Genomic DNA, 72,089 nt, shown 5'->3' on the forward strand with positions numbered 1-72,089 from the left:
TTATAATTAAGTGGGGAAAATGCCAAGAAATTATACATATTTTGGATTTAGAAATGTTTCTTCCTTATAAATGTATACAAGTACGTATATACTCAGAGTGAATATAAACTTACTTTACAAATGCATCATTTTACAAATATTCAAAGCTTTTAAAAAACCAAAACAACAATGTGTCCTTTATTAATAATCAGTTGCAAAATTGACCCTGCAAGTCATCTCAAAAACTTAACAACAGTTTCAATCAGTTTAATGTCAGTGCTATTCAGAGGTGGAAAGAGCACTAAAATATTGTACTCAAGTAAAATTACTATTACTTTAATGATTTTTCAAATTAAAGTAAAATTCCTAGTCTAAAAATCTACTTAAGTGAAAAGTAACTCATTTAGTAAACGTTACTTAGTTACTTTTTTAACAGGAGAGGGGGTCTCTTCTGTGTAATGCAAACAGGACAAGTGGATAAATCTCACAATAGTTGTTTTTAATTAAAATATAATAGAAAAAACATTGATACAACATTTAAAACATTTAGGGATGTGTAATGTGTTATTTTAGTACAGACCATCCCATTAAACATTTTCAAACTGTATAACCACTGAAGTTGGCATTAATTGTGGATTCTATAGACTAGCCTACTTTTCATCACCAACAAATACTGCAAATCTCATAACTCAAAACAAGTCAAGAAAGTGTTGTGACTTTCACTAAATGACCCAAAGAAAACCTTCAAGACGTAAGACAAAACTTTGCCATTCTTTGACATCAGACTATGTTATTAAATAACGAAACGTTAAAATCCAAACATGCTAAACTTTTAAAATCACCCCTCCCTCCCTACTCTATACCTAGATTACAGCTCCTTAATTTTAGCACCAGTTTATTTTTCATCCCAGAATTCACTGCAGCAGTTTCCCAGACACAATTTTTTAGCGTTTTTTTTTTTACTCAGTAACGGATCTTATTTAAAAAGTAGCGAATTACAATTCTTAATACAAAACATACTTTAGTAAAAGTAAAATTACTGATTGTAAAATCTACTTTAAAAAGTACAAGTACACAAAAAAACTACTCAGTTACAGTAACGCGAGTAAATGTAATTCGTTACTTTCCACCTCTGGTGCTATTATATAAAATCAAGTCAATAAATACAATATCACTAACATTCTTCAAGCTGGACATTATTATTGAATTACTATGATAAGCTGAACTCCAGTTGGAAATACTGGACAGGATGCAAATCCATCAATGAGTATCACACATGCTAACACAGAGAGCGCATGTTGAATACTGACCAGACAGTGACCAGAGATGAACATGGAACCCAGGTCTCCAAGACCCCGGTGCTGTGCAGCATGTACTAAACCAGCTGTGCAGCCCTAATTGTGATAAATATACTGTATTTTTTAATGCATTACTATGAAGGGGGTTCATTGCCTTATGTCACTGTCTGTGACATTTTTGGCCTGGTCTACCACTCAATGGGTTTTTGAAGGGGGCATTATGTAGTCTGCTTTTCTAAACAGTGGAGGTCAGCAGCAGACAAAGTTACAACTGGGGAACTGGATATGACTAGATTGGGAGGAAAATGGGAAAAATGCAAAAATAGAATTTAAAAAAATCTGTGTGTCCATAATGTAAAACGTCAGAATCTTTATGTTTAGTTTAAAACCTGTTTGTCTAACCCAAAGGTAATTAATTGAGTAAACAGTCTTTGACGAATACTTGTTGTCTTAGGGCATATATTTTTTTGCCTTCAATCTGGGGATAATTTGCATGTCTCGGACGTCGTCGTGCTGCAGCAGCCAACACAGGTATCGTTCTGTCCCCATTCCCCAGCCACTTGTACAAAGAGGAATGTCTTTCCTCATGTTGATGTACCATTTGTAAGATTCCTCTGGTACAGCATGGTGTTGTAGGGCCTCTAGTACCATCTCAGGGGTGGAGTGTCGCTCGCCGAGCCCTATCGTCTCCCCTAACCCCAGAAGCAAATCAGCTGCCTTTGCTTTGTTTCTGCCAGAACCTTGTACATAAGCTTGGTAGAACGGGACACTCAGATGGTCCATTTCAGTCAACCAAACAGCACCACCATATTCCTCAATCAAAGCTGCTTCTCCTTTTCGGGTAAGCTTTCGACCGAGTTGTGGCTGCCCCTCTTGTACCCACTCAAAGCAATCAGCAGAAGGCATCTTTGGAATGGCTTGCTCCAGAGTCACCCTTGGAAGAGGTTCCTTCAGCCTCTCAATCAGATCGTGTGCATGGCTCAGGGTTCCTGCAACACTTAATATGATCTTAGAGTGATGTTTTAACATTGTCTGAGTCAGGTAAACCACGTAGCCTTCTGCTACACTAATAGCAGCATCCATGTCACCAAGCAGCTCACATTCAACATGGTAGAATTGGTTCAGATGAGTAGCATCAGGGTCCTCACCTCGAAAACTGGGAGACACGTAGTACGTCCCAGCAAGTCCCTCCTGAAACCGTAAGAAGTATTCCAGCACAAATTGCATGGAGTCGGCCAAGTACACATCTTGGCCTAGCATGCTCACAAAAACGGGCTCAGAGTCGGACCCCAGGCCCATAGGCGACGAAATCGTGTCGGTCGTGATGGGCGTCAGAGCATACGCGTACTTGCATTGGTTGCTGAAGTATTCGACTGTACTGTGAAACAGAGTGTTCTGGATCTGGAAAAGATTGCGGTACCACTGGCTCTTGATGGCTAATATGGAGTGACTTTGAGGGTTTTCCCAAGTGTGAGGTGGAGTGACTTTTGTAATTTCAGTTTGGATCGCTTTAAGAACCTCTGGACTTGCTGGAGGACCATCTACAGAGGTGACATATCCAGGGTATGTTGGACAGAACTGAGGAGGCACTGCAGGACTCATTTCACCAGGCTTTGTTACAAGTGGGATTAACTTAGCATGGGCGTAGTCAACTTCCATACCCTCAAATATGAGAGCTACTCCTGCACCCAGAGCCTTTTCCAGAAGTTGAGCCACTTTTCGTGTGGCCATGATAAAAGCTTTGTAGTCGTTTTTGTCCAGACGGAAGATGTCACTTGATAATGGTTTTCTTGGCACCAGAACTGTAAAGCCTGGTGTGTTTGGGAATGGGGTCAGAAAAGCTACGTGTTTGTCGTCCTCCCACACTCGCCAATGTTGCTCCTCCCCTCTCACAATGCGTGCAAAAAGGCCATTGTCAGACGCATCCCCAAGGAAGTCATAGCAAGGTGGAGCATTAAGAATTGGGAGCTGATCCCTGATCGTAGCTTGGACTTTGTCTAGGAGAACATCTTCACACCATGGGCCATTTTTCGAACTGCAGTAACCAGGATTATACATGTGGAACTCTTCTTTCTCAGCCAGATGAGGCTTCCAGTTGGGTTCTAGGCTATGAAGAGGCAGGATCTTAATCTTAGCCGGCTTGTCTGGATGGGGCATGAACACTAGAGCACAGCGATACACGTTAAGTTTTTCACAAAGCAGGTTTGCGACCATTTGTGCACCAAGTAACATTTCCACATAGTCAGACTCAGCAAAGTGAAAAATGCTGCTTGGTCTGTTTAGGGACTTTTGAGTCAGAATGGTTGTTCCTGTGGTCCAGGGTTCAGGGTGCAAATAAGCCACCAGGTCTTCGGTTTCCCAAATTACATTTGAAAAGTTCATCAAAGGTCTGTAGACTTCAGCTCGAGCAACACCGTTGATCATGGACCCAACAAACATTACTCCAGCGTTGGTTTCGATTACAGCTTCTCCCTTGTGGTTAACAGCGATTATTCCAGCGCATTTTGCACCCAGATCTTCATGAATCACTTCCCGACACGCTTGTTTTAAACTGTAGCCTTTGAGGTTGTGAAGACTAGCTACTTTATGAGCCACCGTCTGGCGTAAAAATGCGTCTCCATCACCTGAACATGTCACGGCAAGTTTATCATCAGCGTATATTCCGGCACCCACAATTGCTGTGTCTCCAATTCTACCTTTCCACTTGCCTACTAACCCGCCGGTTGATGTCGCCGCTGCTAACCTGCCCCAACGATCCAGAGCAACCGCACCTACGGTTTGAGGATGGTTGTTTTTTTTCATGGCCAGCTCTGTGTACCTGATATCAGTGTGAAAGTACTCTGCGTTTACTGATTCGTCCTTTTCTGCGAGAGCCTTTAAAAACTCCTCGGCTCCATCACCGGTCAACAACGAGTGTTCACTCTTTTCCATGACGTGACGGGCTGCCTTTATTGGGTTCTTTACACCACGCAAGCAAGCCACCGACCCAGAGTCCTTTCTATTCCCATCTACAATAGTAGCCTCCATCTCATGCTGGCCATCTCGGTTGTACACAGACCCCTTACCTGCATTAAACAGAAAGCAATCTTCTAATGCAGTGACACTTATCTGCACCGCATCCAGGCTGGTGCCTCCAAGACTCAGCACACTTGATCCTAATTTCAGGGCTGCGAGTAGAGCAAATTCAATCACCTCAACCACCTTGCTGCTCAGAGTAATGTCCTCCCCTGCTCCACCATGTATCACCAGGGTAAAGTCTGGCTTCCTCGCCAAAGAAGATTCTAAGGGATCACTGTGAGCAGCTTTGGATCCATCTGTTCCCTCTTCCTTTGATTCCAGAAGGCACTCAATAGCTCCCATCTGCCCAGCGATTGCATACCTCAATGCTAGAAGTATCACCAGCTTAAGATTCAGTTCAAGATAGTGCCTAAGCTTCCCTAGGATGCTCGCAAAGGTTCCCTTTGCGTTAAGAACAATTCGGACCATGTCCTTCTTTCCCAGATATGTGACAGCCAACTGGTCGTTGGCGTAGACATTCCCCACAGCACACTCGACACCTTCCATCAGATCTGATCCAGTCAGGTAGATGGACGGACATCCAAAAAGATCTAGATATTTCTTGAGGGGGTTTTCTTGAGAAATACCCCTGCGCAGCACTGCTAAATGTGGTCCTACGCCATTACCACGCTTAGTGGCTTTGATGAGGTTTTTGTGTTCTAGAAACGCCAAGTGAAACTGTCGGAAGAGTTCCTCTGTGTAGGGAGGGACGTTCCCCGTCCCAGTGCAGGATCCCAGTGCTGTAACCAGCTGACGGGACTGCATTGTTACTGAATAAGTCGGATCACATCGGCCATGTTTGTAGTGGCGCATATGAGTAGGCGTGACCATAATGTAGCTAGCAGCCGAGTCTCCAAGGGTCTGCTTTAGAGAGAGCTGCAGCGAGAAGTTAATCCACGCGTCATATAAACCCCTGTGACCCCTTAGTGTTGTCAGCACGTCCGGATATGACGAAACCTCAAACGTGACCATAGGATTACATGTTTGTGAGTAGCTGGCAAGAGGTCGAGCTGGCAAGTTTACACCCTCCATTGGGAAGTGAAGGGGTTTCTGGTTAAACACAGATTCATTTTTTATTGTTTGCATCCTTATTTGCTGTAAATTTTGGGACTCTGAGAGACTCCACACACGTCCTACTACGAGGCCAGCCACCATGCCATCCACAACGCTGTGTTCGAACAGCATGCCGGCGACACCGTTTTTAAACACCACCATGTTCACCACCTGTGGAGATAAATTTGACGATATTGATTCAAAATTTTACAAGTTTGATGGCATGTATTTCATTTTGCATTTTATTAGACTGTATACTGTCACACTACTGTAAGTTGCTTTGGATAAAAGCATCTTTTAAATGCTGAAAATTTAAATGTATTCTTAGGGACCAAACATTTGTAGCTTGGGGCAACTTCAAACTCACTATCTTCTGAATAGTTACCAACCATTACCCTGACAACTAAACTAACACCGCTGACTTAGGGAGCAAATAAATTTAAAAAAAACTCTACCAGGGTCTGTCTGTCTGACTGTCTGTCTGTCTGTCTGCCTGTCTGTCTATCTATCTATATATCTGTCAATCTATAATCTATCTGTCTGTCTATCTATCTATATATCTGTCTATCTATAATCTATCTGTCTGTCTATCTGTCTGTGTCTGTCTGTCTATCTGTTGATTTAGTTATCTAACTGTCTGTCTGTCTACCTATATATCTGTCTATCTATAATCTGTCTGTCTGTCTATCTGTCGATTTAGTTATCTATCTGTCTGTCTGCCTATCTGCCTGTCTGTCTATCTATCTATATATCTGTCTATCTATAATCTATCTGTCTGTCTATCTGTCTGTGTCTGTCTGTCTATCTGTTGATTTAGTTATCTAACTGTGTGTCTGTCTGTCTGTCTGTCTGTCTATCTACCTATATATCTGTCTATCTATAATCTGTCTGTCTGTCTATCTGTCGATTTAGTTATCTATCTGTCTGTCTGCCTATCTGCCTGTCTGTCTATCTATCTATATATATGTCTATCTATAATCTATCTGTCTGTCTATCTGTCTGTGTCTGTCTGTCTATCTGTTGATTTAGTTATCTAACTGTGTGTCTGTCTGTCTGTCTATCTACCTATATATCTGTCTATCTATAATCTGTCTGTCTGTCTATCTGTCGATTTAGTTATCTATCTGTCTGTCTGTCTAGTTATCATCTATCTACCTATATATCTGTCTATCTGTAATCTATCTCTCTGTGTGTCTGTCTGTCTGTCTGTGTGTCTGTCTGTCTATCTATCTATCTATCTATCTATCTATCTATCTATCTATCTATATATCTGTCTATCTATAATCTATCTGTCTGTGTATCTGTGTGTCTGTCTGTCTATCTGTTGATTTAGTTATCTATCTTTTCATCTGTCTGTCTGTATATCTATTTATCTATCCATCTATCTATATCTATATCTATCTATCTATCTATCTATCTATATATCTACTGTATATCTATATACAGTATATATCTATATCTACTGTATATATACAGTGTATCACAAAAGTGAGTACACCCCTCACATTTCTGCAGATATTTAAGTATATCTTTTCATGGGACAACACTGACAAAATGACACTTTGACACAATGAAAAGTAGTCTGTGTGCAGCTTATATAACAGTGTAAATTTATTCTTCCCTCAAAATAACTCAATATACAGCCATTAATGTCTAAACCACCGGCAACAAAAGTGAGTACACCCCTTAGTGAAAGTTCCTGAAGTGTCAATATTTTGTGTGGCCACCATTATTTCCCAGAACTGCCTTAACTCTCCTGGGCATGGAGTTTACCAGAGCTTCACAGGTTGCCACTGGAATGCTTTTCCACTCCTCCATGACGACATCACGGAGCTGGCGGATATTCAAGACTTTGCGCTCCTCCACCTTCCGCTTGAGGATGCCCCAAAGATGTTCTATTGGGTTTAGGTCTGGAGACATGCTTGGCCAGTCCATCACCTTTACCCTCAGCCTCTTCAATAAAGCAGTGGTCGTCTTAGAGGTGTGTTTGGGGTCATTATCATGCTGGAACACTGCCCTGCGACCCAGTTTCCGGAGGGAGGGGATCATGCTCTGCTTCAGTATTTCACAGTACATATTGGAGTTCATGTGTCCCTCAATGAAATGTAACTCCCCAACACCTGCTGCACTCATGCAGCCCCAGACCATGGCATTCCCACCACCATACTTGACTGTAGGCATGACACACTTATCTTTGTACTCCTCACCTGATTGCCGCCACACATGCTTGAGACCATCTGAACCAAACAAATTAATCTTGGTCTCATCAGACCATAGGATATGGTTCCAGTAATCCATGTCCTTTGTTGACATGTCTTCAGCAAACTGTTTGCGGGCTTTCTTGTGTAGAGACTTCAGAAGGGGCTTCCTTCTGGGGTGACAGCCATGCAGACCAATTTGATGTAGTGTGCGGCGTATGGTCTGAGCACTGACAGGCTGACCCCCCACCTTTTCAATCTCTGCAGCAATGCTGACAGCACTCCTGCGCCTATCTTTCAAAGACAGCAGTTGGATGTGACCAGGGCCGGCGCTAGGGGGGGGCTGAGGGGGGCATTGCCCCCCCAAATTGTGTCTTTGCCCCCCCAAGCACAATGCAAGCAACGGCTATTTTTAAAATTATCTCTGAACCAATCACAAAAATGCATTTTGTTTTACAGTGTGAAGATATTTCCTTGCTTATTCCTGATTGGCTCTTTGAGTCATATAAAAATCGGCAGACTGCCCCAAACAGTTCAGTTCAGCAGTATATGTTCTGTTAGTGTGAGCGAGAGGCAGGTATACTGGTAAACACTTTTTTTTTTACAGAATTAGTATTCTTTTGTTTTCTTTATATTTTAATTTCCCAATAATATAAATATTCTCACTCATTCCTATTTCCACGTTTGAATATTCTCAGTCTGTGTGTAGGTACATTTGTCAGCTTTGACTTAAATTTGTATTAAAGCCTTTCAAGAAATAGAGTTGTTCTATTAGTAATGGCAATTTAATTAAGGGGGCGTATTAAAATGAAATACAATTAGATAATCTTTTTTCTCCATTTACATAATCAACATGTATTTCTTAATCATTGGGTTTTAAGTTTAAGTTCGAAAACATGCATTTTTATTTCTTTACCTCATACATCACTTTAAGCCAGTATCAATAGCTTGGCTGTCATCATTCATGCACAAATCAAGCCTTGAATATATTTCTGGCTTCAAAAACATGACTATCAACATGCCCCCTCATTAGGTTTTACTGCCCCCCCCAAGCAAAGCAATCCAGTGTGACGCTGAGCACGTGCACTCAGCTTCTTTGGACGACCAACGCGAGGTCTGTTCTGAGTGGACCCTGCTCTTTTAAAACGCTGGATGATCTTGGCCACTGTGCTGCAGCTCAGTTTCAGGGTGTTGGCAATCTTCTTGTAGCCTTGGCCATCTTCATGTAGCGCAACAATTCGTCTTTTAAGATCCTCAGAGAGTTCTTTGCCATAAGGTGCCATGATGGAACTTTCAGTGACCAGTATGAGAGAGTGTGAGAGCTGTACTACTAAATTGAACACACCTGCTCCCTATGCACACCTGAGACCTAGTAACACTAACGAGTCACATGACATTTTGGAGGAAAAATGACAAGCAGTGCTCAATTTGGACATTTAGGGGTGTAGTCTCTTAGGGGTGTACTCACTTTTGTTGCCGGTGGTTTAGACATTAATGGCTGTATATTGAGTTATTTTGAGGGAAGAATAAATTTACACTGTTATATAAGCTGCACACAGACTACTTTTCATTGTGTCAAAGTGTTATTTTGTCAGTGTTGTCCCATGAAAAGATATAATAAAAAAAATATTTGCAGAAATGTGAGGGGTGTACTCACTTTTGTGATACACTGTATATATGTCTATCTATAATCTATCTGTCTGTTTATCTGTGTGTCTGTCTGTCTATCTGTTGATTTTGTTATCTATCTGTCTGTCGGTCTGTCGTCTGTCTATCTGTCTGTCGGTCTGTCGTCTGTCTATCTGTCTGTCTATCTATCTGTCTGTCTGTCTGTCTGTCTGTCTATTCATCACATCATCAAGCAGTAGCATAAATGCTCTGCTGCAGCATGCTACCATCAGATTTTATACAATACTTCCACATTTTTAGTCAATCTGGTTGGGTTAATTAGTTCATGGTTGGCAGGTTATCTAGCTTGGACAAGTTGGCAAGCAAGTTACACAACAATCTAGCCATGTGCAAAACTTTGTGTCACTTTAATATGCTAAAATAATTTGGGAAAGCTCAATTTTATTTATCAATCTGTCACACTGAGCCTTAAACTGGACACCAGCCACAGCTTAACTGTGGCTAAATTGTTAGCCCAAAGCAGAATGGACAATTATCCAGTCAACTGTTGCATCTTTCCACACATCTATCAGCAAGGAAACTGTTTCATAGTTTAATAGTTTTCCATCTCAGCCCACACAAAACCAGTCACGTACCTTGTCGTAGTACCTCAGACACTGGCCGTCATCCCCTCCCAAACGAATGGCGTTGAGGGTCTCCGCCAGATCGGCAGGTGCAGGGCAGTCTTCCAGCGACAGCGTCAGAATGGCGCTCTCCATCAGACCTAGTGATTCCGCAGCTTCACCACCGGCCGTCAGTACCCTCTCCCTGACAGCATGCCAGGCCTGGCGATGAAGAGCAGATAGTCCACAGATCACGGAAGGGTCACGCTCAGCCGACGCAGCTGGAAGACTCATGACGTGGGCCAGCTGGGTGTAGAGGTCGAAAAGAGGTACGGGAGAGGCACTGCTGCTTCCTGCTCCAGGGTTTTGTAGGATCTGAATGGGAAATGCTCCTCCTCTGCAGGTCACGATGGCATGGAGGCTCTTCGGGTACACCTAGAAACAAAAATGTGCGTAGTAATTAGCAAACTTGCATGCTAATGCTGGATTGTCATTAAAAAACAAATGTCACACTCTTACCTTTATCTGATCCTGATTTTGACCTGGTAGGCGACTGGCAGCGAACACTTCAGACTGCTGCGTGCGCTCTGTCGGTACGTCGCCCTCGACCAGCCACGGCTCACTGTACAGCTTGGCTACAGCCCACAGCAGACTGGCAGCCCTCTCCAGCTGTGCCCCCTCTCCCGTGACCCTGCATGGTGGTAGCACAGAAGGGATGGCTGTGGACGTGGGCAGAGGATCGAAACAGGACAGGAGTCGCTTTTTAAACTGATCGGTCACCCAGTTCTCATGGCCAGAGGCACCACTGGTCAGCTGCTTTTGTAGACCATTAAGTGTTCCTATTTGTTGGAAAAGAGCATCTTTGTACTGGGTGTACTCCTCTGGGCTCAAAATGAACTCGAGTACCCGGCTCGCTTCTTTCAAGGTGACGTCCAGATCTGGAACAGGGTAATCAAACAGCGCCATCCTGAGGAAGATAAAAGAAATGCAGAAGAAATCTGAGCTTTGAATAGAAATCTGTATTTTATTAAAGGATTCCTACACAGTGGGCAGCATGGTGGTTTGGTGACTAGCAGAGATGGGGACTCGAGTATGTGACTCAAATGATGAGTATGAGTATGATGACTCGACTCGTCACTCGCAAAAAATGACTTGTGGACAGCAAAAGTCAGCAACATTATTTACGTGTGACAAATATATATATATTGATTGATTTTCTAATGAGTTCGTGTTTTACTTCGCGACCGGGAAAAGTTTGGAGGTTTTTAATTATAAGCACATTTACAAAATAATGGATTATATTCCTAATGGGATACAAGCTTATAAATGTAATAGCATCTGGAAGAACATAAGCTAAGGTAAGCAGTATTATGGATTTTTTGCTGTGTTTGGGATTTTGGCCGCTGTGCCGTAATTTGCAATGAAAACAAAACTTCAGTTTAAGCTTTTAACTAGCCTAAAGACTCGTGACTTGACTCGGACTCTAGCCTAAAGACTCGTGACTCGACTCGGACTCGTATTTTATGACTCGTGAACATTTCTGGTGAGTAGCACTGTCATCTCACAGTAAGTAGGTCCTAGGTTCAGTTCGGTAAAACGTTCCAGGTCCTTTCTGTGTGGAGTTTGCATGTTCTTCCCAGTGTCTGTGTGGTTTTCCTCCAGGAGCTCCGGTTTCCTCCCACAGTCCAAAGACGTGCAAGTCAAGTTCATTGGTGAAACTAAAAGTCCCCTTAAGTGTGTGTGTGTGTGTGTTTACCCTGTGATGGACTGGCAACCTGTGCAGGGTGTTTCCTGCCTTTTGCCCAGTGAATTGTACCCAGCGGTGGTAAAACCAAAATAAATAAAATAAATAAATGAATAAAAATAAATGAATGAATGAATAATTTATATTAATATTTCTGTTATTCAAATGTAATAAAATAAAAATAAATTAAAATAATTGGCCATCACATCTAATGTACGTTTTAATGATGATATTTAAGGCCAAATGTGTGTTTTGATAAATATTTTATACTTTTTGGTTTCAGTTTCAGTTTAATATTTAGTGTGATTGTGTCTGTTTATGTCAGGTTTAATTTTTAGATGTTTTTTATTTTATTTTTAACATTTTTAGCTCTAATTTTAGGTTAAAGGGACAAAAATATGATTTTTGTTTACACTACATTTACATTTATGACATTTAGCAGATGATTTTATCCAGACACTTATGACAGAATATAGCTGATAGAGCAGCTGAGATTAAAATCTTGATCTCAGGGGTGGTGGGCTAGCGTGATAGACCACTGCGCCACCTGGTGTCTCAAAATGCTCTCAGTAATTCAGAAATATTTATATATTACACTTTGGTTACATTCATGGCAGAAACTGGTTATTCCTTACACAAGATTCATCAGTTCACAAGTTTTAGTGTCAAACACAGTCATGGACAATTTAGTATCTCTAAATCACCTCACTTGCACGTCTTTGTACTGTGGTAGAACAGAGGTTTGGCGCGCGAGTACCTGTCTGTGGGACAGATTTGATTAGTCTAGCTGACCACGCGCACACGCATGTTTAATGTTAGCCAGTTTAAAAATAGGGCTAACATTGAAGATTAATCGGTGACAAAAAAGCAATGACTGCTGTTATAGGACGTGTGTGTGTCTTTAAGAGAGGTATATAGTGGGAGATGCTCTGTTCACAGTATCACTATAAGTGAGTCATGACTCGATTCATAAGAAGCAAAGCGGAAGTTTCTTTTCTCAGTTATCTCAGTGTTTTTTCCTGTTATTAATGAATGTTGCGGTTTTAAATAAACACCAGATACTGGAACATTTTGTGTGACTCAGGCTTGATTAAACTGTATATTACCACAGAGCGGTAACCGAGTCAGCTAAAAGTCAGTCAAAGCAGATGATCCTGAACTAACAAACGTAGCAATTGATGTACTTGTGCCTCTGCTTGGCTCTGTAACGTTTTCTGCTCTCATCTTCATCAAAAGCAAGAACCGCTTACGATTTACAAAAGTGAACCACGAATTTATATAATGTAATCTTTTTGAAGTAATATTTTCAATCATCAAAATTGCATTGTGTGTATGATGTGCACAACATTAATTATGTTATTTTAGCTTGTCAAGAGCTTTTTGTAATGGTTTCTGTGCGATGGTTGACGTGGGGGGGGGGTTTGAGGCGCAAGTTTGAGTGTGTGTGTGGGGGGGTGTAGGGTTGGGGTTGGCACACGGAGGGGGGCGCATGTCCAAAAAGGTTGAAAACCCCTGTGGTAGAAAACGGGAGCTCCCGGAGGAAACCCACGCAGACACAGGGAGAACATGCAAACTCCACACAGAAAGGACCCGGACTGCCCCACCCAGGGATCGAACCCAGGATCTTCTTGCTGTGAGGCGACAGTGCTACCCACTCAGCCACTGTGCAGCCCTTGATTCAGAAATAAACATTATAAAAACACGTGATAATTATTTTTCATCTAAACTGCTGAATGCCTAAATGCTACAACACCCAAAAACATTTCCGCTGACCTATTAACGGTTAGATAGTAGGACTATAAGAAATCTCCTTACATTTCTGTTCAGAATTGCCCTTCTGAGGTTTGCAGCAGTGTTTTTTTCCCAGTCAGAAGGTGGTTGCTGTCAGGTGACATACATACATAAATACAGCATTATCAACACTGCTAAAGCTAAGCCAACAGTAAATTATAGTGACGTATGGTTTAATTAAAGTTAAGCGTGATGTGCAGTGAAGAAAAACGGGACTCGGTTATGAGGGGCATTTGAATGATTATGGCTGCTCGCACATGACCAGCTGTGTCTTCATTGTTAAAACCATAATGAAATAAATCCATGACTCTCATTACACACAGAGACCTTGTTTTCTGACCAGTGACCGCTTGTGGGTGAGGAATGCACCCTCAGTGTCCAGTCTGAGATCCTAATGTGGTAGAACAGCACTTAAAGACATGAATTTCATCATTTTGCACCCACATGTGACCATCAGACTGTTTGACATTAGCATTTATGTTCTGGCTTAATGAACGTAGCATGGTGGTTGTGTTGTTGTCATGGTAACATGCCTCATGCTGCATTACCCGATTAAATATAGGGCAGTTGTAGCCTAGCGGTTAAGGTCACCAGTCCATCATAGGGCCAACCGATACACACACACACACACGCACAGTTTTGTATCTCCAATTATCCTGACTGACGGTCTTTGTATTGTGGGAGGAAACCAGAGCACACAAAGGAAACCCACACAGACACGGGGAGAACATGCAAACTCCACACAGAAAGGACCTGGACCGCTTCACCTGCGAATCAAACCCAGGAACTTCTTGCTGTGAAGCGACAGTTTTAATGTTTCCCCCTATTGTTGTTTTACCTCTTAAAAGGGCGGTATATACATTTGAATTAATTATTACTACACATGGAGAACATGTGTAGTTCTACAGTGTTTTACTACATTTCACTACATTTCGTTGCCTTGTACCTGTACTGAGCAATGGCAATAAAGTTGAATCTATCTAATCTATCTATCTATTACATTATTATAACTGTATTAAACAGATATAATAAGTTATCGGACTGTTTAACGACACACGACGGCAGGGACGCTAAATCAGACTCAATGTAAACACACATTTACACCAATATTGTCCTTTCCATACCATTTATATTCTTCTTTGACAATTTAATGTTTATATTTATACATATATGTATATAGTAACTGTAATTATACTACTGCTTCTTATTTATATTTCCATACTCGTGTGTGTGTGTGTGTGTGTGTGTTTAAATCAGTTAAAATAATATATATTATTGTTTTCTTATTCTTTCTCCTGGCAGGTGCTCCTATGTCCACTATTAAATCTTTGCAACTCATTCAAAATGCAGCTGCTCACCTGGTTTTTAATCTAAACACTGCCACATCACCCCACTGCTGCCACATCACTCCACTGCTGCCACATCACCCCACTGCTGCCACATCACTGCACTGCGCATTCTCTTTACTGGCTTCCTGTAGCTGCACACATTCAGTTTAAAACACTGATGCTCACCTACAAAGCCAAAAATGGACCAGCCTTAAGTTACCTCTGAGGTCTAATAAAACCACGCTCTGTACCACTCAACCACTGAGTCACTAGTCTCTCTGAACGAGCATCAAAGTTTTTCTCTGTACTTGCACCCAAGTGGTGGAATGAACTTTCTCTGTCCAAACATCTGAGTCTCTTGCTGTCTTCAAAAGATGATTAAAAACCTTCATCACCTCTTTACTAAGCACTGAAGCTGACATGTACTTACTTACTTACTTACTGATGCTCTTATTCATTTCCTGACAAAAACAACAACCACCACCATTTTTGGTTCTAACAGGTTTTAGCAGATTGGTGCTCTTGGACTGTTGTTTACTTAAACTAGAGTAAGGTAATGTTCACTATGGAAGCTCTTCTGTAAGTCGCTCTGGATAAGAGCGTCTGCTAAATGCCAAAAATGTAAATGTATATATTTCTCTGAATCTGATATTTCATACATATATATTTGTATATACTGTTCGTGAAAAAAATCTATGTTATTACTTTTATTATTTATTTTTAGCTTTAGTTTTAGTTCATGCCATATTGCCAGATGCACAACTCGCACATTCTCCCATGTACATCTTATTTATTTAAATTCTTCCTCTATCACCCACCCCTTTACTTACACTACTTTCATACACTGTATATTCTCTATATCTATCTATATGTATAACTAAACCGTGGTTTCTGATTTTAGTTTGTGTTAATGTAATAATACAATAATTAATTCTGTGGGGAAAAAAATAATCTTCTTTGCTGTCTTCATGATAAACTGTGCTGGTTATATAAGTATTATCTTTTATTAAAATAGAAATATTTGTACTCACATCAGAGCAGAAGAGTTTGTCAGATACACACTGTGAGCTGCAACGCACTGAGTGCAGACGTTTCCTTTCAGCAAACATACAAGAAGAGCCCAATAACACAGACCCAGTGATTCCAATTACAGAATTAAACTCCTTACAGAAGGAGAAACTCCCTACAGAAAAGCATCTGTGGAACGGGACAGTCTGGTACAATGGTACTCTTCTCCATAACTGACCAGGAATTTGACCCAGTCACTCTGAGAACTGCTTAACTTAACATTCATTCTGTGGGCACATTGTCCTTAATTTTTTTGGTGGTTCTTGGATGGCATGAGACTATTTGGACAAGTTCTTTCTTAGCATTAAAGGACACAGTGTGTGTGGTTTTCTGACCCTGGCACATAGATCAGTGTTCCATGTACTTTTTACTGGGTGCAGTCAAACTAGCCCTAGTTATGTGGACACAATGTGGAACAAGTCAACTTAAAGTTAAATAAACACTTTTACACCACCAAAATAACCATTTATGTTGCTGTATGTATGGCTTTCCTGACCAACATCAGTGCCCAGCCATACAAATGCTCTTTTTCTTGAATGGGCACAAATTCCCACAGACATACTTTTAAGTCTTGTGAGAAGCCTTTTCATAAGAGTGGCTATTTTATAGCTGTACTACGGTGGCCGAGAAGTGCAAAACAAATTAACATTTTAGAAAACAAAATTAAAGAGCTGAAACACTTTTACCAAAAACTAAAACAAATTTACAAGAGCTGAAACACTTTTACCAAAAACTAAAACAAATTTACAAGAGCTGAAACACTTTTACCAAAAACAAAAACAAATTTACAAGAGCTGAAACACTTTTACCAAAAACTAAAACAAATTTACAAGAGCTGAAACACTTTTACCAAAAACTAAAACAAATTTACAAGAGCTGAAACACTTTTACCAAAAACAAAAACAAATTTACAAGAGCTGAAACACTTTTACCAAAAACTAAAACAAATTTACAAGAGCTGAAACACTTATACCAAAAACAAAAACAAATTTACAAGAGCTGAAACACTTTTACCAAAAACTAAAACAAATTTACAAGAGCTGAAACACTTTTACCAAAAACAAATTTACAAGAGCTGAAACACTTTTACCAAAAACAAAAACAAATTTACAAAAGCTGAAACACTTTTACCAAAAACAAATTTACAAGAGCTGAAACACTTTTACCAAAAACAAATTTACAAGAGCTGAAACACTTTTACCAAAAACAAAAACAAATTTACAAAAGCTGAAACACTTTTACCAAAAACAAATTTACAAGAGCTGAAACACTTTTACCAAAAACAAATTTACAAGAGCTGAAACACTTTTACCAAAAACAAAAACAAATTTACAAGAGCTGAAACACTTTTACCAAAAACTAAAACAAATTTACAAGAGCTGAAACACTTTTACCAAAAACAAATTTACAAGAGCTGAAACACTTTTACCAAAAACAAAAACAAATTTACAAAAGCTGAAACACTTTTACCAAAAACAAATTTACAAGAGCTGAAACACTTTTACCAAAAACTAAAACAAATTTACAAGAGCTGAAACACTTTTACCAAAAACAAATTTACAAGAGCTGAAACACTTTTACCAAAAACAAAAACAAATTTACAAAAGCTGAAACACTTTTACCAAAAACAAATTTACAAGAGCTGAAACACTTTTACCAAAAACAAATTTACAAGAGCTGAAACACTTTTACCAAAAACAAATTTACAAGAGCTGAAACACTTTTACCAAAAACAAAAACAAATTTACAAGAGCTGAAACACTTTTACCAAAAACAAATTTACAAGAGCTGAAACACTTTTACCAAAAACAAATTTACAAGAGCTGAAACACTTTTACCAAAAACAAAAACAAATTTACAAGAGCTGAAACACTTTTACCAAAAACAAAACAAATTTACAAGAGCTGAAACACTTTTACCAAAAACAAAAACAAATTTACAAGAGCTGAAACACTTTTACCAAAAACAAAAACAAATTTACAAGAGCTGAAACACTTTTACCAAAAACTAAAACAAATTTACAAGAGCTGAAACACTTTTACCAAAAACAAAACAAATTTACAAACGGCAGATTTAACAGAAAGGGTAGGTACAATACACAGGAAGTGCTTGTTGCTTACATGCTGTCAATCAAACTGTTTCTCGGGGGTGAAGTGAACAGAGTTTGTGATGGTAACGCTAAACAATGTTTTGTCTATTTTGTGGAAATCATTTTATCCAGTTGACCCGCTTTAGTTTTTCTTGTGGGAAGTTTTTAGATTGTTTGTGCAGATGTTTAGATGTAGCCTGTGCATCTCTATCTACCGTCCGCTCTTCTAAACATCTAAAGTTTTCCCACAAGAACAACAAAAGCGGCCAACTGGCTGAAATAATTAACACAAAATGGACAAAACATTGTTTATTAGGAACGGAACATTTTGATCCAGAGGCTTTCAAGCTTCCCAGCTAGCAAGATAGATCTGGGCCGATTCCGGCTCCGGTTCGGCAGTGTCGGCTGTCTGTCGGCTCGGCACCCCGCATCTGGCCTGATTATGGCTGCATGTCGGCACTGTCGGCTGACTGAGACTCGGCGGAATTGCGGCACCCCGCATCTGGCCCAAATATGGCTGCATGTCGGCTGACTGAGACTCAAAGTAACTTTTTTTATCCAATATAATAGTTGTATATGTATGTGTAAAATTATTTTACAGTCGCTTGATAAGCTTGTTTGACTTGAACCAGATGTACGTACGCTAAGCCATGATAACTGTTTATAACAATGATAAGAGTTTTTTTTTAACTATTATCCTAACGTTTATACATGGTGGTGTTAGATAGAATCAGTTCACTACTTCAATACGAAAGGTTCCCTGAACGCATGCGCACGGAGGCTCGCTCATTTAGTTCAGTTTAAATAAGAGAACCGTTATCTTTTACACTTATTCACTGAGGATTTCAAGGTAACATTAACTGCTGCTCTTTAGTACGGAAGCGTATTGCTGCCACACAGATAAAAAAAAAATACCGTCAGTATGTCGTTATAACGAGAAAAGGATGTCGTTTTAACGAGAAAAGTTCATTACCTCAAATGCTGCACAGCTGATGGAGCGTATCTGCTGATGGAGAGACAGTTTGCACACATGCATGATGCTGTAACTTGTGTAACCTTACAGCTTGTGGTGCCGATCAAGATTCTCCTTTAGGATCTAAACTAGGTTTAATATTCAACATTTGTCTGACATTCGGCATTCCGATCTAAATAAGTGCTTCAAAAAACACCTAAGACCTTCTTATTTGATGATTTCTTACACAAATGAAAATAGTCAACATACTACAAAAACAAGTTTATGTTCAATTTAAGATTACGTCTATTTATCTAAAGAAAGGTTATAATGAAACCGTTTATCCAGCTCCCACTTCATGTAACGAGTTAGGGACCGTCATAAAACTAACTGAGAAACGTAGGAAACATTTACTCTGCACTTATCCACACTAATAAATCCATTTAAATCTGGTATGATTTGATGAATTAATGTCAAACAGTTTTTACAAAAACACATCAATGTTTCTCACCTACTACAAAAACCTTATTTTTTGAAATAACATGGTATTTATTTTACATTACATTTAAATAAAGATAAATAAATCTGTAATAAATTTATATTTCAAATATACAAATTATATTTCCAAAAATACAAATCATACCAGATTTAAATGGATTTATTAGTGTGGATAAGTGCATGTTTCCTACGTTTCTCAGTTAGTTTTATGACGGTCCCTAACTCGTTACATGAAGTGGGAGCTGGATAAACGGTTTCATTATAACCTTTCTTTAGATAAATAGACGTAATCTTAAATTGAACATAAACTTGTTTTTGTAGTATGTTGACTATTTTCATTTGTGTAAGAAATCATCAAATAAGAAGGTCTTAGGTGTTTTTTGAAGCACTTATTTAGATCGGAATGCCGAATGTCAGACAAATGTTGAATATTAAACCAAGTTTAGATCCTAAAGGAGAATCTTGATCGGCACCACAAGCTGTAAGGTTACACAAGTTACAGCATCATGCATGTGTGCAAACTGTCTCTCCATCAGCAGATACGCTCCATCAGCTGTGCAGCATTTGAGGTAATGAACTTTTCTCGTTATAACGACATCCTTTTCTCGTTTTAACGACATCCTTTTCTCGTTATAACGACATCCTTTTCTCGTTATAACGACATCCTTTCTCGTTATAACGACATACTGACGGTATTTTTTTTTTTAACTGTGTGGCAGCAATACGCTTCCGTACTTTAGGACTAAAAACTTACTAAAACATTATATTAAAAGTACTGATATACTGTAGTAACAGAACAATACAGTGGTGCTTGAAAGTTTGTGAACCCTTTAGAATTTTCTATATTTCTGCATAAATATGACCTAAAACATCATCAGATTTTCCTAAAAATTGATAAAGAGAACCCAGTTAAACAAATGAGACAAAATATTGTTCTTGGTCATTTATTTATTGAGGAAAATGATCCAATATTACATATTTGTGAGTGGCAAAGGTTTGTGAACCTTTGCTTTCAGTATCTGGTGTGACCCCCTTTGCAGCAATAACTGCAACTAAACGTTTCCGATAACTGTTGATCAGTCCTGCACACCGGCTTAAAGGATTTTTAAGCCCATTCCTCCGTACAGAACAGCTTCAACTCTGGGATGTTGGTGGGTTTCCTCACATTAACTGCTCACTTCAGGTCCTTCCACAACATTTCGATTGGATTAAGGTCAGGACTTTGACTTGGCCATTCCAAAACATGAACTTTATTCTTCTTTAACCATTCTTTGTAGAACGACTTGTGTGCTTAGGGTCGTTGTCTTGCTGCATGACCCACCTTCTCTTGAGATTCAGTTCATGGACAGATGTCCTGACATTTTCATTAAGAATTCTTTGATATAATTCAGAATTCATTGTTCCATCAATGATGGCAAGCCTTCCTGGCCCAGATGCAGCAAAACAGGCCCAAACCATGATACTACCACCACCATGTTTCACAGATGGGATAAGGTTCTTATGCTGGAATGCAGTGTTTTCCTTTCTCCAAACATAACGCTTTTCATTTAAACCAAAAAGTTCTATTTTGGTCTCATCCGTCCACAAAACATTTTTCCAGTAGCCTTCTGGCTTGTCCACGGGATCTGTAGCAAACTGCAGACGAGCAGCGATGTTCTTTTTGGAGAGCAGTGGCTTTCTCCTTGCAACCCTGCCATGCACACCATTGTTGTTCAGTGTTCTCCTGATGGTGGACTCATGAACATTAACATTAGCCAATGTGAGAGAGGCCTTCAGTTGCTTAGAAGTTACTTACACTTATACGCCTTGCTCTTGGAGTGATTTTTCTTGGTCGACCACTCCTAGGTAGGGTAACAATGGTCTTGAATTTCCTCCATTTGTACACAATCTGTCTGACTGTGGATTGGTGGAGTCCAAACTCTTTAGAGATGGTTTTGTAACCTTTTCCAGCCTGATGAGCATCAACAACTCTTTTTCTGAGGTCCTCAGAAATCTCCTTTGTTCGTGCCATGATACACTACCACAAACATGTGTTGTGAAGAGCAGGCTTTGATAGATCCCTGTTCTTTAAATAAAACAGGGTGCCCACTCACACCTGATTGTCATCCCATTGATTGAAAACACCGGACTCTAATTTCACCTTCAAATTAACTGCGAATCCTAGAGGTTCACATACTTTTGCCACTCACAAATATGTAATATTGGATCATTTTCCTCAATAAATAAATGACCAAGTATAATATTTTTGTCTCATTTGTTTAACTGGGTTCTCTTTATCTACTTTTAGGACTTGTGTGAAAATCTGATGATGTTTTAGGTCATGTTTATGCAGAAATATAGAAAATTCTAAAGGGTTCACAAACTTTCAAGCACCACTGTACATATAATCAAATAATTTTGTATTTTTGATAATGAATAAATTTATTATAGCTATGTTTTAATGTTAGCCACAAATGCTAGCTTGGCAGGTACGGTAAACTAACTATCTAGCCAGCTATACATAAATATGGCAGCAAAAGGCTATCAAAATTTATTTAAAACATACATCTAAAGGAAACTTACACTGATATTATCAATACGATATAAACCATCAAACAATATAGCCAAGTTATATTACACACACAATATTTTAAAATGATTACGTTAGTTACCTAGACCTACAGCTGTATGGAGCTGGTGGTCCATCTTTTTTGAGTAAGGGGTTTGATGTATATAAAAGGTTGGTTATACTGTATATATATATATATATATATATATATATATATACTGTACATGTAAAGTACAGATATGCATTTGTTAGTTGTCTTGTTAAAAAGTAGCTGTTTATTTATTAGGTTCAATAACATAGTTTCATGGTTTGTGATGCATTTCATAAGTAAGAAAAAAAAAAAAAAAAAAAAAAAAAACGGTCACACTACAATAAAGTATATCTTATCTTATTATTAAGTAAGGCAGGGTGTCCACATACTTTTGGCAAAATAGCGTTTTACAAGCACCACTCCACTTTAGCATTAGCATATTAAAAACAGAAAACTGTATTTAATGACAATGTTTATAAGATTTCTTATTAAACATGTAAAAAAAAAGCAGTGCTCCGGACGTACTGCGACCCTAAACAGGTGGAATATGTTATTAAAATAAAATAAATGATTCAATATTTCTGAATTTTGCGTGTTTACAGGAGCTTTTATTTTGAAGTCTGGAGCTCGAGGCTATCTGAGGTAAATTCTGTTACTCTATGCTAATCTCGCACTGCTAGCTGAAAGTGGAGTTCAGTGCTCCGGTGTGCTGATATAAAGGAGGCGGTGTTTCCTAAACATACTCAACTGTAAGTGTTTTACTCACATTTATTTAAAAAGGTGTGTTTTTATTACATGTGTGTATTAAATGCTTCATATGTGAGTACTTCATGCGGGCGTGTTTAATGATTAAAGGTCACTGAGTGTAGTGCTAGCAGTAAGCTAATGTTACCTAGCTGCACTGCGGCTACTCTACTAACCGACTGTGGTTTACTTTAAATACATTAATATTTATTTATTTATATTCGTGTATAAACGTGCTCTTGAGTCCTGATAACACTCTAATTATTTATAATCTATTACTAATGTGGAAATGCATACATAGCAAATATAGATTTTACATATAAGGGTCGATATTACATCTGGTCACTTTATTAGGAACACCTATTCACATCAGTCATCAGAATAAGAAAAAATAAAATCTCTGTGACCCAGATCATGATGATGATGTTGTTGGTGCCGGACAGGCTGGTTTGAGTATTTCAGAGACTGCTGATGTCCTGAGGTTTCATAGTTCACACAGAATGGTGTGGCAAACTGAAAACATCCAGTGAGTGGCAGTTCTGCAGGACGCCCTTCTTTTTGGGGTCTGATTTTCACATTTCTGGGGTCTTAGTCCCTTCTCTTTTGTGGTCTGATGTCCTCCTTTTTGGTGGCTAATTCCCTTTACTGTCTGGGTCTGATTCCCTTCTCTTTTGGGGTCTGATGCCTTTTTTATTTTTGGAGTCTGATCTCTTCTTTGGGGTCTGATGCCTTTTTTATTTTTGGAGTCTGATCTCTTCTTTGGGGTCTGATGCCTTTTTTATTTTTGGAGTCTGATGTTCTGTTCTTTGGGCTCTGATGCCTTTTTTATTTTTGGGGTCTGATCTCTTCTTTGGGGTCTGATGCCTTTCTTTTTGGCGTCTGATGCCTTTTTTATTTTTGGGGTCTGATGCCCTTCTTTTTGGGGTCTGATGCCCTTCTTTTTGGGGTCTGATGTTCTCCTTTCTGGGGTCTGATGTGGGTCTAATGCCTTTCTCTTTTGGAGTCTGATGCCCTTCTTTTTGGTGCCCGATGTCCTCCCTTTTTGGGGTCTGATGTCCTTCTCTTTTGGAGTCTGTTGTCCTTCTCTTTTTGGGTTTGATGCCCTCCTTTCTGGGGTCTGATGCCTTTCTTTTTCTTTTGGTGTCTGATGTCCTCCTTTTTTGGGGTCTGATGTGGGGGTCTGATGTGGGGGTCATACTGAACACGTGTAGGTGTATATATCACAAATAAAGACATTCTATTGTTGTTGAAATGCCACAGCCTGCTTGAGTGTTGTTGCTGACCTCGTGCATCCATTAATACCCACATTTTACAATCCTCTAATGGCTTGATGATAATACGCCGTGTTACAAAGGTTTTAGGTTAGCGAAACGTATCTGAACCTATTAGAGCACATTTGGAATGTGGTCAAACAGGAGCAGCAAACACCTGACTGATGATACCACAAATAATTAGGGCTATTCTGAGAGCAAAGGGAAGCCCTGCCCTGTGTTGGTGTGGTGTTGCTGATGATACGTTTTATATGATTGGTGTAGTTTAAGGTTTTCGGGATTTTTAAATCCTGTTTAAACGTACTTCCTTCTTTTATTAGAAATCCTGTGATAGGCGGACACATTTTAATCACAGGACACTGTTGGTGGCTTTATACTTTTGTCTGGAGTGCTATTCTCATTCCAGCATTGACACGGAGGTGTCAATAATCCCAACAACACTGCTGTACCTGCTCACACTGCTACATGTTAGGGCCAGTGCAGTGCTGAGAATGATCCACCTCCCAGATAGTATCCAGTCGTTGTGGTCCTGTGTGGGTCCCTTTCGATTAGGGATGTCCCGATCACGTTTTTGATACCGATCCCGATCATCAATTTTGATCCCGATCCGATACCGAGTCTCAAAGCGATACTTGTATTTTCTAGATATTGTCTAGATAAGAACTGGATAATACTGTTCACACAGTGCACACTTCAAGTACATTACAGTTATTCAGATTAATCCAGTGTACATGTTTAACAACTGAATAGCTCTGCACTGCTGTAGGAAAAAAATGCTGCATCCAAACTATTGCTTATTGTTCTTTTATTTTTACAGAATAAAAGTAAACAAACTTAGTGCAGCATTGTAGCAGTAAAACTAGAACACTCGACATGAAGTGAAGGTTCTTTTTAAGGAAAATCAGCATCTCTGCCGTGTTAGTGTACGGCCGGTTCCTCTTCTCATCATATAATAATAAACTCGCTGTATTCGGCTGAGTGTTTATTTTTTTAGGTGCCGTATCAAATTGGTAGTAATTGTAGATCGTTTGGTTAAATTATATTTGGTTTGTGTATAAGCCACCGTACAGAGTGCTTAATACTGAGATGTCGTTCAGTCTTGTAACATGGTAACACTGTATGTTATGGTCCTGAAGTTTTCATTAGAGATGCATGAGTACCGATACTGGTATCGGGTATTAGCCCGATACCGCGCTCATTAACTCGTACTCGTATTCGCAAACGAGGCTCCGATACTAAACATCCGATACCGTGTGCCTAGTGCACGTTGCTGCGTTATGCCTGGTTCACACTACACGATTTTTGCCCTGATTTTCGCTCGGCGACTGGTCGGCGCTAGATTTGTCAGCTCGGGAGCAACTCGGCGTTCGCTCGGCGATCAAAACTCGGCTCTCGATCGCTAAGTGTGAACTATCCAACAACTCGATCCGACCGGCTCACCGAACCGCTCGGCGACCGGATTGAGTTTTCTAGCATGTCAGATATCTGATCCAACAGGTATTGGTATCGGTATCAGTATCGGCAAGTACAAAAATACATGTACTTGTACTTGGTTGGGAAAAAATGGTATTGATGCATCCCTAGTTTTCGTACTGGGATTAAAAGTGATTGTTTTGTAAACCGGAGTGATCCTCGACTCACACACCGTATAAACAGTAAAATTCTACAGTAATGAACGCAGCTCTGCTCCCACCGCCTCGTGAAACGCTCACACTGCAGACGTTACACTTCACTGTTGGACTCTCCGTTTACGACACCTGCTTGACCGCTGACGTAAAACGAAAAATCAGGCTTAGGATCGGGCTTAGTAAAGCCAATGCTGATCAGTTAAAAAATGCCTTGATCGGGACATCCCTACTTTCAAATAATACATGGACTGCAGAGCAACAGATGAACTACAGTAATTGTTTATCCAGAAAGTTAATCTATACGATTGGTGATATGATTGATAGGTAGACAAAGGGCGTCTTTAATTTAACCCTTCACATTTCAACACAAATTGAATAGGCAGTTATGAAAGATTTTTTTTTTTTTTTTTTTAATATAAATGTTTCCCACTTTTTTCCCCCCAATCTAGTTGTGTCTAATTACCCTGAATGCGTCCTCTATACTGATTCGACCCCTCACCGCTGACTGAGGACGCCTCTCAACCGACATGCGCCCCCTCTGGCACGTACAGTCAGTACAGACTGCATTTTTTTACCTGCATGAGTCGAGTTCGTACACGTGACGGGCACTGTGTACGGAGGGCCACACCCCCATCAGCATTATTCCTCAGCCCCGTGCAGGCGCCACCAGTCAGCCAGCAGGGGCCGCAGTCGCACCAGTTATGAGGACCTATGATCTGACTTTCTCACCCTCTAACACTGAACAACAGCCAATCGTTGTTCATGCTGCCGCCCAGCCCAGTCGTAAAGGCCGAGCTGAGATTCGATACGATGTATTCGAAACCCCAACTCTGGTGCGCTAGCGTACTTTACCGCTGCACCACCTGAGCGGCCGTGAAAGATTGATTAGCTTAGGTTTGTGTTTGTTTAAATGTTGATTGTCCAATTATAAGTAGATAAAATACAATTGAAACCGATCACTCTTAAAATAGTATTTTTAGAATATTTTAGGACCTCTCTGAGTGTGTAGAAGGCTCTGACAGATATACCCTCCTGGAAAGCGATCAGGGTCCCAGCACCGACTAATTGGCTACGATAAGTTGCAAGTAAAAGGGAGGCGTAGAATTGCTTTCGTATTAAAAACGGTGGTTTATATTTTCGTTCCACCCCGAACTGTCGTTTTCCGAACCTGTAGGCGTGTGCGGAAGGCTCGGATCCCTCCCCGATGGGCAGCTGGTCCCGCGGCGCCGTGCTGCAGCTGTACAGAGCGCTGCTCCGCTCCGGCCGCAACCTGCAGTACACCGACCGCAACTACTACAGGCGCGTCATCGCCCGGGAGTTCAGACGTCACCAGGCGCTCACCGAGCCCCAGGAGAAGGAGGAGGCGCTCGAGAGGGGACAGTTCTTTCTCAGCAGCCGTCTGGGAGGACTCGTCTAAAGTCGGCGGTCAGAAACCAGTAGCAGGTACAGGAATCTGAACCAACCAGTACACATCCGTGTTATTTATACTGGTCTGTGCTTGAACATGTAAATATAAATCTGTTTCAGTGGGGGGCCGAACATGGCGGGAGTGAACGGCGATCGGAAAGGGAAGAAGGACGACAACGGTCTCGGTACGGCCATCGACTTCGTGCTGTCCAACGCCAAACTGGTGCTCGGAGTCGGGGGAGCCGCCATGCTGGGCATCGCCACGCTGGCTGTCAAGAGGGTGAGTTTACACACACCAGCCTGAGCTTTGTCTATGAGACACTGTACACAGTCAAGCAAGCTTTACAATGTTTTAAAAAAGTATACAGTTATCACTTGAAGATTAAGGGCCTTGCTCAAGGGTCCAACAGTGGCAACTTGGTGATAGTGGGGCTTGAATTGGCAACCTTATGATTACTAGTCCAGTACCTTAACCACTGAGCCACCGCTGCCCACTGCTCCTTAGATACCCACTGCTTTTAAGATGCCCTCTGCTCCTTGGATGCCCACTGCTTCTTAGATGCCCACTGCTCCTAGGATGCCCACTGCATTTAAGATGTCCACTGCTCCTTGGATGCCCACTGCTTCTTAGATGCCCACTGCTCCTAGGATGCCCACTGCATTTAAGATGTCCACTGCTCCTTAGGTGGTCACTGCTCTCCTTAGATACCCACTGCTCCTTAAATGCCAACTGCTCCTAAGATAGCCACTGCTCCTTAGATGCCCACTACTCCTAAGATAGCCGCTGCTCCTTAGATGCCCACTGTTCCTTAGATGCCCACTGTTCCTTAGATGCCCACTACTCCTCAGATACCAACTGCTCCTTAGATGCCCACTGTTCCTTAGATGCCCACTACTCCTCAGATACCAACTGCTCCTTAGATGCCCACTGCTTCTTAAATATGAACTGCTTCTAAGATAGCCACTGCTCCTTAGATGCCCACTGCTTCTTAAATACGAACTGCTCCTAAGATAGCCACTGTTCCTTAGATGCCCACTACTCCTAAGATAGCCACTGCTCCTAAGATAGCCACTGTTCCTTAGATGCCCACTGTTCCTCAGATACCAACTGCTCCTTAGATGCCCACTACTCCTCAGATACCAACTGCTCCTTAAATGCCCACTGCTCCTTAGATGCCCACTACTCCTAAGATAGCCGCTGCTCCTTAGATGCCCACTGCTCCTTAGATGCCCACTACTCCTAAGATAGCCGCTGCTCCTTAGATGCCCACTACTCCTAAGATAGCCGCTGCTCCTTAGATGCCCACTGCTCCTTAGATGCCCACTACTCCTAAGATAGCCGCTGCTCCTTAGATGCCCACTGTTCCTTAGATGCCCACTACTCCTCAGATACCAACTGCTCCTTAGATGCCCACTGTTCCTTAGATGCCCACTACTCCTAAGATAGCCGCTGCTCCTTAGATGCCCACTACTCCTAAGATAGCCGCTGCTCCTTAGATGCCCACTGCTCCTTAGATGCCCACTACTCCTAAGATAGCCGCTGCTCCTTAGATGCCCACTACTCCTAAGATAGCCGCTGCTCCTTAGATGCCCACTGCTCCTTAGATGCCCACTACTCCTAAGATAGCCGCTGCTCCTTAGATGCCCATTACTCCTAAGATAGCCGCTGCTCCTTAGATGCCCACTGTTCCTTAGATGCCCACTACTCCTCAGATACCAACTGCTCCTTAGATGCCCACTGCTCCTTAGATGCCCACTGCTTCTTAAATACGAACTGCTCCTAAGATAGCCACTGTTCCTTAGATGCCCACTGTTCCTTAGATGCCCACTGCTCCTTAGATGCCCACTGCTCCTTAGATGCCCACTGCTTTTAAGATGCCCACTGCTCCTAAGATGCCCACTGTTCCTTAGATGCCCACTGCTTCTTAAATATGAACTGCTCCTAAGATGCCCACTGTTCCTTAGATGCCCACTGCTTCTTAAATACGAACTGCTCCTTAGATGCCCACTGCTCCTTAGATGCCCACTGCTCCTTAGATGCCCACTGCTCCTTAGATGCCCACTGCTTCTTAAATACGAACTGCTCCTAAGATAGCCACTGCTCCTAAGATGCCCACTGTTCCTTAGATGCCCACTGCTTCTTAAATACGAACTGCTCCTTAGATGCCCACTGTTCCTTAGATGCCCACTGCTCCTTAGATGCCCACTGCTCCTTAGATGCCCACTGCTTCTTAAATACGAACTGCTCCTAAGATAGCCACTGTTCCTTAGATGCCCACTGTTCCTTAGATGCCCACTGTTCCTTAGATGCCCACTGCTCCTTAGATGCCCACTACTCCTCAGATACCAACTGCTCCTTAGATGCCCACTGCTTCTTAAATACGAACTGCTCCTAAGATGCCCACTGTTCCTTAGATGCCCACTGTTCCTTAGATGCCCACTGTTCCTTAGATGCCCACTGCTCCTTAGATGCCCACTACTCCTCAGATACCAACTGCTCCTTAGATGCCCGATGCCCGCTGCTCCCTAGATGCCCGCTGCTCCTTAGATGTCCGCTGCTCCTTAGATGCCCAACATTTGTATGGTGTTTCTGGAGCCGACCGGTTTAGAGGCCTTGCTGAAGGGCCCAACAGTGGCTGCATGGAAGAGCTTGACTGGTTAACTGGTTGACATTAAACGACTAGGCACCGGAAGCACTTGGGCCCCTGAGCAAGGCCCCTAACTCTACAGCTTGAATAAATCAGTCCTAAACTGTAATATCACGATTATTCCTTTTAGATGTACGACAGAGCCCTCAGCGCCCCCTCAAGCCCAACCAAAACCAGCCAATCAGGAAAGAGGAGCTGGGAGGAGCCGAGCTGGCTGGGATCGTCGCCTCGAACGCTGAACCGCGACATGAAGCAGAACGTCAGCCGTTCTCTACAGACCCTCCCCACCTCGTCCAGCTCCTTCCAGCCAGGTCCGATATCTCCAGTCATCATTCACTCATCCATGACGTCATTACTGTGTTTTCTTGGTGCATGAGCTTGATTTGTTAAGAGTTTATGTAGAATTTAATGATTAGTGTTAATAATTCTAACATGAGTGGATATTTTACTGCCAGGCTTGATCAGACTGGATTGGCTCTTCTTCATCTTCAGTGGGTATCTCAGCTCCATGTGTTACTGCTAGATAGCAAAAGTGTGTGTTGTCGCCCCAAATGAACACACTGTGTGTGTTTGCTTTAATAAAACCTTTAATAATTCCTGTATTTTACCCCTGTACCCCTGTGTTTAAACACTACATGGCCAAAAATATTGGGACACCTGACCTTGAGCTTGTTGGACGTCCTGTTTTGTTTGTTTGTTTATTATTAGGATTTTAACGTCATGTTTTACACTGTGGTTACATTCATGACAGGAACGGTAGTTACTCATTACACAAGATTAGTTCACAAGGTTATATCGAACACACAGGGAGAACATGCAAACTCCACACAGAAAGGACCCAGACCGTCCCACCTGGGGATCGAACCCAGGACCTTCTTGCTGGGAGGCGACAGTGCTACCCACTTAGCCACCGTGCCGCCCCGTCCTATTAATGCTATTATTAGTGACCTCTATGTGATCTGATAAGGCTTCTCACCAGACTTTAAAGTAGGTCTGCATATGGGAATTTGTGCCTATTCAGTCATAAGATGGCAGCGTGTCTCAGTTGATGTTCAAGTTCATTTCGAAGCTGTTTAGTGGGGCTGAGGTCAGGGTCTCTGTGCTGCGTTTCTTCATGTCTTTATAGAGCAAGAACAGATAAGGACCTTCCCTAAACTGTTGCTGCAAAGTCTTTAAATAAGTTATTTATTACACCAGGATCTCATAAATTAGAAGGGGTGTCCCAATACTTACAGTCCATACAGTGGGGCGGCACGGTGGCTAAGTGGGTATCACTGTCGCCTCACAGCAAGAAGGTCCTGGGTTCGATCCCCAGGTGGGGGCGGTCCGGGTCCTTTCTGTGTGGAGTTTGCATGTTCTCCCCGTGTCTGCGTGGGTTTCCTCCGGGTGCTCCGGTTTCCTCCCACAGTCCAAAGACATGCAAGTGAGGTGAATTGAAGATACTAAATTGTCCAGGACTGTGTTCAATATAACCTTGTGAACTGATTAACCTTGTGTATTTAGTAACTACCGTTCCTGTCATGAATGTAACCAAAGTGTAAAAACATGACGGTATAACCCTAATAAACAAACAAACAGTCCATACAGTGTATATTAGAACGGATACAGCAGTCTGTGCTATCGACCTGGCCGTTTGCTTAACAGACACAGTTGATCCCTACATAGTGCACTAAGTTGTACATCAGATCACAGATTTATGTTCCCTACATAGTGCACTAAGTTGTACTGTATATCAGATCACAGATTTATGTTCCCTACATAGTGCACTAGATAGTGTTTTAGATATGAATTTATGTTCCCTACTTAGTGCACTAAGTTGTATATCAGATCACAGATTTATGTTCCCTACATAGTGCACTAAGTTGTATATCAGATCACAGATTTATGTTCCCTACATAGTGCACTAAGTTGTATATCAGATCACAGATTTATGTTCCCTACATAGTGCACTAAGTTGTATATCAGATCACAGATTTATGTTCCCTACATAGTGCACTAAGTTGTATATCAGATCACAGATTTATGTTCCCTACATAGTGCACTAAGTTGTATATCAGATCACAGATTTATGTTCCCTACATAGTGCACTAGATAGTGTTTTAGATATTTATTTATGTTCCCTACATAGTGCACTAAGTTGTATATCAGATCACAGATTTATGTTCCCTACACAGTGCACTAGATTGTGTATCAGATCACAGATTTATGTTCCCTACATAGTGCACTAAGTTGTATATCAGATCACAGATTTATGTTCCCTACATAGTGCACTAAGTTGTATATCAGATCACAGATTTATGTTCCCTACATAGTGCACTAAGTTGTATATCAGATCACAGATTTATGTTCCCTACATAGTGCACTAAGTTGTATATCAGATCACAGATTTATGTTCCCTACATAGTGCACTAAGTTGTATATCAGATCACAGATTTATGTTCCCTACATAGTGCACTAAGTTGTATATCAGATCACAGATTTATGTTCCCTACATAGTGCACTAGATAGTGTTTTAGATATTTATTTATGTTCCCTACATAGTGCACTAAGTTGTATATCAGATCACAGATTTATGTTCCCTACATAGTGCACTAGATAGTGTTTTAGATATTTATTTATGTTCCCTACATAGTGCACTAAGTTGTATATCAGATCACAGATTTATGTTCCCTACATAGTGCACTAGATAGTGTTTTAGATATTTATTTATGTTCCCTACATAGTGCACTAGATAGTGTTTTAGATATTTATTTATGTTCCCTACATAGTGCACTAGATAGTGTTTTAGATATTTATTTATGTTCCCTACATAGTGCACTAGATAGTGTTTTAGATATTTATTTATGTTCCCTACATAGTGCACTAGATAGTGTTTTAGATATTTATTTATGTTCCCTACATAGTGCACTAGATAGTGTTTTAGATATTTATTTATGTTCCCTACATAGTGCACTAGATAGTGTTTTAGATATTTATTTATGTTCCCTACATAGTGCACTAGATAGTGTTTTAGATATTTATTTATGTTCCCTACATAGGGCACTAGATAGTGTTTTAGATATGAATTTATGTTCCCTAATTAGTGCACTAGATTGTATATCAGATAACGGATTTAATACGCAATCAGGAAAAAAGTCTGTGTGTGATGTGCATGTGTGTGAGTGTGTGTGCGCTCTTGGCCGCTTGTTCTAGATTCCGGGAGATTTTATCTGACCTGTGGGCATCAGGGAGCCGCTATGTATATGCGGGAGACTCCCGGAACTTCCGGGACACTTGGGATGTGTGTCTTTGTAACCCAGCCTTTACCCCGGCAGCCACGCAACTAAACAACCGGTTTTCGTTCAGTTCAGTTAGAGCCACAATTTCTGGAGACAAGAGGAGCTACAGTTGGTGCTGTGAAGTTTTAGATTTCTAGATTATCGTTCCCACTAGAGTAGAGAATGGAAAGTCCTATGGGTCTGTCCGAAAACCTAGTGACCCACCCTGCTCCCTACTGCCTACCTGATCAGCTGCCTCAGTAGAGAGGATTCTAATAAGACCTGGAACTCATAAGGCAGATTATTTAGATGCATGACTTAGACAGTGATTACGGTGATTACGCCACCACAGATTTAGCTTAGTAAACTAACACAGTTAGCCTCAGGCCGTTTAAACCGACGGGCTAGGGCAGCACAACCCGCTAGCACGCCAGCTAACGTCTCCCTCTGTGTACTGAAAACGGTGAAACTGTCCCTGTCGAGCCTGAATTTACAAATAAACAACACTCGTCTAATTCTACCTTTATACACATTAAACATCAATCAGAGTTTATTTACATTTGAAAAGAACTCTGTTGGTTGCTCTGTATTCGTCTGCCATGTTTGTCATTGTGAGAAAAGTCGTGCCGCACTGAATGCTGGGATTGCCTTCAGCACTGAGGAAGCGTCGGACGCTCCCTTATTATTCAGTCAGATTATCACTCAGAATTGAGGCACCTCAGTAGGAGCATTTTAAGGAATCTAAGAATTTAGACACGCCCTCCTCTCTGGAGCGTAGGATGATGGGAAATGCGTCTGTGTAGGAAGATCACTAGCTAATTCTGAACGTGTGTGTGTCGTGTTCTCAGACTTCATAAAGAAAGGATCAGGTCGCAGCAGTAGTAGCAGCAGCAGTAAGGCGTGTCTGCAGAGGGCCCGGATGCGACTGTCCCTGCAGGAACACCTGTGGGCGTTCTATCACGAGCGCGTGAACATCGCCTCCGAGGAGCAGCAGTCGGCCAGACACGCCGCCCTGGACATCTGCGTCGAGCTCCGCGCCTTCATCCACGCCAAAGTGCCGGACATGCCCCTCCGAGACATGTACCTGAGCGGCAGCCTCTACCACGACCTGCAGGTTTGATACGACGCAAAGCTTTTATTTCCACCCACATTTTGTCCGTGATTTGTTTACGTGACTCAGGCGACACAAACGATGCATCAAAACACAAAACGAAATATAATTAATTAATAAAAATAATGGCTCCCGACCCACCCAAGGTTTATAACCTATAGTTTGAAAAACCTCATGATGATATCAATGACCATAGTGTGAATTAAGCATTAAGGTGCAGGGGGGAGGCCAAAAGTATTTGGACACCCGCATATCGTTCATATGTGTTAGTTAAACATGTATAAACACATAACTCTAGCCAAACATTAAGAAGCACAGTTTTCTCCAGTGCCCTTGTATGATGTATTATTTTCCTTTATTGCATTCAAGATGCTTATTCTTTTAAATGTTTTTCTTTAAAAAATTTTCTTTCTTTTAAATGTTTTTATTTTAAATATTTTTATTTTTAATATTTCTTTTAAATAATTCCATTTTAAAAATATTTTTCTTTTAAATATTTCTGTTTTTAATATTTTTCATTACTTTTTTTTATTATTTCTTTATTAAAATTTTTTTACTTTCTTTTAAATATTTCTTTTTAATATTTTTTGTTTAGTATTTCTTTTTTTTTTTTTTTTTTTTTTTTTTTAGTTTTTCTTTTTTAAATATTTATTTATTTCAAATATTTTTCTTTTTAATATTTCTCAGTATTTCTTTCTTTTGCATTTTTACTTTATTTTAAACATTTCTTTCTTTTTAATATTTCTTGTAAATATTTCTTTTTAATATTTTTCTTTAGAATTTCTTTTTTTTATTTTTACTTCCTTTTTAATATTTTTTATTTAAATATTTTTCTTTTAAATGTTTTTCTTTTAGATTTTTTTTTTCTTTTTAATATATCTTTTAAATATTCCTTTTAAATGTTTTCTTTCTTATTAATATTTTTTTTTTAGTTTTTCTTTTTAAAATATTTTTCTTTCAAATATTTTATTTTTTAATATTTTTCTTTTTAATATTCCTTTAATATATTATTCCTAACATTTCTTTAAAATTTATCATTTTAAAATACTTATTTTTAATGTATTTTTTTATTTATTTATTTTAAATATTTCGTTAATATTCCCACGCATACCTTCAGAACTCTAAAAGAGTTTCCCTCCTGTGTTGCTCATGTGTAGGTTGTCTCGGCGGACCACGCTCAGCTGATGGTCCCTCTGATCCTGGAGAAGAGCCTGTGGTCCTTCGTCCCCGGTCAGGACACCATCATGAACGTTCCCGGGTTCTGGCTGGTGCGGCGGGAGAACCAGGAGTACTTTCCTCGAGGTTCTAGTTACTGGGACCGCTGCGTGATCGGGGGCTACCTCTCGCCCAAAAGCGTTCTGGAGGCCTTCGGGAAGCTGGTCACCGGCTCCATGAACTGGCCGGCCATCGGCAGCGTGCTGGGCTACGTGGTCCGGCCTGCGGTTCCTTCGGAAACCGAGGCTCTGGCTCTGGAGGTGCAGTATGATACCGAGCGCCGGCTCCATGTGGACTTCCTGCCCCTCGTGGTCACCGAGGACGGCATGTCTCTGATCGCCAAGCCTCACCGCGAGCGCGAGAACCTGTGGAGGCAGAGCTTCTGGTCAGCAGAGACCACGAGGATGCTATCGCTGGACCGCGAAGACAACGGCTGCCGCTGCGTGTGCTTGAAAATCGCTAAAGCCGCCTGTAAGCAGAACCCGGCGCTGTCGCGGCTGGACACTAGCCACCTGGCTAACGCCGTTCTCCTGCTGAGCGAGGCCGAGCGCGACTGGAGCCGCGAGGCGCTGGCCGAGCGCTTTACTCAGCTCATACGGGCTCTAGTGGGACACCTGGAGGCGGGGGTGCTGCCCTGCGCCCTCGACCAAAAAGTCAACCTGCTGTGTGAGCTGAGCGAGCGGGAAATCGATGAGCTCGGGTACACGCTGTACTGCGCTCTGTCGGACCCCGAGAGTCTGCTCCGGACCGTCTAACACCGGACCCCCCCCCACACACACACACACACACACGGTGGTCCATCACACGGGTCACTTCAGTGCAGTGTGGTGAGTTCCTGCTCCTCATCAGGAAACATTTAGAACAAGAGCATGTCATTAAAAACAGCATCAGCCAATCAGAAATAGACTGGAACACACTCGTCACCTCAGTCAAAGTCACATATAACATACAGAAATGACTCATGTATAACATTCAACAAAGCAAAAGTTACAGAGCTGAGTCACCTAAAACACTTGGGAAAGCAAAGGTTACAGAAATGACCCACATAAAAAATTTACAAGGCAAAAATAATGTTTGTGGTTCAGTCAAAAGTAACAGAAATGACATACATAAAACAATGAACAAATCAAAAGTAACATAATGTACCTATATATAACATAGTTACAGTAATGACCCACATAAAACACTCGGGAAAGCAAAGGTTACAAGAAGTGATACACAAAACATTTACCAAGCCAAAAGTAACGGAAATGACCCACATTCGTAAATTGCCCACATAAAACAATCAACAGAGCAAACGTAACGGAAATGACCCGCATAAAATATTCAGCAAAGCAAAAGTAACAGAAATGACAGACATAAAACACAAATGAATGACCCCTATGAAACATTAAACAAACATAGCAACATATTTAACATAGCAAAAGTCACAGAACTGACCCACATAAAACACTCAGGAAAGCAAAGTGATCCACATAATATATTCAGTGACCCAAAAATAACATAAATGACATACATAGAGCATTAACAGAGCAAAAGTGACAGAATTGTTTCACATAAAATATTTAGCAAAGCAAAAGTTACACATACTACCAACATATAACATTTAACCAGGCAAAAGTCACAGTAATGACACACAAAATATTTAGCACAGCATAAAGATACAGAAATGACCCACATAAAACATTCAGCAAAGTGCAACAGAAATGACTCACATAAAACATTAGGAAAGCAAAAGTTAACAGAAATGACCCACATGGAACATTTCCTAAATCAAAAGTAACAGAAGTGACCACATACAGCAGGTCACAGTAATGACCCACATAAAATATTCAACAAAGCTAAAGTCACAGAAATGACTCACATAAAACACTCAGGAAAGCAAAGGCTACAGATATTACCCACATGTAACATTTAACCAAGTAAAAGTCACAGAAATGACCCACTTAGCTAAATGACGCACATAATTATTGCACGTTAGTTGTCTTTGTTAAATGTTTTAATGTGGCGTTTACCAACAAAAAGGCTCATGTAAAGTTTTAACACACCAGTAATAACAGAAATGACCCACATACAACATTTAACAAATTGAAGTTAATAGTTATTAGGCACCTACAGTAAAAGGTTTGCGTAAACGCAGACTTAGGAGAGACGTTTATGTCATGGCTGTGTTGGGATTGATTTATTTTCCTAGCAGTTCTTGATCTGTGACTAAATAATATTAGGTCATAATTCTTTGTCTAAAATCAAGTCAATAAATCATTCACTAGACATTTTCTACAGACTTAAAAGAAACTTTTTACTTCAACTCTGTTCTCCCAGGTGACTCAGGAAGTCCAAGCAATTCCAGCGTACAGTTCCACCTTAAATCTGTGGTATTAATGAGGTTCAGACGTCCTGACGCTTGAGATTTATAGATTTCTGTCTCAGACAGGTTATAGACACTAAACCGGCGGTTATAAGCTGTAGTGTTCGGTGGCTGCTTTATCACTGTTACCATTACTCTAGTTCTTCAGTATTTCGTGCATGAATTCAGTATTGTGTGTGTGTGTGTGTGTGTGTGTTTGAGCAGAGAACTCACTAAACCGCACTGACCCCCCCCCCCCCCCCCAGTCTCATCAGTGTTACTCAGCTCAGTACTCTCCTCCGCCTCCACCAGACTTTTATACAGAAATGTTCCTCCTCCAGAACTAGCAGAGAAAACGACCTGCAGTGACCTGCCTGATCGTGTTAGTGAACCGTGTTCTGAACCCGTGTGATCGGAGTCGTGCCCTCACTGCTTCACCTGTGACCACTCACCTGTATGAGGGGTGAAACGGAACAGAACAGAATAGAGGTGAAAAGATCTGATCTAGGTGCTACGATTCTTGTTTTCTTACCATGTTTTCCTCTTTTGATTTGATTTCCTGTTTGTGAGGTCTTGCATAGAGTCAGTAAACCATCACTAACGTCCAATTTTATTGTTACTTCCACTTTTACAGCTAAATTAGTGCTTACAGTCGGCAGTTAGGAGAATTTAACTTCATTTAATGAAGGGTTACTGCATTGTGCCCAGTGACCCACTGCAACCCTGACCAGAATAAAGCGGTGGTCAAACATGGAAATAATTCAGAACCCCTGAACCATTCAGCATGTCTTAGAAGAACCCAAATTCTCACCTGTGTTCTAAACCTCCCCCCTGTTTAACACTCTTTAAAAATAATATGTAGAAATAGACTTACTGTTTGATTTGGTTCTTTCTACCGTAAATGCATTTTTACATTCACTCGTGGGGCTTGAACCTGTAACCTCCTGATCACTAGTCCAGTACCTTAACCACTAAACCTTTACCACTGCCCATTTTTACCCACGGACACTGTTTACACCTCTAATCAGACATAGTGTTTAGTGAAGTGTGGTGTGGATTGGAACACAGCCCATTTTCATTCACTGCCTGTAATGTGTTGCCTTCTTACTCCGTCTTATAGGAGTCCAAGGTTTGGTCCTGCCCTACTTCATCACCATCTACCTTTAAAACAAAAGTCCTCATGAGTTTCTCCAGACTTTTAAATTCACTGGAGGAATAAACTGGTCCTGAAATAATAAAAGTAACGACACCAGAACCAGAAACTCCATCGTCAGCGTTCAGAAATGTCTAGAATTTAAGGTTTTCTACAGTGTTTTTGTGACTCAAGCCTTTTCTTTAGCGTCTTTTGTTGTCTTTAACCTGTTTAAGGTTTGTTGAGGGTACAAGAGTATTATTTTCTGTTCATTTTTTTAAATATACACTATATGGCCAAAAGTATGTGGACACCTGATTAATAACTTGTCTTACATTCGGTTTTAAGAACAAATGGTATTAAATTAGAGTGACCTCTGTGTGATCTTTCCAGCTAGAACCACAGCCGCTCTTCTGAGAAGGCTTCTCACAAGACTGTGGGAATTTGTGCCCATTTAGTCAACAGCATTTCTATGTGTACGGCTGGTCACTGAAAGCCTCAGTTAGTGTTCTGGTTCATTCCAGCATTTAGGAGACACTTTTAATCAAAGTGACTTACAGTACTGTGACAGTATATTGTCTAAACAGTTGAGGGTTAGGGGCCTTGCGCAAGGGCCCAACAGTGGCAACCTGACAGTGGTGCGGCTTGAACCAGCAACCTTCTGATTGCTAGTTCAGTACTTTAACCACTAGGCTACAGCTGTTGAGAGCTGTTGAGTGGGGCTGTGGTCAGGTCACAGGAAAGAGCCTTCCCTAAACTGTTATCCTGTCCCCTCCTTCCCTCCTGTTATCATGAATTCAGTAATTAGAAGTGGCGTCCCAATACTTTTGTCCATATAGTGTATGTGTAATAAATACAGTGATGGTTATAGAAACACAGTGTTTGTTTTTATTATTTTTTATTTGTACCAGTCATTGTTGGTTCTGGATCTCATGATTTAAAGTACTGGTAATTTCAGCACTGGAAAGTCTTTTACTGGTGCTGTGGGTAACAGAGCTGAGATCCTACATACACTATATGGCCAAAAGTATGTGGACACCTGACCCTGAGCTTGTCGTACGTCCTGTTTTAAAACAAATGGTATTTAAACAAAGTGACCTTATGAGATCATTTCAGCTAGAACAACAGCCACTGCTCTAAGAAGGCTTCTCACAAGACTGTGGGAATTTGTGCCCATTTAGTCAAAAGATGACTCAGTCAGACCGCTCAGGTGGCACAGCGGTAAAAACACATGCTGAAACACCAGAGCCGGGATCTAGAATCGATCGTATCGAATCTCGGCTCTGCCTGACGGCTGGGCTGAGCGACCACATGAACAACGATTGGCCTGTTGTTCAGATAGGGGTGGGATATTAATAAAAAGCCGGATGGGGTCTCTCTCTCATAACTGATGCAATTACGACCTCTGCTGGCTGATTGATGTCGTCTGAACACTGTCAGGGTGTGTCTCTCCGTACACAGTGCTGATCCGCATTGCACTCGTCAGAGTGTAGGTGGCAAAATGCATACGGCTGCTGCCCACGTGTCGGAGGGGGCGTGGGTTAGCTTCGTTCTCCTCAAATCAGAGTGGGGATCGAGGAATCATGACGCAATCGGGCAATTTGACTAAAAGGGAGAAAATGCATAAAGAAAATAAAAAAGAAAGCCTCAGTCGATGTTCCAGTTCATTCCAGAGCTGTCTTCATGTCTTTATAGAACTTGCTTTGTGCAGAGGAAAGGGCCTTCCCTAAACTGTTGCACCTGTTAACATGAATTCAGTAATTAGAAGTGGCGTCCCAATACTTTTGTCCATATAGTGTATCTGTAATGAATACAGTGATGGTAGCAGAAACACAGTGTTTGTTTATTTTCTTTATTTGTAATTGGTACTGGATCTGGATCTTGTGATTTAAAGTCCTGCAACTGGTCATTCTGGAACTGGAAAGTCTTTTACTAGTGCTGTGGGCACTAAGGTCTGGAACTGGAACCTCTGATACCAGACCTGCTACGTTTGGTACTGATATTCAGGTGTCTGTGCTGATTGAGGTCAGATTGATGTTGGAGACACGGGACCTTCGTTACAGGACAAGCGTCGAGTCTTTGGGAACCAAGTCTTGATAAAAACCCTCACAAATAATCAAAGATCTGAGGGTGCTGGAACAGCGGCAGTGCTCACGCAGTTTTTTATAAAAGTTAAACGTATTAAATGTGTGTTTAAGCAGAATGAGACGAGTGTACGGGATTCGTCATCCTGAGGAAATGAATTGAAACATATTTATTTAACCAAAGAGACGTGTGTAGGGCGGCATGACGTGGAGAGATGATTCTTTTGTGATTTTAATGATCCGCAGTGTGAGATGATCTGCACTTTATTAAAAGTCTGCTGGAGAAACCTGAAATGTTTGTTTCATTAGTTTTCGTTTTGTTTCATTTATGCATTTTCTCCCCATTTTCCTCCCGATTTAGCGACTCAATTCTTGTCTTCCGCTGCTGAGAGACACCAGATCGCATCCAAGGAGAGCACGCCGCCGTCCACGCCTTTTTCACACGTACAGCCCTCCTCTTCTCGCCCCTGCATTCTGCACAAGCGTCCCTTCCGCCAGTCAGGGTCCTCACAGCAAGAAGGTCCTGGGTTCGATCCCCAGGTGGAACGGTCTGGGTCCTTTCTGTGTGGAGTTTGCATGTTCTCCCCGTGTCTGCGTGGGTTTACTCCAGGTGCTCTGGTTTCCTCCCACAGTCCAAAGACATGCAAGTGAGGTAAATTGGAGATACTAAATTGTCCATGACTGTGTTCGATATAATCTCGTGTAATGAGTAACTACCGTTCCTGTCATGAATGTAACCAAAAGTGTAAAAACATGACGTTACAATCCTAATAAACAAACAAACAAACACAGCGTATGAAGACCCACCCACCCACACATAGTCCAGATATATGACAATAAAAACAATCTTTTTATTATTATTAAAGTCTTTATTTAGGAACTGCAGTGCAATTTAAGTCAGTGCAACAGTTACAAGCAAAAATAAAAGCTGCTACAGCAGTGATTCTCAACCTTTTATTCTCTTAGACCTCCTGTATTCAAAATAAAGAATTCTGGGACCCCCTCAATACAGATTGTGATATTATTAGTACTTTTTAGCAAGGATAACAAAAAAGGTTTTGTGTAGTTTTGGTATTGGTATTGGTAGTTTAAAATTGATAGAATAGATAAGACATTACAAGTTATCTCTCATATACCTATAGCTGTTAGATTTTCCTGTCTAATCGTCTCCCGTCCTCGTCTAGACTCACTGAGGCCCCATGTTTGAGAACCATGAGCTTAAGTGAGCTGAACTGAATAATTACTGCGCAGTAACAGAATTACGTAAGAATTGTAGTATGTATTTATTTTACATAATTTAATTTACGTCAAAGGTTTCAAGGCAGGTCTGGGTTCACCCAACTTTAGATTCCCGAGGCCCCCTTGGTTGAGAACCACTGATCTACAGCGCAAAAAAATCCTAAACTGATAACTCTAATTTCTAAACCACTTTGTATACACAGATTCACCACATGACCAGGTCTGAATCATAAAAAATAAAAGCAACAGCTCAACAGTTAATGCATTATGGCATCGTTTATATAAAAATGTGGTTCTCTCAACACTGATTAAAGTGTGAAACGTAACAAATTCCATCATTTAGTACTGAATCAAACTCAAAACCTGCTTCTGACTTTCAGACTAAAGAAGGATTTGTGTCTTGTTCTTACTCATTTCCGTTGGTTTTGCAGGCTGAGCTCAGAGTTTCTCATTTAATAAAAAATTTTATCCAAGAACATTACATTTTCAGCATTTAGCAAAGACTTTTTATCCAAACGTGACTTACAGTACAGTGACAGTATACTGTCTAAGCAATAGAGGGTTAAGAGTCTTGCTCAAGGATCCAACAGTGGCAACCTGGCAGTGATGGGGATTGAACCGGTGCTGCTTTTATACCAAACCATGATTACAACCACCTGTTGACATCACCTGTATAAAATCACATCATTATTTAGTTTCTTTACCTCATTTGTTGCAGACCTGAAATGAAATAAATGAAATGAAGTTGAGCAGATAAAACATGAAATATCTCAGGTTCAGCCTGTCTGCCATCAAATAAAAGTCAAAATAAATGTAAGAAACTCTGTGTTTTTATTTATTTGCATTTTCCATACTGTCCCAACTCAAAATGTGCGTTCTTGCTGACTGAACAGTCTCCGCTCATGCTTCTACGCAACAGTCAAATCATCAAAGAAACCAGCAATTTAGTAGTTTAGAGATTAAGATACTGGACTAGTAATCAGAAGGTTGCTGGTTTGAACCAAAATTGGCACTGTTGGGCCCCATGTACAAGGCCCATAAACGTCAATTGGTTATAATTGTACGTGGCTTTTGATAGTAGAGTCCGTTAAATGTAAAAAAGCATGAAAAAATGAAAAAGTAAAACATGTTTGGTCTGATTTTTACATTTTTCTATCTTAACTTCCCAACTATCCCAATATATTGTAATATACGAATAAAAACACACACACACACATATATATATATATATATATACATACATACACACACACTATATTGCCAAAAGTATTCACTCACCCATCCAAATAATTGAATTCAGGTGTTCCAATCACTTCCATGGCCACAGGTGTATAAAACCAAGCACCTCGGCATGCAGACTGCTTCTACACACATTAGTGAAAGAATGGGTCGCTCTCAGGAGCTCAGTGAATTCCAGCGTGGTACCGTGATAAGATGCCACCTGTGCAACAAGTCCAGTCGTGAAATTTTCTCACTACTAAATATTCCACAGTCAACTGTCAGTGGTATTATAACAAAGTAGAAGCGATTGGGTAGGCCACGTAAAATGACAGAACGGGGTCAATTTCTGCAAAGTAAATTGCTACAGACGTCCAAACTTCATGTGGATACTCCTAAACCTTGTGGAAAGCCTTCCCAGAAGAGTTAAAGCTGTTATAGCTGTAAAGGGTGGAGCCGACATCATATTAAACCCTGTAGATTAAGAATGGGAGACACTCAAGTTCATATACGTGTGAAGGCAGATGAGCGAATACTTGTGGCAGTATAGTGTATATATACAGTATATTGACATTCAATTTGAGTTTGTTTTTCCAGTAAATCAGTTGCTTGTATTTTCTATTTACAGATTTTACAGACAACTTTTTATAGAAAGTCAATTCTAGTTTGATGTTTACACGTCATTAATCAGCTGAATATTTAGGAACGAAATCGGAAAATATCATGTTTTATGTTCCAGACACACAAACACTCGTAACAAAAGCATAAAAAGCAGATTTTAGTTTAGAATTTCACCACTGAGCTATAAAAGAACACACATGACTTTTACACCAGAAGTAAGAAGTTAGAAAGTGGATCGGCGAGTGGAATCCAGACTCTGTGAGACCTTGACGTGAACACTGTTCACTTGGCTCGAGCGAATCCCACTCGGTCGTTGTCGCGGTCGAAGACGGTGTAGAAGCGGCCGATGAAAACATCACCCAGGATCCAGAGGGGCCCGGCGGGGGGGCTGATGTCCATCGCCATGAAACCGGACAGACACACGGTCATGCCCATCTGAGAGGACTGAAAGGTTACACAGAGATACGGGGGTCATGTTTTAGTCCCATTTAATTATTATATACTGTTAAGATCACACCATGCAGTAATATGTAGTTATGTAACAGGCTCAAGTGTGTAAGATCAGGCACTGGTGTTGGACCAGAAGGCCAGAACCTGTTAGCTGTTAGCATTACACTGTCATTCATTCATTGTCTGTTTTACCACCACTTTATCCTGGTCAGGGTCGGAGTGGGTCTGATTCACTGTACGAAAGTTAGGAAACACCATGGACAGTTCACCAGTCCAACACAGGGCAAAGACACACACACACAGGCCAAGTTTAAGTATCTCCAATAACCCTGACGGTAAGTCTTTGGATTACAGGAGGAAACCTGACTACCCAGAAGACACCCACACAGACACGGGAAGAACATGCGTTAGAATCAGTGTAGGCTGGTATATGCAGGGCTCTATTTAATTGCTCAGCTCAGGAGTCACAGCTTTAGTCTTCACATTTTTATTTTATTTATGCATTTTCTCCCTTTTTAGCACGTCCAATTGCATCACGCTTCCTCTTCACCAATGCCGATCCCTGCTCTGATTGGGCAGCAGCCGTATGCATCTTATCACCTGCACTTTGACGAGTGCAGTGCAGCTCAGCGTTGTGTACGGAGAGACACACCCTGAGAGCACTCTTATCTCGTCTCTGTGCAGGCGCCATCAATCAGCCAGCAGAATTCGTCGTAATTGCACCAGTCTGACAGAGAGACCCCATCCGGCTTAGTCCCGCCCATATCTGAACAACAGGCCAATCGTTGTTCATGTGGCCGCTCAGCCTCAGCCGGCAGGCAGAGCTGGGATTCGATACGATGTATTCGAGATCCCAGCTCTGGTTCCAGCGTGTGTTTTTACAGCTGCGCCACCTGAGTCTTCAAGGGCCACATTTTCCCACACAGTTTGATAAACGTCCTGCACTGTCATTTACCTCATGAGTTTAATCCAGCTAGATTAAGCAGGGGGGTCATCAAACTGTTTCTGTAAAATAACTCCACAGAGTAAGTAATGATGGTGTAGAGAACAGACAGAGTGTCACCTTAAAAACGTAGTCCTCTCCGGTCAGGTTGAACATCTTCCCTCCCAGATTGAGTGAAATTACAGGCAGGGTGGGGATTTTCTTACAGCTGATCCAGTACTACAAAAAAAGAAACAGAAACAAATCCACGATCAATATCCAACAATAACCTGCTTATCAGAATTATTTATCTAAACTATTACAACATAACCCAACAATCCCAACAACACTGCTGCACCTGCTACACTCATACCAGAACAACACACACTACCACAGGTGCAGCTTGTAAAATAATGAAGGTTTTAGTCTCTCACCTCTCCCATGAGAAGCGGGAGGGCCCCGATGGCTCGGTGCAGGGCCCGAATCTCCTCCACTGGTCCTGTGATGAGGGACGTTCCCGTGTCGACGATCGCCTGGCAACCGTCCTTACAAAGAGTCAGAGTGTTTCCAACCTCCACTCTGTAATAACATACACACACAGTCAGTGATGGATGTGGATACGACCAGCGGTAGCTCAGTGGTTAAGGTACTAGTCTAGTTATGGGAAGGTTGCTGGTTCTAGCCCCACTTCTGCTAGGTTGCCACTGTTGGGCTATTTAGACACAATTATAAGTGGACGCTTTGGAGAAGAGTGTCATTTGGGTTGGGTCAGTTCTCATAATGATAAATAAAGGTCCAGGGTTCACTGGGTAAAGAAACAGAGAACACAGTGGCGTGTGGGTGCAGGACGACTCACGAATCCATCTTGATCTGCCAGTACGCTCTACGGGTGACGTTCAGGTAGTGAAGATCTCCATCAAAGTACTGCTGATCAAATCCACCCAGCATGAGCTCACCTCCCACCTCCGCTGTGGGGTCTCTACACACACACACACACACACACACACAGATACACAGATACACACGTCACAGAATGTCCCTACACACACACATATACACACATAAAAACACGTCTCTACACACACACACACACAGATACACACGTCTCTACACACACACATAGATACACACGTCACAGAATGTTCCTACACACACACATATACACACATAAAAACACGTCTCTACACACACACACACACAGATACACACGTCTCTACACACACACATAGATACACACGTCACAAAATGTCCCTACACACACAGATATACACGCATAACACGTCTCTACACACACACACACACACAGATACACAGATACACACGTCACAAAATATTCCTACACACACAGATATACACGGATAACAACACGTCTCTACACACACACAGATACACAGATACACACATCACAGAATGTCCCTACACACACACATATACACACATAAAAACACGTCTCTACACACACACACACACACAGATACACACGTCTCTACACACACACACACACAGATACACACGTCACAAAATATTCCTACACACACAGATATACACGGATAACAACACGTCTCTACACACACACACACACACACACGTCACAAAATGTCCCTACACACACAGATATACACATCTATATACATATAGATTATGATCTAATAATAAAGCAGAAGTGAGCGGTTCTTCAGAGGAGGAAGTGAGAAAAGGGAAAATACACAAACACCTTTAAACCAAATCAACTATCACCAGTATCACCAGTGTGACCATCAAAAGTCCTAAAACAGTTCTACAGTTCTTCAGTTCTACAGTGTTTCAGTACCAGCAGTGATGCAGTAGAGAAAAAACTCAATAATTTATTTATTGTCTGTTTTAGCACCGATTTATTCTGGTCAGGGTCACAGTGGGTCAAATACACAGGGCAAACACACTCTCATACTTAGGGGGACTTTAGTAGGTATCTCCAGTAAACCTGACTGTACGTCTTTGTACTGTGGGAGGAAACCCACACAGACATGAGGAGAACATGCAAACTCCACACAGAAAGGACCCGGACCGCCCCACCCGGGAACTGAACCCAAGACATTCATGCCGTGTGGGGACCGAGCCACTGTGTCACGTAGTAGTAGTACTGAGTATCTAAATTTGTTTATGCTGCTAATCAACAAACCCTGACATAAAGCGGCTTAATATTGCTTAATATTTATCTTTCTCACTGTGGTTTGGTGGAGTCCGAGATCCTTAAACATGTCTGTGTACCCAAAGACAGCTGAATTCACCAACTGTTCTCTACTTGGAGATGATAATGATAATTTTGTTTTTTTTAAACACTACCTGTTGATGTAAAAGGAGAAAATGTTCTGTGGCAGCAGCTTTTCGTCCATGATGGAGTCGAACACGGGTCGGACCTTCCCCACCGAGAGGATCGGGTACGCCATGCCCAGCACGCCGTCGAAACGGGCCACCGCGAACACGATGCCCGGCTGCATGACGGCCTCGGCAAAGAGCTGCTGCTTTACGTCCAGACCTGCCAGCTAAACACACACACGCACACACCCACACAGCGATTACTAGTGAGCAACATTACAGCACTTTATACACCCTTAAATAAACCTGCTAAGTTTCTGTATGTATTTTTACATATACATCGTCCAATTTAGTCATATCTGATTCCCAACTGTGAATCCACTGTCGCTTGGACAAACCTCGAACTCATCAAGGAGAGTCCATATAGAAATCCATATATGAATCATCCGTAATCCAGTTTAGTTCTGATCAGTGTTCTGTATAGGTGCAACAGTATGGTGAGATCTGCTCTCCACTTAGTACTGACTGGTACTTTTAGTCATTTAAATTTTTTAATTGAATATGAGGAATAAATGAGTTTTTGATTGACTTGTGAAAAGACAAAGCAAAAAGGTGTTCCATTTATTCAGACACAGAAAAGAACAGTTGCTAAAATCATTCAAACCGCAAGACTAAAGTCACTAAAATAATGACCACCAGGGGTGGTAAGTGGTAGCCTAGTGGGTACAGCTTTGGGCTATCAACCAGAAGATTGGCGGTTCAAATCCAGGCTCAGCTATGCAGCCACTGTTGGGTCCTTGAGCAAGACCCTTAAACCTCTCTGCTCCAGGGGTGCCGTTCGATGGCTGACCCTGCGCTCTAACCCCAGCTTCCAAACAAGTTGGGATATGCGAAGAAAGAATTTCATTGTACTGTACACCTGTATATGTATATATGACAAATAAAGGTTCTTATCTTATCAAGTAACGAAGTACAAGTACTTTGTTACTGTACTTGAGTAGTTTTTTTTTAGGTATCTGTACTTGATTATTTCTGTCACTTAATACTTTTTACTTTTACTCACTACATTTTTAAAACAGGCTCATTACTTTAGTTTTAACTAAATAAATGTATTTATTGGTTTATTTTATGTCTATCTATTTATTTATGTATTTTGTTTAATCAGGCAGTTCTGTTCAGGCACCTAATGAAGTGCAAATTGGAATCCTACTGAATGTGAAGCGGGGGGGGGGGGGGTGTTATCCAGTTCAGTCTGAAAAAAACCTTAAATATAGGGCAAACAGTGAAGATAAATCAGTGACTGCTGTTATAGGACGTGTGTGTTTGTCTTTAAGAGAGGTGTGGGAGATGCTCTGTTTACAATATCGCTTTAAGTGATTTAGAAGTTGATTCATATGAAGCGAAGCGTAAGTATCTTTTCTCAGACGTCTCTTCATGTTTAAGGTTGCGGTTTTAAATAAACATCAGCTACTGGAATATTTAGTGTGACTTGCTTACCTTAAAAAGCTCAGGCTTAATTAAACTGGCTATTACCACAGAGCGGTAACCGAGTCAGACTCGTTCTGTCTGTGGTGCTAAAAGTTTAGAGCAGATTAATTATCCTGAACTAACAAACTTAGTAACTGATGAACTTTTGTCTCTGCTTGGCTCTGTGAAGTAACGTTTTCTGCTCTTGTCTTCATCAAAAGCAAGAACCGCTTACGATTTATGAAAGTGAACAACAAACCTATATTTGTAATTGTACTTATTTATTTATTTTAAAAGCACGCTTGGATTCACAGAACTTTGAGAACCAGCTACTTCTGAAACTAAATAAGACATTCTGGGTCTCTTTGTAGATGTTGTTTGACTGAGTGGACTTAAGTGTAAAAAGTGTAAAACTTAAAGTGTAAAACCTAAAGCTGCTTTTGGGTGATGGTGCTTGTGTACCTTCAACCTGTTCACAAAACTGAATTTAAAATGTTTTTTTTTTTTCTAAAATTACTTTAACTTTTTTACTTGAGTAATTATTCTACCAGTTTACTAGTACTTTTACTTTAGTAAAGAACTTGTGTATTTCTGCCACCTCTGATGACGACTGAGATCTGAATGTGAGCGACTCACGTTGACGGTATCCTGGCTGAAGAAGCCGGTCAGGCTGCCTCTGCCGTACTGGATGGAGAAGGAGGTGCCGTTCTGTACGTACGTACTGGACTTCTTGGAGTTATAACGATGGTGCAACCCTGACCGAGAATCAGAGAGAGTCTAAGTTAGATCTAATGTCTATTTACCATGTATTATTTACTATTACAACACATTTAGGCATTAAAAAGTGACACTTCATTCTAAACGAACCCCCACAACCACACTACCCCACCATTAAAATGATCATCATATCAGATCAGTGACGTTAATCTTGTTTGAAGCTGCTGAAGTTTAGTGTTTAGTTTTTAAAGTAATGTCTGCTCTTGGGTCGCATTTGTCTTTTTTACATTAACAAAACGGCAGGGAGTCACTATTCTGTTGTATTTAGTTACGTTACATATGTCTGTTATGTGTGTTGCTTTAGTTTTGTTATTGACAGGAATTTTAGGAAGATCTCTGCTTTTGCGTTGTTGAACGAATCCTTAATGGTCTTTTCTGTCTCACAGTCATAAATGACTTGTTCTAGCATTAAGTGTGTGGCAGCTTCATCTTTTATCAGATGTGTGTGTGTTATTCTAGTGTGTCCAGTGCAACTTGTGTTCACCGCCCGGTCCCACTCATGAATGGGTGTGTGTTTCTTTTTTTTACAGGTTTGATGTCTATCGGTGGGATCTGATGTTTTTACTTTAGGCAATTGCAGTTGGATGAATCCTAAGGTCACATGACTCTCATGTTGGAAATATTAACTGAATGTGTCTAGTAGCTTAAATTTCTTGAATGAGCTGGTTCACTGTGTGTGTGTTTCGGTTTTCTGTTCAGTCTTCAAAGGTTCCTAATAAGCAGGAATTAGTTAGTTTGTTTGTTTGGGTTTTAACGCCGTGTTTAACACATTTGTGTCATTTTACGGCATGATTGGTAGGTTTATTTTATGTTTGAGTCTGCTTATTTTATCTTGTTTTTATATTTCATATTTTTATTTTTATGGCTGTGAGGTAGGTTAAAACTAGAATGGATTAGTAAATTAACAGTGGTAGCCTGGTGGGCAGAGCTTTGGGCTACTTATCGGAAGGTTGTCGGTTTAATCCAGGCTCTGCTATGCAGCCACTGTTGGGCTTTTGACCCTGTCTGCTCCAGTGGTGCCGTACAACTACTCACCCTGTGCTCTGGGACAGTGGAAGCCTAGTGGGTAGAGCTTTAGCCTATCAATCAAAAGGTTGAGAGTTTGAATCCCAGCTCTTGAGCAAGGCCCTCAACCATGTCTGCTTCAGGGGTGATGTACAATAACTGACCCTGCGCTCTGACCCCAGATTCGAAAATGATCTAGGATATGTAAACATGTATCTGTATACATATACAGTATATGACAAATGAAGGTCTTCTATTCAACACTAGGGCAGCTGGGTGGGTAAGTGGGTAGAACTGTCGCCTCACAGCAAGAAGGTCCTGGGTCAGGGTCCTTTCTGTGCGGAGTTTGCATGTTTCCTCCGGGAGCTCCGGTTTCCTCCCACAGTCCAAAAACATGCAGTCAGGTTAATTGGAGACACTAAATTGCCCTATAAGTGAATGCGTGTGTGCTTGTGTATGTATGTGTGTGCATGTGTGTTTGTGTCTGCCCTGCGATGGACTGGCATCCTGTCCAGGATGTTACTGTGTGCCTTGCGCCCATTGAAACGCTGGGATAGGAGTAAATTAGTAGATCGCTATCTGCTGTCTATCGTTTTTCATTTTGGGCTGTAACTGAACCATCCAGAAATTATAAACATGTGTTTCTTTAGCTTCCAGATCCTTGGTACTTGACTATGTTTGTAGTCTTCGTCCTTTATGATCTCTGCCGGTCTTGATAGCTAATTCTTCTTAAATTAACATAATCGTTTCATTTTTTTAACGATCACGTTTACTCACAACATGCCAGATCGAGGAAGGAGCAGTGGATGGATGGAACCCACAGGTTGGATGAACCTGTATCGAATAGAACTTTGAACTCTTGTGGTGGTGTACCAATGGAGATCACACCGAAGTACTGGGCCTGGAAAAATCAAATCAGATAAAAGAAATCAAGCCTGAATAAAGAAATGTGCTGAGTTTATAAAACCCACAGGAATAAGAATAAACCTGCAAATGGAATGAAATAAAAGCTGATATTACCTGAGGCGAGTATTTAGCTCATCAGCGAGGCGCCTCGACTCTCACATATTTGATAATAATAGATCAGAATTAGAGGATTTTAATTGCTCGATGTGTTGAGGCCTGACAGGCATGTTGGGTTATTTATATTGCTGATATTGCTGTAATCGCCCTGAGCGTCATTTTAATTACATTTTCATGACTAGACACCTACCTAGCATTCTAAACAAGGATCTGAATTAAAATCACTGTTAAAAAGAACCATCACATGTAGGGTTGGTTTACCAGACCAAGATTAAGTCTAGTCCTAGACTACACAGCATTTTGAATGGAGATTCTCCATTTAAAGCAAAATATAGTCCTGGACTAGCCTTAATCCCTGTCTGGGAAACCAACCCTTAAATACATATAAAAGTGAGCTTTAACTTTTACCATCAAATACAAAATGTACACCCATATACAAAAATCCCAATAAATTACAGAAGAGGACACACTTCCATAGATGTCATTTGTATTATTGATTGGCAGCGTTGGCCTGTAGATGGATATGTAAGGAGCTCCACCACACGACAGCCATTCTGGCTGAAACTTTGCAACAACATTTAAAGGTTGAAAATGTTATTTGGCCTCTGCTACCGGTCAGCTGAGCGCCCACTTATCAGGCACAACTGGCAGTGCGTGCAGCAGAAAATCAGCCACAAATCTGCTAGGAGTGATTGGCTACAACTAACTTGGTAGAAAAAGGGAGAAAATGCAAAAATTAAATAGATAAAAATTTAGATTTAGCCTCAAAATACATTTTAACAGAAATAAATCTAAACATGCATTTCAGAATGAAGCAGCAGCGCCAATCTGGACTTCAGAACCAAGACATTTTTTAAGAACCAACAAGGGTAATGTGTCACTGCCAAGTTAAGATAAGATAAGATAATCATTGTATACAGTCACAGTTGTCTGATAAATGCCATCAACTTAAATGCACAGTGAACGGCCATTTTTCTCCATGGAAGCCACCCAGATTCTTGTCCAGTCACTACTGCAACTCCCTCCCCTGCAACTCATCAAAAATGCAGCTGCCCGTCTGGTTTTTAACCAACCTAAACACTACCACATCACCCCACTGCTGCGTTGTCTTCACTGGTTTCCTGACCACTGGTTTCCTGACCACATTCAAATTAAAACACTGACGCTCGCCTACAAAGCCAAAAATTTACAAAACCCCATTCTGTACCACGCAACCTCCGAGCCACTGGTCTCGCTCGACCTAATCCTCCACCCAGGACTAGAGGAAGACGAGCATCAAGGTTCTTCTCTGTACTGGCACCCAAGTGGTGGAACAAACTTCCTCTGTCTGTCTGAACATCTGAGTCTCTCGCTGTCTTTAAAAATGATTAAAAACCTTCATCACCTCTTTACTAAACGTCAGAACCTTTACTAAAGCTGATTTACAATGCTGTTCATAAATATTAATCTACACCAGGTCTTAATCAGGGAAAAAAATTTATATATTATGCCAAAATATTAGCCACTGGACTGCTTATGAAAAAAAAATGTGAGGGAGCTGGTTGGTACCTCCCCTGATTACACAGAAAACTGTCACACTTCAGTTCAGACCAGGTTCAGTTCACAGATTAATTATACGTGGCAAGTCACTAATCTAACACCTACAACAATATGTGGGCAAAATGTGGATCATTTACTGTTATCAGGGGCTCAAACTGAAGAACGCTGGTGTAAAAACAACAAGCCTTCTATATACTGAATATTTTCTGTCGGGATGATGCTGCTTACATCCATGAAGTTTATGAGCTTTTCCACGGGGGCTGAGGACTGGGTGGTAGGGACATGATCGTCCTCCGTGGTCCAGGCTTCTTCTCCGGCCTGTTTGGCCCTCAACTTCAGCTCGTCCAGGGTCAGGCCGCTGTCAGCCAGGGAACGGCGTACGGTGCGCATCTGATGTAACGGGATCCTGCAAACAAAAACAATTATTCAAATGATTAAAAAATCTTTATATTAGAGATAAACAGTCTCCCGACCTTTCTAAGTGTGACTAATGCATGTTTAGACTAATTAGCCAGACTGTTGGCTATGTGCTAACATTACTGAAACAAACATCCTGGTTCAGGTTAATAGTAGAAAGCAAAAGTAATTAACTGATTCCCCCAAAATCCCCCACCAACATGGATTCAGCTTCAGTTCTGCACTACAGTCTTTATTGTTATGCTTACAGTCAGCAGAAAATACAGTTAAATGAACATGTTTGGTAAAAAATGGCTGGCACAGTGGAACAGTGTGGCTCCCACGGCACTGCAGGGCCTTCCACACCTCCAAACACATGCAGTTAAGCTAACTGGAGATACTAAAATGGTCCAAGTTGCAATGTGTGTGTGTGTGTGTGGACTACGATGGACTGGCGACCTGTCAGTGTCAGACCCACTGCAACCCTGAATAAGATAAAGAGCTGGTAAAGCCAACAATGAATGAATGAATAAAACTCTGTGGTTTAAATTCTCTACATTTTAATCTTTACAGACCCTAAAAAGAAATAAATAAAAACATGTGCTGCATTTAATGCAAGGCAGAGTTTATTTCATCAAGATGCTGTACAGGTTTAGTATACTATGTGACATAAAACTGTCAAGGATACAGATACATCCCATCTTACAAAAGCATGATTTATAAAACATAATATATATTAAAACTATTAATTACAATCACTACATCATAAAACCGAAGCAGCTACTGCAAAGACTAGATCATCTCTGCTATGGCTGGGCGGTTTTCAAATACAGCTATACCGTAGCACAGTTAACACAACAGCTGTAGACTTCAGTAGGATGCAAATCATATAAGATTCCTGTATAGACAGTCGAGAAAGAAGCTTTCAGAGCAATGATTAAAACACTGAGTTCCAGGTTTGTCTTACAGGGTGAAAATACTTCAGGTCAGTCGCTAAACCAACGTTATAAGCAAACTGGAATCAGAGAGATTTAAAGTCGTCCACTTTTCTACAACAGACCTGTGGTCAAGTTGTACAGTGGAGTTTGCAAACGTGGTTTTATTTGTTAAAGGGAAAGCTAAGGGTAATTGTACAATACTTAAATATTAAATAAACAATAAAAATTGTATTTATTGCAACTGTTTCATGCGTACTGATTCCATCATATATTGTGTCATTTTGTGGGGCTGAGCAAAGCTTATAGTCCTCAAAACCTTTATTATAAACATGGTGAAATAAAATTTTTTATATTCTATGTACTTATGACAGTAGAATCAGCCACAGACATATAAACAGTCCCAGTCACACGAAAATAAAACATACCGTGATAAACCGTGAAACTTAATATAAAAAATACCGTGATACAAATTTTTGGTCACACCACCCAGCCCTGATCTCTGCTCTTAAGCTTAGACATCGATGTTTTCAAAACTATTAGATTACCAGAGCTTGGTAATCTGATGTAATTCAATTTAGTTCTATATCACAATGTAATTAAACGTACAGAATCATGTAATGCATTTAGTTTTACACTTTCACTTGAGCAAACAAATGCAGTTGCTCTGTATCTGTCGATGAGAAACTGTCCCTCTGTTCGGAGTAATTTGTGCTGGGACAAGCGTATCACGTCAGTCATGGGATTTCAATCACGTCTGCAACTTAGTTTTCTGTAAATTAATGTGTTAAACTCAAACGTCTTTGTCCAAATAAGGTCTGGGACAAAAATACACATTCAATCCAGATTACTTATTCAAATATTTAAGTTCGATTAGAAATATTAGACGGAGCCACTACAAACATAAATCAAGACTGAACATGTTTGTGAAACGAGACATTCTCGCACATTAAACTGTCTACTTTTTTTTGGATATACATTATTTTGGATATACCCTATCTCCATAACCTTAACCACTGAGCTATCACTGGCACAACAGACAACAGACATCGTCTTAAAGCAACTTTATAGAATACAAGACCGACAGACCAAAAAACCACTGTTGAACAGCCTAGGGCGACAGTGGCAGGAAAAACTCCCTTAAAATTACAGGAAGAAACCTTTAGAGGAACCAGATAACTCCATTATCCTTGGGTGGCCTGGAGAATCATTTGAATGAGTTAGAATTACACAAATAATACATACAAAAAATTCAATAGAACTAAAAGTTCTAACTAGCAAAATAAAAAATAAAGTAAACAATTAGCGTTCTTCATTATTCAGTCCAGTCTGTGATAACGTCCTAGTGAGTTCTGGACATTCTGGACACGCCTCCTGCAGAATCTGTGAGACCCCTGTAATGGTCTCACCAAGAAAATAATGTTTAAGAAATGATTTCTTTGCATTTCTTAGTTTCTTGAGACTATACCAGCAACAAACTATTAATATTTTTACTAGTGCACAAAGTATTTTTTAAATGAGCCTCTATTAAACAGTTACGCAGAATTATGCAACTTTTTATGGATGATTTTTCAGCTGCTAGTTTCAAGTTGACATAAAGGTTAGAAAAGCTGTTTTCTTAAAACCACATCTCATCTACCAATATATTACACGTCAACCAAGCAGTAGATCCGGCCCGAACAAGATTATTTAAATATGGCTTATTTTTACCCAAGTAGACTCAAAGTAAGCTCAGAAGGTCCAGTGAGTGAAAGATCCTTACAAAAGACTACCAGGATGATTCTGAAGGGCTTGTGACTAACAGGGGCCTTAATTTTTTTTTTACAGTGGGACTCAATGTCATATCTTTTCTTGGGACCACACTACCCATTGAATGTATATCTCCAGCAGCACTCGTACCAGAGTCTCTGTTGTTGAAGAACACTGAGACACAACCCAATACTTATACAATAATCATATATTCAACTCAAGATCACAAAACTATGTATGTAAGACAATGTATTGTTCATAAGTACAAAGTACATGAAACAGTGGCCTTTGTACCAAGGTCTGTATGCAATGCAGGAAATGTGTCAATATAGTCAAAACAGTCGAACGTAATACAAGAACCCTTAAAAAAAAACAAAGCTGCCGTTAGTAGAACTTCCACAAACAAGTGTGTGGATCTGATAAAACAGAGGGACTGGTTACAACAAAGCCACAATTCACTGACCAGGACTTTAAACCACAAGGGTGGGGCATTCTAACCCAGTAACACTGCGCCTGTTATGAAGAAAGCTGGTGGTACTGTCGGAGTGCTGCTCAGGATTGCACTAAATGTATAGATACATTTATATTAATTGGGTGTTCCATTCCTTAATTGGGTCAGTATCTCAGAACCTACATCAATGTCCAAGAATGTCCTTCCCAAAGTCATGCATGTGTGTATGTGTACTTCTAACCTAGCAGATCGTGTCATAGCTACAATAAGAGGAAAACTCACAACTTGGAAAGTTTTGGGACAAACAAGATCATGTTTCATTAATCAAAATAAAGAAGAAGAAAAGTATTTATGATTAAATCCTAAAAAGCAGCTGCATTGGTGTTCCTTCTGAATGCGTTTGTGTGAATTAAACATAACATGCATCACATTTACTTCATCGCAGTACAATACAATACAGTACATGTTATGTATGAGTGGTGCATAAGCTGGTCATTAATAAAACATGCATCACATTTACATTTTCAGCAGACGCTTTTATCCAAAGCGACTCACACAATGAGCAATTGAGGGTTAAGGGCCTTGCTCAGGGACCCAACAGTGGTAACTTGGTGGTGGCGGGGCTTGAACCGGCAACCTTCTGTTTACTAGTCCAGTACCTTAACCACTGAGCTATCACTGGCCCATTACAGTACAGTACAGTCAGTGTTATGTATGTATAAGTGGTGCATGAGCTGTTCATTAATAACATGCATCACATTTACTTCATTACAGTACTGTTCATGTTATGTATAAGTGGTGCATGAGCTGTTCATTAATAACATGCATCACATTTACTTCATTACAGTACTGTTCATGTTATGTATAAGTGGTGCATGAGCTGTTCATTAATAACATGCATCACATTTACTTCATTACAGTACTGTTCATGTTATGTATAAGTGGTGCATGAGCTGTTCATTAATAACATGCATCACATTCACTTTATTACAGTACTGTTCATGTTATGTATAAGTGGTGCATGAGCTGTTCATTAATAACATGCATCACATTTACTTCATTACAGTACTGTTCATGTTATGTATAAGTGGTGCATGAGCTGTTCATTAATAACATGCATCACATTTACTTCATTACAGTACTGTTCATGTTATGTATAAGTGGTGCATGAGCTGTTCATTAATAACATGCATCACATTCACTTTATTACAGTACTGTTCATGTTATGTATAAGTGGTGCATGAGCTGTTCATTAATAACATGCATCACATTTACTTTATTACAGTACTGTTCATGTTATGTATAAGTGGTGCATGAGCTGTTCATTAATAACATGCATCACATTTACTTCATTACAGTACTGTTCATGTTATGTATAACTGGTGCATGAGCTGTTCATAAATAACATGCATCACATTCACTTTATTACAGTACTGTTCATGTTATGTATAAGTGGTGCATGAGCTGTTCATTAATAACATGCATCACATTTACTTTATTACAGTACTGTTCATGTTATGTATAAGTGGTGCATGAGCTGTTCATTAATAACATGCATCACATTTACTTCATTACAATACTGTTCATGTTATGTATAAGTGGTGCATGAGCTGTTCATAAATAACACGCATCACATTTACTTCATTACAATACTGTTCATGTTATGTATAACTGGTTCATGGGCTGTTCATAAATAACATGCATCACATTTACTTCATTACAATACTGTTCATGTTATGTATAACTGGTTCATGGGCTGTTCATAAATAACATGCATCACATTTACTTCATTACAGTACTGTTCATGTTATGTATAACTGGTTCATGGGCTGTTCATAAATAACATGCATCACATTGACTTTATTACAGTACTGTTCATGTTATGTATAACTGGTTCATGGGCTGTTCATAAATAACATGCATCACATTTACTTCATTACAGTACTGTTCATGTTATGTATAACTGGTTCATGGGCTGTTCATAAATAACATGCATCACATTGACTTTATTACAGTACTGTTCATGTTATGTATAACTGATGCATGGGCTGTTCATTAATAACATGATTCACATTTACTTCATTACAGTATAATACAATACAGTACATGTTATGTATGAGTGGGCTGTTAATAACTAACATGCAATGCCAACCTAAACCACTTTTACTCTTAAACTCGTGATTTATAATCAGTTTAGAGCAAACAATGCACAAATGCATGGAAGACTAAACGTGAGATCTGTAAATAATAACGAATAACTTAACATCTAAAACCAAAGTAAAATCATATTACAAAATGTTTATAGAGCTGGGATGTATATAAGAAGATATTTACCTGATAATTGCATAGCTGCTGACCACAAATATCAGCGTTAATCCCAGAATTAGAGCAGTTTTTATCATGTTTTATATCTTATAAAACACGATCATAAGAACTGAAACAAAGTTGCAGCACGGCTTCCTCTATAACTGCGCATTCACTAGTAAATCCGACAGAGAACCTCGGAAAACTTCGGCAGCTCTCGGCTTTCGTCGTTCTCCTCAGCTCTGATTGGCTGGTTGATGAGCTTTCAACGGGGATTGTTTTCTACTAATGTCAATCATATCACAGCACAGTGTTGCCAGATTGTGGTTGACTCATCTAACAGTGTTTGAATTACAGGTTTACCAAGTCTCCACACACCCAGTTTTTGTACAGTACAGTATATAATAATAACTCAGTATATAACAATCACCCAAGGGTGCACCCGGTTTGCTTTCACTGATTTGGCTGAACATATTTGTGAAACAAGACGTCATGTCTACTTTTTCTTTATTTTGAAAATACCCAATCACCTTGTGCACGCTAGTGAACTGCAGGACACCCATACACATCTAGATTGCTCTTTACACATGCCCCTAGGTGGCAGATTCTTACACAGGGCCACCGGGCAAAAACTTAGGGTGATTCTAAAGGCCTAATAGGGGCCCAAAACATATTACAACAACATTATTTTTTTCAGTGAGACCCAGTGTGATATGTCAATAATTTCCTTCAGGATAAATAAAGTATCCATATACCTGTCTATCTATCTATCTATCTATCTATCTATCTATCTATCTATCTGTCTGTCTGTCTGTCTGTCTGTCTGTCTATATATCTGTATCTGTCTGTCTGTCTATCTATCTGTCTGTCTGTCTGTCTATCTGTCTATATATCTGTATCTGTCTGTCTATCTATCTATCTGTCTGTCTGTCTGTCTGTCTGTCTATATCTATCTATCTATCTATCTATCTGTCTGTCTATATATCTGTATCTATCTATCTATCTATCTGTCTGTCTGTCTGTCTGTCTGTCTGTCTGTATATCTCTATCTATCTATCTATCTATCTGTCTGTCTGTCTGTCTGTCTATCTATCTATCTATCTATCTATCTATCTATCTATCTATCTATCTATCTATCTATCTATCTACCTATCTGTTTATCTATTTATCTATCTGTCTGTCTGCCTGCCTGCCTGTCTGTCTGTCTGTCTGTCTATCTATCTATCTATCTATCTATCTATCTATCTATCTATCTATCTATTTATCTGTCTATCTGTATGTCTGTCTGCCTGCCTGTCTGTCCGTCCATCCATCCATCCATCCATCTATCTATCTATCTATCTATCTATCTATCTATCTATCTATCTATCTATCTATCTATCTATCTATCTATCTATCTATCTATCTATCTATCTATCTATCTATCTATCTATCTATCTATCTATCTATCTATCTATCTATCTATCTATCTATCTATCCAAAATCCCTGGCAGCGCCCCTGAGGGTCACACTACTCTTAGCTTTCCAGCCTAACTAAAGCATTACTTTACAGTACCAAGTAACAAATAAGACTTATTACCAACAGTGTTACACATTGCTGCAATTAATCAAAGACTAATTAGTGTTATATTAACATGAAATAAAGTGTTAGAGAAAATGGTAATATACATAAAAGCCTTTTATTTGATCACTTTATCACTTCCTTCAGATGTGCAGGTGGGACAGAGTTCATTACTCTACATAACATATAACAACAAAAAATACAGCAAATAATCATTTAATTACCATAAAACATAAACGTAAAGAATGAATGAATGAATTAACAGTGTCATTGCTGTTCTTATGTAGTCGTTCATGTTAACAGTGATATTTTTGAGGCCTCTTAAATCTAGAGTGGAAGTTGTGGTGAGTTCACAGTAGTTCCTCTTTAACACTTTCACATCACTGAGCTTCTATTTTCAGTGAAAGGACGCTGAGTAAAAATATTACAGGGACAATAAACGTGTCTTGAACTTCATTAAAAATATAACATTTTATAAGTGTTAAATTGCCCTTAATGGTTACATTACAGTTACATGCATTAACAAATTACGAGAGGAACCGGTGGATCTAGAGCCAGGGGAGTAGAAAACAAGGACAGTGCAGGACAGATACAATAAACCAAGAAACATAACAAAGAAATGTGGGTAAGAGAACTAACCAGTGACCTGGTCAACGCAAAGCTGGTTTAGTAACAAAAAGCACAGCGGTCATGTGAGTAGAACTGACAGCAGGGGGAGACACTGAGTAACTAAAAGTCACTTCTGAATGCAGATGCTGTGTTCTGGTAGCAGGAAAAGACACTGACTAACAGAAAATCTAGAAAACACCTGATTATGTGCAATATACTGTGGAAAGAATAAAAACACATAAACATATAATTAGGAGAAATAAAAAAAAAAACAAGGGACCAGTTTTTAAATTTTATATGGAAATACAGCAGATTCGGAAAGTATTTAGACCACTTGGCTTTTTGCACATTTTATTGTGTTAAGGATTTGATTTTAAATGGATGTAACCGCCATTCTTAGCATCAATCTGCACTTAATCACCCAGAATGATGATGTGAATATTGACATGATTTTAAAAATCGGACTTGTTGCTGTGCACCTCCAAACTAACAGTCTACTTAGAGTTTGTTCCGATGAGAAAAAAAATAGAACTCTTTGACCAGAACAGTAAGCACTATGTCTGCAAAAAACAGGCACTGCACATTATCTGGCTGATATGATTTCACCTGTACTGTGAAACATGGTGGTGGCAGCATCTTGCTATGGTGCAGGGACAGGGAGACTGGTAAGAATTGAGGGACAGATGTATGCAGCCAAAGGAACATCATTAAAGAAAACTATTCATTAAAATTTGCCATGAAAAATGGGATAAACCGCCCAAATCCAGAATTGTAAAACAAATTCAGAGAGACATGAGCTGCGTCCGGAATCGCATACTTAGAGAGTATGTACTAGATTGGAGGAAGTATGCACTACTCTGCCGGTAAAAAAGTACATACTTCCAGTACAGAAGTATGCAGTATGCACACAACACCACTACGCACGTGGGACGTGGGACGTGATGACGTAATATCACCATGGTTACAGACTCTTACAAACCCCACTCGCCAAACTTTTGGATATTTATCGTGTTTTTGTTATAAATTCGTCTTTAAAATGTTTTATTTTATTTATCTTACTAACACTTGTAAACAGAGGACCGCTATCTTTCTTGTTTCTTATTACGCTTCGAACGCCTACGCAGTTCCAGTTGCATTATGGGATACATTAACGGACCGCAAGTGTGCATCGCTTGCATACTCAAACATGGCTGCCCAATAAGTAGGTCATCCGGGTACTTCTCGCGTACCTCTTTGTGTATACTATGTATTCGGACATACTAACCGCTCTCGCGTACTCATTTCGCGTACTATTGAGTATGGAAGTATGCGATTCCGGACGCAGCCATGGTCAAGGCAAAGCTGGGTCAGTAGCAAAAAGCTCAAAAGTCATGTAAGTATGACTGACAGCAGGGGGAGACACTGACCAACTGGAGGTCACTTCTGAATGCAGATGCTGTGTTTTGGTAGCAGGGAAAGACTAACAGAAAATCTAGAAAAGACCTGTTTATATACAATATACTGTAGAAATATACCATAAACGTATAATTAGGAGAAATTAAGAAAACAAAACAAAAGATCTGGATAGTTTTATACCTTTGTGATAGCTTAGTGGTTAAGGTATTGGACTAGTAAACAGAAGGTTGCCGGTTCAAGCCCCAGCACCACCAAGTTGCCACTGTTGGGTCCCTGAGCAAGGCCCTTAACCCTCAATTGCTCATTGTGTTCCGCTCATTGTGTAAGTCGCTTTGGATAAAAGCGTCTGCTAAATGCTGAAAATGTAAATGACTGATGTCTGTTTTTTGGTTGTAATTAATTTTATAATACCATAATCATCATTATGGGTAATTAAGTGTAGAGTTATGGCAACTGATTCTACTATCTATTACTCGTTCTGTTAGTTCTATTATTAGATATTGTTTTAGTATATAAAAATAAAATACACACACAATAAAGTGTGCCAGTCGAGGGGTCTGAATACTTTGTGAATTTAAGGCAGACATACAGATAGATAGATTTCATTTATTTATTAGGATTGTAACGTCATGTTTTACACTTTGGTTACATTCATGACAGGACAGGTAGTTACTCATTACACAAGGTTCATCAGTTCAAGTTTTTAGTGTGGATTACAGTCAATGACAATTTTATATCTTTAATTCACCTCACTTGCATGTTTTTGGACTGGGAGGAAACCAGAGCTCCCGGAGGAAACCCACACAGACACGGGGAGAACATGCAAACTTCACACAGAAAGAATCTGGACCGCCCACCTGGGGATCTAACCCAGGACCTTCTTGCTGTGAGGCCACAGTGCTACCCACCGAGCCACTGTGCCACCCTAGATAGACATATAGATAGACCGAAATTCATTGATCCCGAAGGAAATTAAAGACTACATATATGTGACATAGTATTAGAGTGGTTCCTGTTCCTAATCAAAAAGGAACATTGGTTGCAACACATTTGAACATATGGAACTCATTTTATAATGATCATTATGACACTGCCACGTCCCAACTTTTTTGAAACTTGCTGCAGGTATTGAATAAAGATACCAGTTGCACTGGGGCCCATGGCGGGTGGGGGCCCTCCACGACATGAACTCAGCTCCCCACCATTATTATTATATTACAATATTTTTGTTAGGTAAAATATTAAAGTAACTAAAAGACAATGAAATATCAGAATACATGTGGCCATATATATATATATATATATATATATATATATATATATATAGTATATATATGCATGTTAAGACATGTAGTCGAGTTAACTGCTGATACTACAATACTACAGTTAAAAAAATCACCCTAGGTTTGAATGTATGTGCACCCTGTGATGGACTGGTGACCCGTTTGAAGTGTTTCATGTCTTTCGTTCAGGGAATCAGACCCACCGTGACCTCTGATAATGATAAAGAGGGGGTAAAACAGACAATGAATGTGTAAATGTGCTTTTACAAAACAAACATTTGGACTTCATCACCTGTCGACGATTTCTTATATGAAGAAACTCACTCAGAACTCAACCAATGAAAGTCCTGCAGGTGGAGTTGAGCTTGTTGAACCAGTTTTTTAATGACTTCTTAAGGAAAAATGAAACCAGTTCACAAAACAAACATGTTTTTGACACAACTGCACTGGAAATATATTTATGCTACAAATAAGAAATTGCTGCAACAGGTGAGAAACTTTCAGATTCTTTATTTAAAATAGTAAGAACAGCAACAGACATGTACAAGTATGAATATGCTGTTTAACAAGAAAAAAACACAAATAAATAATTAAATAAGTAAAATATTTGAACTCCGCCAAAACAGGTGTACCTAATCAATATATAGAAGCACTTTGTAGTTCTACAATTACTGACTGTAGTCCATATGTTTCTCTGCATGCTTTGTTAGCCCCCTTTCATGCTGTTCTTCAATGGTCAGGACCCCCACAGGACCACTACAGAGCAGGTATTATTTAGGTGGTGGATCATTCTCAGCACTGCAGTGACACTGACATGGTGGTGGTGTGTTAGTGTATGTTGTTGCGCTGCTGGAGTTTTTAAACACCTCACTGTCACTGGTGGACTGAGAATAGTCCACCAACCAAAAACACCCAGCCAACAGCGCCCCGTGGGCAGCGTCCTGTGACCACTGATGAAGGCCTAGAAGATGACCAACTCAAACAGCAGCAATAGATGAGCGATCGTCTCTGACTTTACATCTACAAGGTGGGCCAACTAGGTAGGAGTGTCTAATAGAGTGGACAGTGAGTGGACACGGTATTTAAAAACTCCAGCAGCGCTGCTGTGTCTGATCCACTCATACCAGCACAACACACACTAACATACCACCACCATGTCAGTGTCACTGCAGTGCTGAGAATGATCCACCACCTAAATAATACCTGCTCTGTAGTGGTCCTGTGTGGGTCCTGACTATTAAAGAACAGCATGAAAGGGGGCTAACAAAGCATGTAGAGAAACAGATGGACTACAGTCAGTAATTGTAGAACTACGAAGTGCTTCAATATGGTAAGTGAAGCTAATAAGATGGACAGTGAATATAGAAACAAGGAGGTGGTTTTAATGTTATGGCTAATCAGTGTATATATATACAGTATATATACTGTGTATATATATATATATATATATATATATATATATATATATATATATATATATATATATATGATGAATATATGATGAATCATTATGATTATTCATTGCAATTCCAAAATTATATATACAGTGTATCACAAAAGTGAGTACACCCCTCACATTTCTGCAAATATTTCCTTATATCTTTTCATGGGACAACACTATAGACATGAAACTTGGATATAACTTAAGAGTAGTCAGTGTACAGCTTGTATAGCAGTGTAGATTTACTGTCTTCTGAAAATAACTCAACACACAGCCATTAATGTCTAAATAGCTGGCAACATAAGTGAGTACACCCCACAGTGAACATGTCCAAATTGTGCCCAAATGTGTCGTTGTCCCTCCCTGGTGTCATGTGTCAAGGTCCCAGGTGTGAATGGGGAGCCGGGCTGTTAAATTTGGTGTTTTGGGTACAATTCTCTTATACTGGCCACTGGATATTCAACATGGCACCTCATGGCAAAGAACTCTCTGAGGATGTGAGAAATAGAATTGTTGCTCTCCACAAAGATGGCCTGGGCTATAAGAAGATTGCTAACACCCTGAAACTGAGCTACAGCATGGTGGCCAAGGTCATACAGTGGTTTTCCAGGACAGGTTCCACTCGGAACAGGCTTCGCCAGGGTCGACCAAAAAAGTTGAGTCCACGTGTTCGGCGTCATATCCAGAGGTTGGCTTTAAAAAATAGACACATGAGTGCTGCCAGCATTGCTGCAGAGGTTGAAGACGTGGGAGGTCAGCCTGTCAGTGCTCAGACCATACGCCGCACACTGCATCAACTCGGTCTGCATGGTCGTCATCCCAGAAGGAAGCTGACGCACAAGAAAGCCAGCCAACAGTTTGCTGAAAACAAGCAGTCCAAGAACATGGATTACTGGAATGCCCTGTGGTCTGACGAGACCAAGATAAACTTGTTTGGCTCAGATGGTGTCCAGCATGTGTGGCGGCGCCCTGGTGAAAAGTACCAAGACAACTGTATCTTGCCTACAGTCAAGCATGGTGGTGGTAGCATCATGGTCTTGGGGCTGCATGAGTGTTGCTGGCACTGGGGAGCTGCAGTTCATTGAGGGAAACATGAATTCCAACATGTGCTGTGACATTCTGAAACAGAGCATCATCCCCTCCCTTCGAAAACTGGGCTGCATGCCAGTTTTCCAACAGGATAACGACCCCAAACACAACCTCCAATGACAACTGCCTTGCTGAGGAAGCTGAAGGTAAAGGTGATGGACTAAACCCAATTGAGCACCTGTGGCGCATCCTCAAGTGGAAGGTGGAGGAGTTCAAGGTGTCTAACATCCACCAGCTCCGTGATGTCATCATGGAGGAGTGGAAGAGGATTCCAGTAGCAACCTGTGCAGCTCTGGTGAATTCCATGCCCAGGAGGGTTAAGGCAGTGCTGGATAATAATGGTGGTCACACAAAATATTGACACTTTGGGCACAATTTGGACATGTTCACTGTGGGGTGTACTCACTTATGTTGCCAGTCATTTAGACATTAATGGCTGTGTGTTGAGTTATTTTCAGAAGACGGTAAATCTACACTGCTATACAAGCTGTACACTGACTACTCTAAGTTATATCCAAGTTTTATTTCTATAGTGTTGTCCCATGAAAAGATATAATAAAATATTTGCAGAAATGTGAGGGGTGTACTCACTTTTGTGATACACTGTATATATATATAATTTTGGAATTGCAATGAATAATCATAATGATTAATAATTAATAATAAATAATTAGGTTGGAGCAACATGCATTTTTACTGCAGTTGTAAGTAAACAAAAAAAACAGTAATACAGTTTAATGTTACCTCTCATTTATTAAAGATAAGCTGCACATTAGACATTATGTTAATACTTACTGATGTGTGTGTGTGTGTATTTGTTTTATAGCTCTACACTTTGTTTTAAAGTGTGTGTATGCAGGTAGGTGTGTTGTGTTTTGCTGAAGCTGATGAGCAGGATGAACATGTCTGATGAAAAAAACAAAAACAACTCCACTTCCTCAAATGACTCCTGGTGAGAATATGTCTCTTATTGAAAAACACAAACTTCATATCCAGGTATTTCAGGCACACCTACTGCTAAAAGATGTATTAAATAAATTATATAAAATTTATTATATGCTTCAAACTTTATAACAATAGTTTATTTCAACATGGCTGTAACCCTGTGCACAAAGCAAGTACGATTTGGAGGAACTCTGGTGGGAACTCCACATTCACGACCATATACTCTGTCTTCACTAGTTTTTTGATTTTACAATCAAATGATAACAAAATTCATCAATAATTAATAACAAGTTCAAAACACTTATAAAACCATTTTGTTTCATTTTGCAGCCCAGTCCATGATGAGGATTTAGACTGTGTGTCTATGAGAAGTCATGAGTCTCGGGAACTTGGAGTATATTTCAGAGATGAGCAGGTCTCTTCTGAGCACAGGTAAGTACTTCTCAGAATAAACCAATCAGTAACCAGCTTTTTCACCAAAATTTGATAACTGTTGTTAAATTAATTAATTGTTAAATATGATTAAATGTGTACTTGCAGAACCAAATGAAGTAATTTTACATTTTTGGTTGTATTTCATTATTTAAAAAGGGCGGCATGGTGGCTTAGTGGGTAGGACTGTCGCCTCACAGCAAGAAGGTCCTGGGTTCGATCCCCGGGTGGGGCGGTCCGGGTCAAAAACATGCAGCTAGGCTGATCGGAAACTCTGAATTGTCCTATACAGTGGTGTTCAAAAAAATAGCAGTCCAACACCATCAACCTGATAGATCACTGTTTTTAGTAGAAATGATATTTCTACATAGCAAAAAATTTACTTGAAAGTGTAGTAGAGTAATGAAAACAAAACAAACCCAACAATTAGGACATGCATGCTGCTCATTCTGAGTAATCAAAGCATTGATTAAAAGAGGGTTGTTCAAAATAATAGCAGTGTTAATTTCAATTGGTGAAGTCATTCATTCTGCAGAAGAACGGGTGTCAGTTTTGGCCCTTATTTAAGGTAGGAGGGGGGCAAATGTTGCACAGGTTGGTTATAGCACATTTCCTTCTGAAATACTGGGTAAAATGGGTTGTTCCAGACATTGTTCTGATGAACAGCGTACTTTGATTAAAAAGTTGATTGGAGAGGGAAAAAACATACAGAGAAGTGCAGCAAATTATAGTCTGCTCAGCTAAAATGATCTCAAATACCTTGAAGTGACGACCAAAACCTGAAAGATGCAGAAGGAAGTGTGGAACTACTGTTCGAAAGGATCGAAGAATAGCCAAAATGGCAAATACTCAGCCAATGATCACCACCAGAAAGATCAAGGAACATCTGAAGTTACCAGTGAGTACAGAAGATGATTAAGTGAAGCCAATTTACCAGCAAGAACTCCTGCAAAGTTCCGTTGTTAAGAAAAAGACGTGTCCTGAATGGGTTCAAATTTGCCAAGGAACACATTGACTGGTCCAAAGAGAAATGGCTCAACATTTTGTGGACTGGTGAAAGCAAAATTTTTCTTTTTGGGTCTAGTGGACGTAGACAGTATGTCAGATGACCCTCGAGCACTGAATTCAAGCCAAAGTTCACTGTGAAGACAGTAAAGCATGGTGGTACAAAATTATAATATTGGGATGTTTTTCATACCATGGTGTTACGTCTATTTATCACATACGAGGGATCATGGATCAATTTAAATATATCATAATACTTGAATCAATCAAATACTTGTCCTTAAAATGGGTGTTTCAACATGACAATGACCCAAAACAGACAAACAAGATTGAGGTAATAGAGTGACCAGCCCAATCCCCTGACTTCAATCCCAGAGAGAAATTGTGGGCTGATATCTGAAGCACGTTTTTTTGAGGCAAAACCCAAAATTGCAGAAGAACTGTGGAATGTAGTCTAATCATCCTGGACTGGATACCTGTTCAGAGGTGCCAGAAGTTGGTCGACTCCATGCAACACAGATCTCAGAAACAATTGTTATGCCACTAAATATTAGTTCAGTAATTTAAAGTAAAGTAAAACCTCAAAAAAATTTTCATGTTATAGATAAATTTTTTGAGTTTTTAAAGAAAAATGCTGGCACTCACTATTTTCTTTTGTGGAGCTAAACACACAAAATCTTCTAAGGAACAAAAGTCAAAAAACTTTGATGTAACCTGCCTTTATACTTCTTATCCTGATATAAGAATAGCTACTAAAAACCTTTACTACTAAAAAAGTCATTCTTTGCTTACTAATAACATTGTCTTGGTTTGCCCAGTGAAGCACAATAGTGGTTGTTTTTTATTCTAGGTTGGCAATGTTATTTGTCTTTGTGTTGGCAATTTTGCACTTTGGATACTCAGGTCTCTATGTTGATGCATCTGATATGATGTCACTTATTATCCAAATCCATTTTTAGAGCCTACAATTTCTGGGTTATCTTGATAATAAAACTATTAAAGGTCATTCGGTAGCAATTTTTGGGTTGTCAATGCACCTATCAAAATATCATGGCGCCTTGTCATTGTTCTGTCAGGCTGCCTTTTCTTTTTTAGGACACTAAACTCAGCCCTAAATATGTGGTAATGGCAGTTACCTCTCAGCAGGTGGGAATCTTAAAAAATGGGTATGCCATTATACAGTTTTCTGTGACATAATATAATAAGAAAATGTCTCTTAATTAAAAAAAAAAAAAAAAAGCTTTATAGTATTATACACACTATATGGCTGAAAGTATATAGTATATATGGTCTTTCAGGCACACCCACTGCTAAAGGTGTATAAAACAAATCATATAAAATTATTGATATGCTTCCAACTTCATAGCAACAGTTTGCACACCCTACCTGTGCACAAAGCAAGTAAGAATTGGAGGGCACTCTACATACATGATCGTACAGTTTATCTTTAATTGGGTAATTAAAATCAAATGATAACAAAATTAATCAATAATAAATTAAAAGCTCATTATTCACAGAATAAACCAATCAGTAACCAGCTCTTTCACTAAAAATCACATGACCAAAAACTGTGGGGCTTTTTTTACTTTCACACCAATATTTACATGTCGTCACATACCTACTGTAACATTTAGTACACACAACTGATCACATAACCAAAGGTGAAGTATTGCGTAATAAATTATGTAATGTGTTCATTGCTTATGTTTTGGGAAGGAAGGGGGGCACAGAATTAGCAATCTATAGTATATTTGTGGAACCAAATCTAGTAGTTTTAGATTTTTGGTTGTATTTTTTTTTTATTGTCAATGAGGTTCAACAACAATTGAGAGCCAAACGCACAAAATCTTCTAACAAACTAAAGTCAGAGAACTCTGATGTAACCTGCTCTTCTTATCATGGTGCATTAGATATAAGCACCTCCTTTTCTACTAAAAAGGTCACTGTTTGCTTACTAATAGCATTTACACTTCTATTTTCAGACGTGTTGGTTTGCCCAGTGGAGCGCAACAGTGTTTGTTTTCATTCTAGGTTGGCAATGTTATTTATTTTAACTGTAGTGCTGGGGATTTTTTTCATTTTTCTTCTAAATGTATTGCACTTTGGATATGTTAGGTTTTTTAGGTCTCTATGTTTGAGGCATCTTATGCAAATTCACTTAATTTTATGCAGCTTGCAGGTCTGTCTGGACCTGGCTTTGTTATTTTTTTTTTATGTGACCTCTCGCTTCTGGGTTGTCTTATAATAGACTAAAAAAGCTCATTTTTTGTGATGTCAGTGCTCCCATCGAGATATCAGGACGCCTTGTTATGGTTGTGTCAAGGTGCCGGTTTACATTTTTAGGAGACTAAGCCCAGCCCTAAATACTTCTTTGATATTGTTGAAGACACAAATCCTGCAATAAGAAAAATAAATCTAGCTTGTTAAAAAAAGAAACAGCTGAGAACCTCTCTGATGTTGTAACCAAGTTCTTCTGGTCTTGTAGACAGCTACAGGACTTCATGGAAGCCTTGACTGACAGACAGACAGACAGACAGACAGACAGGCAGACAGACAGACAGGCAGGTAGGTAGGTAGGTAGAACCCTAAATCAGAAATATTTGGGACAGTATGGAAAATGTAAATACAATAAAAACACAGAGTTTCTTACATCCATTCTTTACATCCTACATTTCAGGCCTGCAACACATTAAAACTAAAACTAAATAATGATGTGATTTTAAGCCGGTGACATCAACAGGTGATTGTAATCATGGTTCGGTACAAAAGCAGCATCCAGGAAAGGCTGAGTCTTTGATGAGCAAAGATGATCGTAAGATCTCCAAATTATTGAAATGTTTAAAAACAATATACCTCAAAGAAAGATTGGAAGGGATTTGCATATTTCTCCCTCTACAGTGCATAATATCATTAAACCATTCAAGGAATCAGGGAAGAATTTCAGTGTGTAAAGGCCAAGGGCGCAAGCTTCAGCTGAACACTCGTGATCTTCCATCCCTCAGACGGCATCAAGAACCGCCACCCAACAATAGCTGATATAACCACATGGGTGAGGGATTAGTTTATCAAATCTTTATCAAGCTCTACAATACAGAGTTACTGCACACATGATACTTAAAACTTCACTGTACAAAAAAGAAGCCCTATGTCCAGAAGCGGCATCGACTTCTCAGGGCTCAGAGGCATCTAGGATGGACCATCACACAGTGGAAACATGTATTGTGGTCAG

General features: G+C 40.1%; 4 protein-coding genes across 4 annotated transcripts; 2 read left to right on the forward strand and 2 right to left on the reverse strand.

The window, feature by feature from the left end:
* Nucleotides 1-1,727: 1,727 nt before the first annotated feature.
* On the reverse strand, nucleotides 1,728-10,782 carry si:ch211-256m1.8 (uncharacterized). Its single transcript, XM_062986893.1, has 3 exons — nucleotides 10,336-10,782; nucleotides 9,850-10,251; nucleotides 1,728-5,558 (listed from the first exon to the last, which is right to left on the reverse strand). Exons 1-3 carry the CDS (start codon nucleotides 10,780-10,782, stop codon nucleotides 1,728-1,730), a joined length of 4,680 nt encoding a protein of 1,559 aa, XP_062842963.1.
* Nucleotides 10,783-26,688: 15,906 nt separating this feature from the next.
* LOC134334547 (mitochondrial ribosome and complex I assembly factor AltMIEF1-like) lies at nucleotides 26,689-26,925 on the forward strand. Its single transcript, XM_063016908.1, has one exon. It carries the CDS (start codon nucleotides 26,713-26,715, stop codon nucleotides 26,923-26,925), a length of 213 nt encoding a protein of 70 aa, XP_062872978.1. The 5' UTR covers nucleotides 26,689-26,712.
* A 123-nt stretch (nucleotides 26,926-27,048) lies between these two features.
* Nucleotides 27,049-41,003, forward strand: mief1 (mitochondrial elongation factor 1). The gene is made up of 4 exons (XM_063016895.1): nucleotides 27,049-27,195; nucleotides 29,694-29,874; nucleotides 33,669-33,934; nucleotides 35,089-41,003. Exons 1-4 carry the CDS (start codon nucleotides 27,049-27,051, stop codon nucleotides 35,899-35,901), a joined length of 1,407 nt encoding a protein of 468 aa, XP_062872965.1. The 3' UTR covers nucleotides 35,902-41,003.
* Nucleotides 41,004-41,557: 554 nt separating this feature from the next.
* Nucleotides 41,558-59,198, reverse strand: napsa (napsin A aspartic peptidase). The gene is made up of 9 exons (XM_063016920.1): nucleotides 59,131-59,198; nucleotides 53,494-53,671; nucleotides 51,481-51,604; nucleotides 49,558-49,676; nucleotides 47,482-47,681; nucleotides 46,016-46,138; nucleotides 45,594-45,738; nucleotides 45,301-45,399; nucleotides 41,558-44,231 (listed from the first exon to the last, which is right to left on the reverse strand). The coding sequence occupies exons 1-9, from the start codon at nucleotides 59,196-59,198 to the stop codon at nucleotides 44,070-44,072; spliced, it is 1,218 nt and encodes a 405-aa protein (XP_062872990.1). The 3' UTR covers nucleotides 41,558-44,069.
* Nucleotides 59,199-72,089: the final 12,891 nt, after the last annotated feature.

This window comes from Trichomycterus rosablanca, chromosome 2 (genome assembly GCF_030014385.1).
Source record: "Trichomycterus rosablanca isolate fTriRos1 chromosome 2, fTriRos1.hap1, whole genome shotgun sequence".
NCBI classification, from domain to species: Eukaryota; Metazoa; Chordata; class Actinopteri; order Siluriformes; family Trichomycteridae; genus Trichomycterus; species Trichomycterus rosablanca.

Bases quoted from the DNA above. Each gene is read 5' to 3' on its own strand.
- si:ch211-256m1.8 (XM_062986893.1), bottom strand. From the start codon at position 10,782: ATGGCGCTGTTTGATTACCCTGTTCCAGATCTGGACGTCACCTTGAAA. The intron at 10,252-10,335 runs GTAAGAGTGTGA...TTTTGTTTCTAG, and splicing joins AAAATCAGGATCAGATAAAG to GTGTACCCGAAGAGCCTCCA. The intron at 5,559-9,849 runs GTACGTGACTGG...TTATCTCCACAG, and splicing joins GTCTGAGGTACTACGACAAG to GTGGTGAACATGGTGGTGTT.
- LOC134334547 (XM_063016908.1), top strand. From the start codon at position 26,713: ATGGGCAGCTGGTCCCGCGGCGCCGTGCTGCAGCTGTACAGAGCGCTG.
- mief1 (XM_063016895.1), top strand. From the start codon at position 27,049: ATGGCGGGAGTGAACGGCGATCGGAAAGGGAAGAAGGACGACAACGGT. The intron at 27,196-29,693 runs GTGAGTTTACAC...TATTCCTTTTAG, and splicing joins CCACGCTGGCTGTCAAGAGG to ATGTACGACAGAGCCCTCAG. The intron at 33,935-35,088 runs GTTTGATACGAC...GCTCATGTGTAG, and splicing joins GCCTCTACCACGACCTGCAG to GTTGTCTCGGCGGACCACGC.
- napsa (XM_063016920.1), bottom strand. From the start codon at position 59,198: ATGATAAAAACTGCTCTAATTCTGGGATTAACGCTGATATTTGTGGTC. The intron at 49,677-51,480 runs GTGAGTAAACGT...ATTCTCGGTCAG, and splicing joins CTTCCTCGATCTGGCATGTT to GGTTGCACCATCGTTATAAC. The intron at 45,739-46,015 runs GTGAGTCGTCCT...ATGTTATTACAG, and splicing joins TGGCAGATCAAGATGGATTC to AGTGGAGGTTGGAAACACTC.